This window comes from Lissotriton helveticus, chromosome 12 (assembly GCF_964261635.1).
Source record: "Lissotriton helveticus chromosome 12, aLisHel1.1, whole genome shotgun sequence".
Taxonomy (NCBI): domain Eukaryota; kingdom Metazoa; phylum Chordata; class Amphibia; order Caudata; family Salamandridae; genus Lissotriton; species Lissotriton helveticus.
Genome location: NC_136073.1, coordinates 865,268,327 through 865,340,415, shown reverse-complemented (window position 1 = coordinate 865,340,415; position 72,089 = coordinate 865,268,327). Strand labels below are relative to the sequence as shown.

Sequence of the window (72,089 nt, the reverse complement as noted above, 5' to 3'; positions counted from 1 at the left end):
TTAATACAGTGTTCCACATTCCTGACGAACGCTTTACCACCCATTATTGGCCCTGGACCGCTCCAATGTCTCTCGTGGTGCTTGTTTGTACCCACTAGGCACTGGATTGTGCCCCCAGTATCACCACCCACCCCCACACACACCCTCCCCGTTTTAGCTCGGAGACAAAGCACAAGGTACCAGGAAAGGCCTGGAGCCGGGCTCGACTGGAGCGTGAAAGGCGCCTTTTCATCTCTGTGTTTCCCGGCTGGGTAAAGTGCTTCCGTGGAGGAGGGAAGTGCTTATCTACCCGTCACAGAGCTTAGTTAAAAGGCCGGACAAGTAATCACGACCACAGCTGCCCTGCTGTTCGCGGCGTCACCCGGCCCTTACAAGGAGCAGTCTATATATATCTATATGACGTCATTCCCGGAGAGCCTGTGAGTTCAAGGGTTCTGCTCTCCTAACCTTTCAGGAGGGCAGCTTCGCCTTTTCAACACGCACTTTAAGCAAAACTGTCCACCTTAAGGCGCTTTTAAAAGCATTTCCGTAAAGTTTTTTTTACACATTTTTTTTAATGACTCGCAGCATAATTTTTTGATTTCCAAACGCTGCGGATACATACATGCAGAAAAGAAGATTGCTCGAAACTCAAGTGCGGCAGAGAAACCAAACCAAACATGGAAGGGACAAAAAGTTACAGTAACAAAGGACAGCTAGATCTCTGGACAGCTAAGACTCGGGCAAATTAAGTCAGTTGAAGTTTATTTTGGATTCTGGTGGAAAAAAAGTTGTACACTAATTAAAAAAAGTATCAGGTAACGACGACCTGTCGTGTTTCCTCTCCCAAGAGCGATTTGCCATCTCGTGACAGGTGCTTCAATTGAAACTAATAAAAATTAGACTTTATTTGTGGGCAGTATTTCAGGCCACCTGTTTTTATGCCCGGGTGAGTCAGTCTGGTATTGGCTTCCAGCCTGAAAACACCCCGGCGGTCGCTTTAAAGGGCTTGAAGTCTGACATGTGTCTTCTTGCTGTTAATTTGCTGTGGCTATTCTGAGGTTCGATTGAGCAACTTTATCTGACCACGTGCTTGAGGACTTTAAATAGAAAGTGACTTGTATTTTTTTCAATGGTTTAGTAGCCAAGGAAAATTACTGGCCAGACTGCAGCGGCCAAGGCAGGCCAGCCTACACTTGTCAACATCCAGTCAAACAAAAATACAAACCATGCGAACGTGAGGGGAGTTTAAATGGACAATTAATAGACTCCATTGCAAAAATAGAGACACCCCAAAAAGGGGACACCGTCCCCTGCCAGCTTCTTGTCTCGAATGTCGGTTCCTTCTATAGACACCCTAGAATAAAACTTCCACACAAGGCACCACCACTGCATCCTCATACAATAATATTACACAGCCGGTACACAACAGTGACAAGGAGACACCAAACCCTCCCCATCACATGCTGAAAATTATACAGCACATTGCCATTGCTTCATGAGATAAACACTGAACTCAACAGGATCAGTTCCAAGTTTAAAAGGCCTCCTGGGCTGCCAGAGCGCTTTACATGTAAAGACAAAAGCTCTTGCCTGCCACACCTAATGGCTTTGCCAATGCTTTTTTCCCCTCCAGAGTTCCAGTAAGTTTGCCTGTGAATACCATGATTTTGTCTTTAAAAAAAAAAAAAAAATCAAAGATTGCCACCCTCTGTGCATCTGCATCGGCCATTTTGGAATGGGTTAGTCTTTTTTGCTTTAAGTATAGTCATTCAAAGATGGCCACCGCAAATACTTGCGCTTGTGTGGCAGCCAACATGGAACGGTTTTTCTTTTGTTTTCAGAAAAAAAACTGCTACAGTATCTCTTTCATAAGAAGGACCCACTGAGTTCTTTTATGCTGAAGTTCAGAATTCAAGCACTAATCCACACTTCTTTATGGAGTTTATTCCTACCCTAAACTCCAAAGGATATGCAATGTTTAAGCTAAGTAGGTTTCTGAGTTATACTGTATGGCTTTTTAGGCAATGCAAGCCACCCTTAGTGGGCAGCACCTTCCCTTTGAAAGGTGATCCAGAGAGCACAGCATCGCACATGGTTCTACTCCAGGAAGTAGGGGACAGCTGTCTCAGCAACACTGTAGTAGTTGATGTACAGCCACTTTCAAACAAAAGTTTTACACAGAGATAGATCAGCGGGTGAACCTAAACATCCTACTGTTAATGTGTCCGTAACAATCATCAGCCTAGACGAGCACCATGGTCGCTCGGATAAAAAAAAAAAAATAATACCTTAGTGACAAAGGAAATTGCCCTAACTAAGAATGTTCGGTGAAATAGCCAGGCAAGCGTCACACATATTTTTTAATTTTGTGCGGTGCCTGGGGACAGCGAATAAGGGTTGATGGGGGTCAGATTAATTTTGAAAGGGCGGGGCAGCGTAGAAATTTTAAAACAGACTCCAGCCATAGCCTGTATAGTTTTTTTGGCATGCACTTTCAAAACTCAAACTCGGCCTTTGCTTGTCCTCCGAAATATAAAAAAAAAAAAGGAAACTTTATGCGACAGGGCATGAGTCAACCGGTTTCAGAGCCCTCCATTCATGGAGCCCCTGGAGTGCGAGCCACTTCATTCACAGGCTGCCAAAATTCGTCTGTAAATACAACATAAGCAAGGGAAATTAAAATTGGGTTAGCGGACTATTTCAAAGCGTGCAAGGGAAATTTTATAGCCACGCCCTATTGGATGTTGGTTTAAATAATCCTAGACTCTAAACTCCATTGCACAGAATCTGTGACTCACGGATGGTGTGGGTCACTTTGTCCCCAAAATAGAAAAGTGACTATTTCCAAAATCCAAACAGGGCCCAGACAAAAAGAGCTAAGTGTTCGTGAGTACAGTAGTGCACAGATTAGGACTAGCTCGCATTTAAAAGGTATTCCGCAGCTCGCCTTTAAAAGGTATTCCGCCGCAGCAGAAAAGGGGAAGGCTGCAGCGGAAAAAAAAAGTCCACGCTTAAATAAATGGTCCAGTAAAGCGAATTGTGCACAATTAGCAAACAGCACAGTGATACTTTTTTTATGCAAAAAGAAGTCTTCCATTTCTCTGCCAGGGGCTTTTATTGGTATGTGCGGTTCAGTGCTCACCGCTGCAAGCATGGCGCAGTGACACTTTTTGCTATGCAATAAGATGCTTTGCCTTTCTGTCCCAGGGGTTTTAGTTTGAGCTTGGCGCAGTGATACCGTTTATGTAAAAATATGCTTTGCAGACGTGAGGGTGGGACCCACTTTGTGAAGGCTTATAGCAGAAGCGGTGGTCCTGATGAGATCCTTCTGTGACGCATGCGAGGGATGCTCGGCTGCAGGAACAATTTCCCAACAGTAGGGTTATCCTAAGGTAGAGGAAGGCCAGGTGAGGGTGAATCCCTCCCCCAGTAATTATGTTTTCTTGCAGGAGGGGACAGATTTATGACATAAGGGAGACCTCCAAATACTCCAGACCTATGGCAAATAGATGAGATATTCAAATTTTAAATTCTCAGGTGAAAGGAAGAGAAACTTCTAGTCCAAGGCAGACCGTTGCCAGGATGCTGTTCCCACAGCTTTCTCTGTTTAGCCGCTTGGAAGTCTTAGGTGTATGTGGTTGGGTGAAAATATGGCTTTTGTCCGCCTCACCACAAGTAGCCTAGCTGGGTACCACAACGATGAGGACATTCTCAAGCATAGAGTTTCCGTCTGACCGGAGGATCCTGTCGTATCCCTAGGTCTTCCTAGTCAAATGCGGATAAATATGGATCTTTATGGATCTTTCTGTCTCGGAGGTCAATTCAAGAGTTTAGATCCTGTACCAGTGACCAACACTCTCTCTGGTCCAAAGCCCCCATGTCTAAGAAGATGCCGCCCCCGAGACTGTCTGACCAAACCCCCTCATAGTTATCGGAGCATATCTAACTGAGGCTCAAGGGTGTCCCAAAGCATGTTATTTTTCATGAAACCCATGAGTAAGGGACCCTCATGTCCATTTTTCTGGAGTTACGAGAAGCTCAGGATTCTAGAAAGCCCACATTCTGCTTTGAGGCTCTCTGTATATGAGTACAGGAGCAATTGGACTATCTTTATTGCTTCCTGTTGTAGCGAACCGTAGCAGTGGATTTACTCATGGACTTCGATTTCATAATTTTTTTTAGGGTCGAGCCAGAAAGAGCATGCGCCTCGCTTGACAGACACTGAAACAAAAAGTGCTTGGAGCCCGCCCATTGCTTACCGTTTGTTGGCTTGAATGGCACTCTTCTTTAGAGCCTTGTAATTTGTCAAGGCAGGCCTAACAACATTTCCGTTCCTCTCTGTGGAGCAGGGATCAAGCACTGATTGATTCAACTGAATCAGTGCCCGTCCGCTGCTCCCAACGTGACTGGGGTACGGTTCTGTTCTTTTGAACTTTTCGTGCCCTGCCAAAAGAGGGTGTGTGACTGGCAAAAACGTGCAGAGCAGGACAAACAAAATTGCAAAGATGTACTTTCTATTGTTAACTTTCTTTTATTTTGCCTAGTCTTATTTTGTCACTTTGCACTCATGGTTTGGTTTTTTTCTCATGGGCGCTGTTCTCAAAACATTAGAATTATTTTATTGCAAAGTGACATTGTTTCTTTCCTATGTGTAATTTCTGAAATGATGCTTTAACACATAATGTGCAGTACACCCCAATCCTCCCTCTCCAATCCACCCCTCCTCACCCCACGCCAATCTGCCCCATCCAATCCACCCCAGAATAATCAAATCCACCCCACTCCATCCAAACCACTCACCCCAACCCAATCAAATACACCATACTCCAATCCTCCCAACCGGCCCCACCCCAATCTGTCCCACTCCAATCTGTCCCACTCCAATCCGTCCCACTCCAATCCGTCCCACTCCAATCCGTCCCACTCCAATCCGTCCCACTCCAATCCGTCCCACTCCAATCTGTCCCACTCCAATCCACCCAAATTCAATCCGCCCCACTCAAAAACAATTTGCCACACTCAAAAACAATTTGCCCCACTCCAACTCAAAATAATCTGCCCCACTCCAATCTGCCTAACCCCAATCCACCCACCACATCCCAATTCACCCCAGTCCAATCCACCACAATCCACCCCATTCCAATCCACCACAATCCACCCCATTCCAATCCACCACAATCCACCCCATTCCAATCCACCCAATCCACCTCACCCCCCCAATCCACCCTACCCCACTCCAAAACAATCTGCCACACTCCAATCCAAAACAATCTGCCACACTCCAATCCAAAACAATGTTACCCACTCCAATCCAAAACAATCTGCCACACTCCAATCCAAAACAATCTGCCACACTCCAATCCAAAACAATCTGCCACACTCCAATCCAAAACAATCCACCCCATTCTAATCCACCACAATCCACCCCATTCCAATCCACCCAATCCACCTCACCCCCCAATCCACCCTACCCCACTCCAAAACAATCTGCCACACTCCAATCCAAAACAATCTGCCACACTCCAATCCAAAACAATCTGCCACACTGCAATCCAAAACAATTTGTCCCACTTCAATCCATAACACCTAACCCCAATTTAATCTAATCCACCCCACACCAATCCAGCCAAATCCAACCTACCCTACTCCAGTCGAATACACCCCACCCGTCTGCTTTAGCTCACACATGCCTCCACACGTCTGCCTCCCAGTGAGATGAAGTACTGCAGGCCGCAGCAAGATGTTCCACTGGCTACGGTCGAGGCTCCGCCCAGTGACGTGCGCAGTTGCTGAAGGCAGACTGCAATGCTCACTCACTGCAATCACTCCAATCCAATCCACCTCATTCATTCCAACCCACTCTACCCCAATCCACGCCACCGCACAACTCTGCACTATATGTCACTCTCTGCCACTGAACTCTACTCGACTCCCCCCTCCTCCACAACACTCTACTCCAACAAATTCAGTCTACGACACTACTTCACCCACTACACTCTAGGACAATCCACGGAACTAACTTTTAGCCATGATGAACAGCAGCCACACTGGTGTACAACATGGCAAAAATACATTGCCAAAGCCAATAGATCTTGTATTGGCGATACCCGTTTGCTTTGCCAATAATTGTCTTCATAGGCAAGACCCTCATGCCACTCCCTACAATCCTCGAGGCGCTTCACTAATCACGATCCATGCTGGATATGCAAATGACAGGTCTTTCATAGAGTCCATAATCAGAGCCTCTGCCCTTGTAGGGTTCTCTTCTTGCCCCAGTGAGGCGTTCCTTTGCAGGAAAAAATCCTGTTTACCCCCCCACCCAGGGGATTTAGATTGTGTCCCTTCAGAAGCATGGCATATGGGTATACCCTTACATCCATGCGCCATCATGTCACCCGCATCAACCTGCCATCTTGGTCATCTGCGCTTATCCCTGCCCCTTTACCTCATCTCCATGCCCCCTCGCCCCGCCTGTGCCGCTCTACATGAACCCAGTCCCAACTTGTCCAAGCCTCCCACGCAAGCCAACACTTTAGCTAGGTTGGAACAGGAGTCACGCGTTCCAGTGACTGAGTGTAGCTTCCACACTGCTTCCAATCCCGGGCTCCACTGAGCGCATGAGTATAAAGCATGTACTGCTGTGAGTGGGAATCTTGAGACTGTTGCTATGTACGCCCTGAAGGTTCTGTATGAAAAGGAAGCTTGCACTGCTGTTGCCCACACGTATTGTGTGTATCTTTGTGAAACTTGAGAAAACCTCCCCAGGACAAAAGCTAGAATTCCTGCCTTTGTCAAAGCTTGTTGACTGATGAGCATGTCAAGAGTAGAAGGTGGAAGAGGTCTCCACCATTAGCAAAGACAGGGTGAAGATAGACCTTCACCCTTGTAAAGAAGGCATACTAAAGCAGATCCTCAAAGTGACCTCAGAAGAGAATGTGGAGGACGCAGGTACCAGAAGGGACGCCTTAGTCGATATGTAGTTGGAGGCATGTGGCGCTGTAGAAGGCTGCTAGTCACCAACAAAAGGAGAATCTGGGAGAATATGTCTACAAAACATTCTACACCCTTACTTGAACAGTTTAAGGCAGACTTCTCCAACGAGTAGCTTGTGAGCTACTGGGAGCTCTCCAGCTACCTGTAAGGAGCTCTCCCGCTACCTGTAAGTAGCTCTCCTGTGTGCAGTTCAGCCTACTAAATTAGAAGGTTTTGCTTGAGTGAATTAACATACGAATACCAAAATTGAGAGTGCATTTTTGAGATACAAATGTGTTTATTTTCAGAACTCATAAGCCGATATTTGTAGAAAAATGACTGCATTTCCAAAGTATATTTAAAGCTGATATTTGAGTGATACATCACGTGGCAACGGAGATATTTTTACAAATGGTATTACCTTGGCACCAGAGGCATTGCAGCTGTGGTTGTTATGTATTACCATGTAGAAGCATTCTACATTGACAAAGATACTTTAATATTACTGCTGGCAACGACCGATACCTGATGCACTGAAGTGATCACTGCTAGTAATCTCACATACAGTGACCACTGATGTAATCCTCCCTGAAATGGTCACAATTGCAACATTAGTAATATTAGTAGCTCTAGATGAGTTTCATTGGACAGAAGTAGCTCTTATTACAGAAAAGGTTGCCGACCCCTGATTTAAGGTAGCACCCTCTGCTACGTTTTACACATCCACCACCGAAGACTTATACAGAGTTAGGGTACCTAGAAGACATGCATGGTGTGCTTCAAAAAGAAAGTAAAATGTTTAAGTAAATCAAGTAATGACTACTTACATTTTCATTATAAGAATAGAAAAAGGGCTGGATTACAGATACACCAGTATATGCATTACAAAAGCTTTAACCACGAAAAAAAAAAAACACAAAAACAAACCTTCCATCCGGTCTTATGAACTTTCAAAGTTGCTCTACGCTGGTTAATCACACGGACTTTGAGTTTTTAGTGGTTTAAGGGCAGGTTATAAAATCCCTCACTTTCTACCACCAAAATGGACTTCTTTAAGTGACCTTGGACAACTCCAGACAAGGTCATTTAAAAGCAACTTCAATGACAATGCTTGACTGACAGTAATTGAGTCACCACTTCTAAGCCAAACCTAATTCAGCCATGACCCAAACACCATGGCAGCCTGGAGGGAAACATTGTGCAGCATGCGGTGTGTTAACTCATGCCCCCCTACCGGGAATTGCTCCATACTGGAAATTAAACCAGCTATTTGTGGAGTGGGCTAGTTCCGTTATCCCTTTCCGAGCATTCCCCCAAAGCAAGGCTCAAACTTGAAAATTATAAACATCATAGTAAATTGGACATCTGGAATTTGCTTTAGCTATATCGAAGAGGTTGAGTAAATTATATATATTTTTTAACTTTCACACAATACCACCTTTTCAAACCTGGCTTAACGTTATTCCAGACGTTTAAAAAAAAAAAAGTCACAAGACCAGAGAACCAAAAGTAAGGATATTTTAAAGTAAACAAACTGGGCATCAAACAATTCTTCATTACCCGCTGAAGAGTTGCGCCAAATTTCACATAATTTTAAACTTTTCAAAAGCAATAATAGCCGTATTTTCAGTTGGTTCTTGAAACTCGTCAATTCTGTAGGGCAGGAGACATGGCAGCTGGGATTTCTTCACTTTGTGGGATCAGGTAAAATGCATGGTTGATCAAAACCACATCTGAGAGGAACCCCCCCCCCACCATGTATTACTACAATATTACTGACTCAATTCGAGAATATTTAAAGGCAAAAGGTAGGTCCATTTTGTAAGATGATGGAATTCGAAGCAGACTTCCTTCATTAATAATGCCTAAGGACTGGAGTTACTGAACTTTGTATACCACAATAACACACCAACCAACAAGAAATATATAAAATGGCACCATTTAAAGCTTTGTACATATTTTTGTTTTGCAGTGCTTCTGCAGACAGTAACATCTATATATTCACAGTCCTACACAATTACATTTCTAAGAAAAGGAAAAAGAGAGAGGGGTCTTTCCATGGAGATTGTGGAATTGCCTCTAAAATGGCCTCCGAGCTTACCTACCACCAGCACTTGCACGGTAAATAGCTTTATTTCGCAGTGTGTTTATACAGAATTATACATTTCCACAACTTGCCAAAAGGATAAGAAAACAAGTTACTTACCTGTAACTTTGGTTCCCCAGTATTGGTAACTTTCATAGATTCCCATGCTTTGTATCATTCCCCGTCGTCGGACTGGGAGTCTCGGTAATAAAAAAAATATCATAGTAGTAGGTACAAAAGAGAAAGAAAAGGCCTAGGCCTCATTCCCTTTTGTAACATATCAGCCTCTTTTTGTAAAAGAGACCAAACTCTAGGCGTCAGCCAATCAGAAGAGCCTCACCCTTAGAACCTTCCTGAAGGAACCTCAGAGCCTCAGATTTTCGTAGCCGTAGTGTGCTAGACACCATAGTTGCTGAAGGCTGAGCTTTCCCCGGGGAGGTGGGTGGGCGCATGGGAATCTATGAAAGTTACCAATACTGGGGAACCAAAGTTACAGGTAAGTAACTTGTTTTCTTGCCCCAGTATTGGAACTTTCATAGATTCCCATGCTTTGTATCAGAATAGCAAGCAGTAAGCATCATAAACACATTTTGTAAAGCAGTATATCATAACATTAGCCAGAAAACTGATGGGTATTTCTCGCATCCTGCTGAGAACTTCTGTGGTATATCACTGTGGTCTTATGGTTGTGGTTGACCTGTTGTTATTTTTGGGCATCTTATTTTGAGACCCTCTGTTACTTCTGTTGTTTATAGGTTCTTGGGGATTGTACTCAGAGCTTGGTCTTTAAACTCCCCTAAGGTCCCCCCCTACCGTAGTGTTTTTTTATCATAACATTAGCCAGAAAATTACAAAATGTGTCACCCATGGAAGGTGGGATAGAAAGGAAAGCTCACCCATCACTTGAAGAGGTTTCTCAGGACAGCCTGGCCCACAGCCGCATCATCCTGCTGCAATGACTAAGCAATAATGCTTAGTGAACGTGTGCACGCTGCTCCAGGTAGCAGCTCTGCAGATGTCCTTGATATGTACCCCCGCAAAGAGGGCCGTAGAAGAAGCCACTGATCTCGTCGAGTGAGCACGGATCTTGCCCACTAGAGGTTTTCCTGCTAACTTGTGGCAATGCAGAATGGCACTTGAAATCCATCTCGAGATCCCCTGTTTAGACAGAGGGAGACCTTTGTTTGGACCGCCGAAAGCAATGAACAATTGTGAAGATTTTCTAAAGTCTTTGGTGCGGTCCATGTAGAACTTCAGACAGCGTTGCAAATCCAGAGTATGCAATGTCTTTTCTGCTGGAGTGACTGGGTTCGGAAAAAATGTCTTTAGAATGACCGGCTCATTTAGGTGAAAGTCAGTGGGGACCTTGGGAATGAACCTTGGGTTCGTCCTTAAGATGGTAGTGTTCTTTTTGAACTGCAAAAACGGTTCTTGGATAGTTAAGGCTTGCATCTCCCCCACTCGCCTCGCTGATGTGAGGGCCAAGAGTAAAGCTAACTTCCATGATAAGAATTTTAGGTCTGAGCGGTGAATCGGCTCAAAAGGTCCCTTCATTAGTTGAGCCAGGACTAAGTTCAGATGCCATGCTGGAGGAGGAGATCGCACTGGCGGATAGACCCTGAACAGGCCTTTGAGGAATTGTTTGACAATTCTTGCAGACCATAACGAAGGACCAGAATCAGATCTTCTGAATCTCGAAATCGCCGCTAAATGAACCTTGATAGTAGAATGGGACAGATTAGACTTAGCTAGCGAGAGTAGGTAAGGTAGGAGCTGATGAGGTTTTGACGTGAAAGGATTAATCTTTTCCTTCTTGCACCAGATACAGAACCTTTTCCACTTTAGCCTGTATGTTTTGTTTGTGGACGGAGCCCTTGCCTGAGAGAGGATGTCTTTGACCTCATTGGAAAGAGGAACATTCATGTATTCTCGCTGGTCAGGAGCCATGCAGTCAGGTGCAACGATCTCGGGTCTGGATGCCAAACTTGTCCTTCGGACATTGCAAGGAGATCCGGAACGTCCTGCAGCTTTATCGGAGGTACTAGCGATAGCAGATGGAGCTCGGTGTACCAGAATTGTCTTGGCCATGCCGGGGCTATAAGGATGAGCTTGCATGGTTCCGTCCTCATCTTCCTGAGGAGACGAGGAAGCAGGGGAATCGGTGGAAATGCATAGAGAAACCTCCCCGTCCAGGCTATCGACAGGGCATTGCCCAATGAGCCTTGGTGATGGAACCTGCTGGCGTAGGCTAGGCACTTTTTGTTGGCTGGCGTGGCAAAAAGGTCCACCTCTGGTTTGCCCCATGTTTGAAAGAGTAGATCTATCACTTGTTGTTTCAGCTCCCACTCGTGACTGACTGAGGCGAGCCTGCTCAGCCTGTCCGCGCCCTCGTTGAGCACTCCTGGTAAGTGCTCGGCCTTTAGAGAAATTCCGTGAAGAATAGTCCATTCCAGAATCTGTTGAGCCTCTCGCGACAAGGGGAGTGACCTCGTCCCTCCTTCCTTGTTCACATAATGCATAGCCGTGGTGTTGTCTGTCCTGACTAGCACCTGTGAACCCTGGAGACGCGGAAGAAAGGCTTGAAGGGCTAGCCTGATCGCTCTCAGCTCCAACAGGTTGATGTGTAACTTTTGGTCGCTTGGAGACCAATGGCCGCTGACTTGCAGGTCCTGCATCACTGCTCCCCATCCCTCCAATGACGCATCCGTCGTCAGTATGTGAGGCGATGGAACGCTTGCGAAGGATAGACCTTGGCATAAGTTCTGTGGATTCGACCACCAAAGCACTGCCTCCTTCATCTCTCGAGTGACCATTACTTTGTCGTCGAACGATCCCTGCACTTGCTGCCACTGGAGGTCCAGTTGCTCCTGAAGGGGGCGCATCCGTAGCCTGCAGTGCGGGATCAGGGGTATACAAGATGACATCACCCCCAACAGCGACTTGTAGCTGCGTACAGAAAGACACTTTTTTCTTTGAAGGCTTCCTGCTAATCTTTGCAGTTTCTGTACCCTTTCTCGAGTAGGAAATGCCTTTGAGAGCCGCGAATCCAACAGCGCTCCCAAGAACCGCGCTGTCCGTGCCGGCAGCAGCGTGGATTTCTCCATGTTCAAGGTGAGACCCAGATTTTGGAACAGAGTGGTGCAAGCCTGCACCGCGTCCTGCGCTAATGCTCTGGTCGGGGCCTTTAGTAACCAATCGTCCAGGTAAGGGAAGACCTGGAAGTGGTGTTTGCGCAGAAATGCTGCTACAGGTGCCAGCACCTTCGTAAAAATCCTTGGAGCAGAGCGAAGGCCGAACGGCAAGACTCTGAACTGAAAATGGCTCTTGGCTACTGTGAAGCGTAGGAACCTTCTGTGCGCTGGGTGAATCGGGATATGGAAGTACGCATCTTCCAGATCGAGTGTGGCCATATAATCCCCCGGGTGGACCATTTTCAAAACGTCCTGTAGGGATACCATCCTGAAGGATAAGGAGATGAGATAGGCATTTAGCTCCCTGAGGTCCAGGATGGGACGCCACTTCTCCTGCGTTTTCCTCACCAGGAAGAACCTGGAATAGAAACCGTGGCCCTGTTAATTGGAGGGGACCGGCTCTATCGCTCCTTTGCGGAGCATTTGTTGTACTTCTTGTCGCAGGAGATGCAGATGTTTGGAAGGGATGGCTGATGGGGGTCTGGGTGGAGGGACTTCCGTAAACTCCAAAGTATGTCCCCGTCTGATGATATTGAGCACCCAACGGTCCGATGTAATTTGGGACCAGTTCAGAAGGAATTTTGACACCCTGCCTCCAACTGATGATCTCTCGGAGGAGGGAGCAGTAGGCAGAGCCAGCAGGCCGCTATTGACGTTTGGACGAGTCTCGTCCACGGGCAGTTTGCTTGCCTTTGTTGTAAGGCCGTGAATAACCAGAGGACTGGCCCTGTCTTTGTTGGTATGACTGGCGATTCGGCTGGTACCCAGAGCTGTTGGAAGAATAGCGCTGTTGTTGGTATGCGCCTCTATAGGTGCCACCTCTGCCTCTTGTGCCCCTAAAAGGAGTTTTGCGGTACTGGAGTGTTCCCAGCGATCTAGCTGTTTCCGGGTCCTTCTTGATGTCTTGCAGCGTTTCGTCGATCAATTTGCCGAAGAGTGCCTCGCCATCAAAAGGTAGATCAAGAACCTTGGTTTGGATTTCTGGCCGAAACCGAGTCGCTTTTAGCCACCCTTGGCGTCTTAGTACTGCTGCTCCTGCCAAAGCCCTAAAGGACGTTGTGGCAATGTCCATGGCACAATCTATTATCTCCATGGAGACCGCTTCACCTTCTTGCAAGGTTTTCTTGGCTTCCAGCCCGCTTTCCGGTGGAAGCTGATCCAAGTAGGGAGCTATATCGCACCATAACTGGCGATCATATCGCCCCAATATTGCCAAAGCATTGGCGGCGCGAACCAGAAGGCTAGCAATGGATGAAAATCTCTTGCCTGTGTTATCCATCCGTCGTCCATCCTTGTCAGGAGGTGCTGTCAAGGGAGCAGAAGGGTTCCGTGACTTCCTTTGCGCCGCTTGGGAGATGACAGAGTCCGGTTTGGGATGACCTGTCAGGGCAGCCGGTGCATCATCCGGCGCTTTATACTTTTTATCAAGGCACGGTAGCACAGGGACCACCGTCGCTGGGTTTTTCATGGATTTCAAACCCTCCTTCCATAGATGTTCCACAATCGGAATGGACCTCGTAGTCTTGCGGAGAGTGTCTTTAAAATCATACAAGAAACAGTCGGTGGTTTCCGCAGGCAATACCAACTTAAATCGGCCGGCTGCACGTTCCATCAGTTGGTGAAAACTGCCAATGTCAACAGGAGGTGAGTCACCTAGGTCCTGGTGGGGCGACGCTGGATCCGGGATGATGTAGTCATTGTATTCATCCCCTTCCTGATCCGAGTCCTGATTATCACCGGATGACGCATCCGTATCATTATCATGATCCTCATCCGGATCATCCGCTGTTCCAGACGCAGTCTGGGGCACTGGCCGCTGTGGTCGAGGAGGAGTCTGCACTGGGTGTGCCTGAGGGACACTTGAAGAGTGGTCCTTCACTGGTGTTGACGGAGTAGACCTCCTCGGCGCTGGACGCTCGGCCTTGGACTTATAGTCTTGCAACATCTTGTGCAGGTCATGCAGGAAGGACGTCGGTACTGAAACCATGCCTTGTGATTCACAGTCCATTAAGTGGTCTGTTTGTGGGTAGTCACCTCCACCTTGTTCATATGCCCCCTCTGAGTCCGTGTCTTGACTTTTAATGAGAAGCTGAGATGGGCTATTTGCATACTCAAAGCTATCCTGACCGTCTCCCTCAGAGTAGTCCTGGTCTAGCAACGTCGTTGGGGGTAATGAGGTCACCCTCCTTGGGGATGTCATTTCAGGCGTGATCCTTGTGAGAGAGATTGTTACCCTCCTCTCTGCAGCCAGTATCGTTGGTTGGGCCGTCGACGCTGGTGAAATCCTCGTCGACGAGATAGGAATAGTAGATGTAATCGTCGACGCCACCGACGACGAGCCCGCCGTCGATGTAGAAATTGTTGTCGTCGTCGAAGCACTCGTCGACGACACGACCGTCGTCGTCGACGTCGGTACTGCCGTCGTCGACGACGATGGTTTCTTCGTCGACGATGTCTTCGCCGTCGTCGACGATGTCGTCGGCATACTTCCCGTCGACGCCGCCGTCGTCGAGGTCTTCTTAACCGACGACGAAGCCTTCGTCGTCGACGTTCCCATCGACGAGCCCGTCGACGGGACCAATTGGATCTTGGTTTTCATTTTTGTCGTCGACGAAGTCTTCGTCGTAGAGGACTTGGAACTCCTCTCTGAAGAGTGTGAAGAGGGTCTTTTGAAGGCTGGGTCTGTCTTCTCACCCTTAGGAGGCGAAACCAGTTCTGCCTTGCCCGACCCACTGCGGTGGGGGGAACCTCCTGAACCCCGGCCATCAGACTCCCTGGGGGTCTTCTTTGAAGCCTTAGAGGGGCGCCCCGCAGAGGAAGATGGGGAACCTCTACCCCTTTTCACTGACCTTTTAGAGGAAGCACAAGACGCCGATTCCTCCTCATCACTGGAAACTCCATGTTTCCTTTCCTTCTGCCTCTGCAACCATGTAAGTAGCCTTCCAGCACGATCTCTCAAGGTCTTGGTGGAGAGAGTGCGACAAATCTTACATTCCTCTGCCCTGTGATCTGGATACAGGCAGTAGATGCAATCTTTGTGTTTGTCTTCTACAAACAGCCTTTTCTTCCCACAGGTGGAACAGGGCTTGAAAAGGGCTTTTTTCTTCTCAACCTCAGACATTTTGAAGAAGAAGAGTGTCCTGAAGAAAAACTGAAGAAAATTCTGAAGAAATATCTGTAGAAATGGGTTTAAAAGAGTAGAAATGGAGCAGAGCTCAATGGAGACTCCCTAGCACAACGTGCGGTAGAAAATCTGAGGCTCTGAGGTTCCTTCAGGAAGGTTCTAAGGGTGAGGCTCTTCTGATTGGCTGACGCCTAGAGTTTGGTCTCTTTTACAAAAAGAGGCTGATATGTTACAAAAGGGAATGAGGCCTAGGCCTTTTCTTTCTCTTTTGTACCTACTACTATGATATTTTTTTTATTACCGAGACTCCCAGTCCGACGACGGGGAATGATACAAAGCATGGGAATCTATGAAAGTTCCAATACTGGGGCAAACATTATTTTTTAATACAAATGAAGGTCAGAAAGGCTTCCAGTTTAAAGGGAGAATCGTTTCATAGAAAGCTCACTCCAACAATAAGTTCATTGCAACCCATGAAATTACTGTTTATTTTTCGATAGGTTATGCATTTAAATATATGGGACCCCAAAGAGGGGAAACTAATCAACATTCTTTTACATATTCAACTTCTTGACAAACGGGGTCCTATTTAAAAGTTTTAGGAAGGACAAATGTAAAAATTGGATATAAAGTAGTTTTACATTTATATACAGAGGTGCAGTACCTTCCAGATATTTTGCATCATTTTGGGACAATATATTGTTTTTACACGGGGGTTTAAGTATGTCTCCCTTTTTCAATTGTGTACAACTAACAGTGTTCGAGTACCCATATTTCTCGGAATTTTGCAAATTTCTGCACCACCGGCCTTTACCTCGTCACCTTTCAAAAGTATCATTCATTATTCGCTTAATTCAAAGCTTAATTACTTTACAGAATCCATTCAGATTATTTCTAATTTAAGGAAGCGTTTCCCAATTCTTACTTTTATTTATAAAAAATAGTACTGAAACGATATCTCCCTGAAACATCTTCCATATGACCGTTAGACGGTGCTGGAGATTAAAACATGCTGTTAAATGCTTACAGTCACAAGAAGATAAATATTTGAATCATTAAAACCATAAATAATAAAAAAAAACATTATTAAAATGTTCAGAGCTCCCAATTTGATAATTTACAACCTTTTCTAAGTTTACAGGGTTGCTCTTGATTATATAACAAAGTTTCTAACACGGAAATAATGGAATAAATATCAAATTGCCCTGGAAACAGGCGCGCGTATAACATGGTGGCATCTAATGCAGAATGAGAACTGAAATAAAAAAGAACTTGTGTTTCATTTATGCACGTGAAATGGCGGTCACGAAGAAAGCAAAATGCTTTGTGTGCAAGATGATTTTGAGAGACATATTTCTTCCAGGTTTGCAAAACATTTTTTACAAAATGTAACAATATATTTCAATAGCTGAACTTTGGTAAAAAGTTTGTTTTTGGATGTGCAATGTTTAAGTGGTATTGTTTAATCATGAATGTTCTGGATTGATTTGTAAAATACCATGCATGCTCACCTGGATGCCAGAAGTGAAACAAAGGAGCCATCCAATACTGGTGACATCAAAGTGCTCCAAAGCTCACAATGTTAAACAAGTTATGGAAAGTAAACTTGGGACCCAGGTGAAAACAGGCAGAGGGCAGTCCCCAGGGAGACGCAATCTACCGGCAACACTATTTCGCCCACTCGAAATTTGGTAGAATCTTTAGGCACTAGATTACTTAAAAAGAATCCAGAACTAGCTCGTAGGACAAGCTACCAAATTTAGTATTATGTTTTTTCTTACTCTGGCTTATCAAGTTTTCAGTAAAAAAATTAGTCGTGCAAAATTATCAGGGTCATATAACAAAGCTCCTGAAAAGGGAGTAGCATACAATACGGGTTGCATTAAATTCAAAATCTGTCATTTGTGACAATTTAAAAAACAAATGTTTTCTAGAAAACTATGTGTGAGCTCTGCGGCACAATGCTGTGTCGCACTGGCAACAAGATAAAGTGCTTTTATGAATATGCTGAACAGCATCTATAAATAAAAATAAAAAAATGAACGATATGTTAGTAAGCGGGTGCCTGGACGCAACAGCAATCCAGCATGCTAACATTCATGCATCACAAAACGCATATGTTGACATCCATCTTGGTGAAGAGTTAAAACAAATAAATACATAAATAAATATATATAACAGCCTGCAAGTAACTGCAGGGTGCGAGGCCATCTAAAAAAGGTAAACGTTAAGAAAAGAATATTGTACAAGAAAAACGTTTAGATGATGGGAGGGAGTCAACGCTGCTGAGAGCCACATGGGGGAGAGTGTAAGAGTTGGGTAGAAGGTGATAAAATGGCCGCTGAGTTAGGGTGGGGAGGGCAGACGAAGGTGGAAGCAACACACAAGAGATAAAGAAAAAACATGCACTCACATGAAGTAATAAAGACAAAGAAAGCAGTAATAACCTGAATGCAAGAGTGGAACAACTTAAGTCATCCAATCAGAAAACAGTAAAGAACTGTTCCAGAGGTGGGACAGACAAAGAATAGGAAGGAAAGCCGATGAAAAAGAAGCAGGAAAATGACAGAAAAGAAAACCATCCAATCAAGAATTAGGGTCTGCCCTGAAGTCCTCTATATTTAGTTAAAATGTTTTAGTGACAATATGTCTTCAACTAAAGCGGTCTGTAAGCGATATCTAAAACAAGGTTGGTGTCCGCCTGCACCACAACCCCAAAAGGGACAAGAGAATAGCCACCTCCTCCTGGATCACCTCACCTCTATGAAGGTGGGTCAACCTACCAAGAGCATCTCCATGAGCACTGTTGAGAATTCAAATAACCTGCTTGGTATCAGCCTGGCAGCAAATGAGGTGCAATGGGGTCCTTTGTCGCACACTTGGGCTTTTTCTTCTTTGGTGAGGCATTTTCCTGGACCAGTGCGGTGGTGCCTTGCATGGCTCCATCAAAGATGCTGCAGGTGATGCTGGATAATATTTCAAAAAGGGCATTTTCCTGGAAGGCCTTACTGAGGCACTATAATACCTTGCGGCTACGGAAAGATTCTTGCAAGGCTCTGCAGAAGTTAGCACATCCAAAGAATGAGTGCCAGGGCCCACCAAAGGAGTGGGAGAGGCCCTGTTGGTGAAATTCTTGCCCAAGCCCTCTTATATCAGGTTATTTGCTTAAGGTCTGACATAAATCTTTTTCTGTTTTGCATCCTTATGCTTCAAGCTGTTGAACCAAGTGCCTCGCTGCTTTCTAGGTGCAGTGCACTTCTGCAATGAAGAAAAAGCTTACGCCAAGATTTTGTTTACTTCATTACAGGTGGCCATGAATGGTGTTCAACAGAAACAAATGATGCGTGCATTTCACAGACTTTTTAGATGAAACGTCAGCATTGGAGGGAGGGTCTGAAATGACCGAATGGGGTGGTCACCCTAACCCACAGATACTTGAATGTAGGGGTTTAAATCTCACTCTCCAAACGAACATAGGGGTTTAAATCTCTCTCCAATTGAACTTAAGGGTTTAAATCTCACTCTCGAATTGAACATAAATGGTTTAAATCTCACCTCCAATTGAACATAAAGGGTTTAAATCTCAGTCTACGATTGAACATAGGGGTTTAAATCTCACTTCCAATTGAACATAAAGGGTTAAAATCTCAGTCTACAATTGAACATAGGGGTTTAAATCTCTCTCCAATTGAACTTAAGGGTTTAAATCTCACTCTCGAATTGAACATAAATGGTTTAAATCTCACCTCCAATTGAACATAAAGGGTTTAAATCTCAGTCTACAATTGAACATAGGGGTTTAAATCTCTCTCCAATTGAACTTAAGGGTTTAAATCTCACTCTCGAATTGAACATAAATGGTTTAAATCTCACCTCCAATTGAACATAAAGGGTTTAAATCTCAGTCTACAATTGAACATAGGGGTTTAAATCTCACTCTCGATTTGAGTATTTTTCTTGTCATAACGCACACTTTTAGGTGCGAACTACTGATTAGCATATTCTGGGTTTTAGAGGGTCCCTTAAAAAGGACACAAGGTGGCCAGGTAAATGGCCAGGTAAATGGCGCACACCTGCAAACTGACAAACTTTCTCAATGGCTTCACATGAAAAAAAAACACTTGCACAGCGGCTTAAGGGAAGGGATAACTCCACTAGTAAATGACAAATTAAAATTTGTTATTTTTTTTGTAAATCCTCAATTCGTGTGAGATCTACTAAAACAATAGTGCAAAACTTATGTTAAGTACATTTCAGGTTTTCTTAAATTATGTTTGTGAAGGTTATCGTCAGTGTCTAGGAAGTGTATTAGTCATGTACATAGCCAAAGAAAAAATTAATAGTTAGTCCATCTCCTCTCTGAGCACTCAAGTAGTTTCAAAGTATTTCAGCAATTGATAACGCCGAAAACACACAGCACTCGAGTGTTTGCAGGGATCAGTAAAGAACGGAAAAATCAAAGCAATGCAAACCCAGGGGCCCTCTAGGAAGGTAGGCGAGGAAGTCATTTTAGCATTTTGAAGCAGAACTTTTGTTTACTTTGGAAATTCTCTGTGATTAAAAGTTCATGGCTTGAGCAACTGCACATACCCTTTACAAAAGTGGAAAAGGCTTGGCCTCTATGTCTGCCAGAACTAATGACTGTAGGGCTAATGTACAAAGTCCTGGGCTGCAAGCGGTTGCTATGTTTGCACAACAACTGGTTTGTGACCCTGGCTTATTCTGCACTGTGTTGTATGTACTGATCCGTAGAATTAATATTAATGAAGAAGGACTGTTTGCAAATCATCCCAAAAGGGCTAGGAATGCAGGGACGAAGACTTGCAAGGGAACAGAAGTCTTTCATCCCTGCATTCCAATTCGCATTACATGCTTTTTTCTGTCTGACTGCTGCTGTTGTGTTCTAAAGGGATGGGGGCGGGAATCAGAAAAAACAGGTGTTGGCAGAGATAACATGTTCAGCATTGGCTGCCAGCCTTTTGAATTTGTCAGCGGTTGCTTTGTCAGGATATTTGTTAAACTTTTTTTATTTATTTATTATTTTTTTTTTTTTTTAAGAGATGCCAGCCCTCACTAAAATACAAAAAAAAAATTGGCTTACAGCAAAACATAAAAAAAAATGGCCTAATAAGGTACACTTTGCCATAGTAGTCCCTGGTACTGAAGAAAACTACTCTGTGTGGATGCACCCCTTGAGAAAGAGAAGAATGCAGTCACTTACAATAAAGTTAAGCGGCTGAAGTGGGCGGACCCATGATTGCCCATGGTGAATACTGCAGTGAGCGGAAGAAAAAATGTGAATGGCACAAGAACTGATCAATGAAAGCTCATCTTAGTATATTATATGTAAATTTGAGTAAAACCAAAAGGTCTTGGCTACTGCCAGACCTTAAAACTGTTCAGGATCCTAAAGCAAATCGGGTTAAGGGGCGGAAGCATGCAGTGATCCCTCCAACAGCTGTATGCTCGCTTAAAACCCATTGCCCACTTCACAAAGTCGAAGCTGTGTCTCATGGACGGCTTCAACTTTGCAAATTGATACCACCCTATGGTGTCGGTATCCAGTCGATGGTTTGCGACCACAAATGTGGTCAGCAACCATTGCTCCAGTCCACTGTGAACCATTGTGAAGGGTTGACTCCCACCGAGAGTAGGCATATGCAAGTAAGGAAACTGAATTTTTACTGGTAAAGAATTTTCAAGATCATCACTTTCTTCTTGAAGTGAATTTTCCCACAAACCTTCTCTGCAGCCCTTTCCAAATTTCCTTTTCCTAATGATTCGAAACTGGACACAAAGTGTGAACGGTGAGTCACAAAGATATTTGTTATTCACAACAAGCCTTTTGCTATATTACAAATTTGGATCCTGCAGCTGAGAAAGTTGTGATTTTGCAAACCACAGGCTTCCAACCCACAAAAAACATTAGTACGTCAAGCTCCAGGTTGCCCTCAAGGGAAAACGAACACATTGACTCCCATACATTAATTTGCTGGATTTAAGTTTACTGCTACTTGATTAACAAGACGCAGAAAGATTGGTACACTGGCAACAGAAATATATCAGAACATTGCCATGAACGTCAGTTCACCAAAAAGCCAAGGGTAGCGGAAGAGGCATTATTCACTATTAGTGTAATACAAAATTCACAGAAAACAAAGCAAGTGGAGCAGCCACCAACGTCCCCATAGGCTGCAGTGCCCCAAGCATTGATTTTGCCTCCTTGAAGGGTAGGGGTCGCAAAGGCAGTACCAGGAGGTCGCATTGGGCAAGCCTGAGGTCACAGCTGCGACCCCTAAATGACGCCCATGAACATTCCACGGTTCATAGTTTGAATAATATCATTTTCTATTGCAGCTTGTTGATTGGGTACCCCGCGCTGCAGCATCCCCATCCGGTTGGCTGCATTTCGAGCTGCAAGCTCTGGGAGTCTGCACTGTGCTGAAACCAGTGAAAGTTAGAACATCGACAGGGATCCGGTCTGAGATAACCTCTGCTACAGCGAGAATGGGGAACAACAACACTATTATGTTTGTGGAGAATAGTAAAATTCAGTAATGTCAACAGCACTTTAAAACAAGCATTTACAATGCAATAGGTTTCGCAGCATTAAAGTTTGAGTTACTGGCATTGTAAATGACAATGCTTTGCATACATTTTTTTTTTAATTTGCAATTGGTATATAAACATTGTTTGTGAATGGTTAGCTGTTGCTTATGCTAAGCAAAGTTGGCAGTAATATAGAGTGCTAGTCTTGCTTGTTATAAGCATGCTGATTAAAAACATTTACCGCAGGAGAACCTTACCGACTACACTAAAGGGTAATAGGCTACATGAAAATAAAAATATTGCTTAATATGCTAATGTGCTCAGAAGCCAAGGCACAGGAAAACCAGTAAAACAAAAGCAAGTCGAAAATTCTAGCAGGACAAATGCTGCTGTACAAAAAAAAACAGGACTGGGTAGGGGTGTCAGACTGGACATAGGCACTTGTTCTGCAATTTATGAATGTGTGCACTTATATATACGAGCTGTCCGTGTATGCCTGTCCAATGTAAACCGTCTACGGGTACCCACGAAAAAGACAAAACTACATCTACCCACAATAGATTGTGACCCGCAAAACAAATCTCTCAGAAGCTTTTGGAAAGAAAGCTGAAAATCTCCTAATTTGTTTTCCAAAACATTAAATATGAAAAGTTGATCTGGCCTTGCTGCTGCTAAAAACACACTTGTACCTCACATCAACCTGTGTTCACCCACTAAACATCGGTGTGCGCGCCTTGTTGTCCATCGCCATGTACACCATATACCATGACCCTAAGAGCCATGATGCTTCGCATCCTGTTCCCTAGTAATGCATAGAATCTTGTTCTCCTGAACTGGACATCGCTCATTTCTCTTCAGATGCACAGTGTACTTCTCACCCAATGTATCCCTAAGTGTAATACACAGTTCTTCTCGGAGGAGCATTACTGGTGCAATCCAACTTAATTATCCAGGTCTATGAGGAATGTGCTGTTCCATTCCAGGGTTTTCATTGAATCCTGGGAGTTTTAATCTTATTTATTCCATTATAAAACAGGACTACAAGTCCCAGAATGCAAAGAAATCTCCTGGACTGAAGCAGCATATCATGGCAGCTCTGCTAGTACTACTGTGGTGAACATACACGGCTAATGCACCCTGTACCTGCTTCACTGTTTTATATGTGGCTGCTTGTCTGTATGCATTGATGCCTGCATGTTTGTTCATTCGGCGTGCTTGACTGTACGTCTACTGGAGACTGTGAAATTGAGTGCCCCTAGGCGTGTTGCTCTGTGTGCATAATCGGCTCTTTTACACGTTTACTCTTTGTTTTTCTCGGCTCGCATCTCTTATGTAACTCATGTAATTGAAAGTCATTATGTAAGGCAACCGGTTCTTTTGTAAAGCGCTCCTACACCTTCGGGTAATGTTCGCGCTATATAAAATCGCATTAAATAAAATAAACGGTGACGGTGTGTGATGAGAGCCGACATCGACTGGCACACGGTGGTAATGCGCGAGTTGTAAAGTCTGCTGTATATATTGAAACAACTGTTTTCAACATGCACTTGAAACTACGTCACAACCTGCTTTAACCCTCCGAGCAAATTTACTGAAACACCACTGCGTGCGCTCTTGTTTCGATCCGCGTTTACTTCGAGCCCAATTCTGAGGTTTAGGCGGGCGCATGAAATAATCACAAAACAAAGCGTTTGTTTGCTTATTTTTTTATAAATATGTATTGGCTTGGGATTCATATTTAAACATAATCGATCCCTTTTCTGCTAAGTTAGGCAACCGGAGAAAATAAAGCGTTAGTTGCGGGCAGTGCGTGGGAAATAGGCAGTCTGTCTCCGTGTGCCGCACACATGGATCTGGACTCAGTAGCGAAACCGAAACTTACCAGGCTCGCGTCGTAAGCCGTCTACGGTACAAGCTCACGCGCGCGACCAAATCCCAAGGCGCGCTTCGTAATCCGACTCTGCCATGCTTCTCAATGCTGCGCGTGGCCATCTCTTGTCTCTACTCGTTGTCGGCTGAGCCGACGACTATAGTTCTCGCAGCGAGAACGCGCTTTTCGCAGGCTCGCCCTAAAAAGCACAGTGCACACAAGCCAACTGAACAAACTATGCACTCTTATACGATTTTGAAAAGTTTTAAAATGGCACCCTGCATTCGTGCGTTGCTGGCATCTTAGAACAATCTTTTGTGAAGGCAGCAAAGCTGCTCCCACTTACGCTTGTCCCGCTGGACTGCTGAACAGAGCATCCTGGGCACTGGCCATACGCTCCCATCCATAATGAATTTAAGAAAAGAAAAAAACATTACAGTAGCCTGCTAAATGATGGACAGTTGAAGAGTATGTTACACGTGGACATAGATCCAGTGAGAAATGTGTGTTTTAAATTAACATCTTACACAGAGTTTAAATGTAGATGTCACGGAGATCCACACACTGTGTCTGCGTTTGACAGGTCTCTCCCACTAAAAGCTCGTAAACCTCCATCTGCTCTCATTATCTTGTGGACTGTCTAATGGTCTCCATGGTGGTGCCTATAAAGTTTTTGTTCTCAGGAAAGGGATCCATTTGCCTAGACAGATATTCTTACAATCAACGTTACATTACGGACAACAGCAGCAATGCATTTCTAATCCGCATAGTTATCTTGACTGCCATGCATGATCCAAAATAAAGAATTTGGACTCTCTATACTTTCCTCTTCGTAGACCAATCTTAGATGAACTACCTAATTTGTATATATGTATAAAGAAAGACCTTCTTTAGAGAGTTGGGATTGCAATAGCATGTCCATATTACAAGCGAGATTTATTTAACACAGTACACTAGTTTATTTCTTGAAAGACAAATAAGCAAAATTTCTATGAAGTTATACAGAAGAGTATATAGTGGCCAGCTGACGAATGAGGGTGTGTAAAAGGGAAACTTGATCTATAAACTGGTTTCCCCACATGCCCACTAGGGATGAGCCACACTTTTCTTCATTAATTCCAATTTTCCCGAATAATTACTTGGTGCACGGACAAGTAATTCAATTAAGAGTGCGCACTAAAACAAATCCCTCCACTGCTGTGGGTTTTAAAACACCATAACATCCTTCCATGTATAATTATCACTTATAGTCTGTAGCAAACTGGATTGTCATTGGCTCCCTGCAGGAATTGACAGAAAGGGTCTTTTATTCTTGGATTTTTTGGGGGTGTTCGCTCTCATTTTTTTGTAAAGTACTTAAAAAATATGCATTTGAATAAAAGTTACAATTCCCAATACTATACTAAATTAAAAAACTTACAAATGTTAAACAGATCAATGTTATTTTCAAGACATTTCTTTTCATGGCAGGGCTAGTATCTTAGCTCTTCACATCGGCATTAAACAACTAAAAGCAGAATGACAATTTTGATTTTTCCATTTATTAATCTTGTTAAACAAACTGAATCTGGTTTTTGTCAATTTAACTTGGAACTTTTAACAGAGCAAATGAACTGTAAGACAAAGCACTAAATTGGTTTTAAAAAAACATAGTAAAAAAACAAAACAAGCTTACAAAGTGGCAAAATTCAGACTGTTTTGAGAATTTTAAGGTTTGTCAAATTCTACTTTTTTAACATAAAGCCAGTTTGTTCCACTAATTCCAAAACAAATAAAACTCAAATTAGAAAAACTTTTCTGAAAAAGGTCAAACACAAAAATGTTTTTACAAGTGCTTAAAATATCATGACATGATCTTTTTTTACTTTTCCCATTAAAAATATACAAGATGTGGTAGTTGAAATGTTAGATCCTAGCACAGCATTTCTCCCCATCTAAACCGAAATCAAGAATCTCCAACTAAAGGTTGTACACACAATTCTACCAGCAAATGGTAGGAGGAATTTTACAAATTCAATAACAAAGAACAGTGTCAGAGTCACTGACTGAGGCGTAGAAATGTATTACTTTAAATAATCGGCAACCTTCATCGAAAACTAAACTCACGGCTGCACGCCAACGTCCAAGATTACAAAAAAGAAAGTCCAAACTGTGTTTCACTGCTTTCCAGACTGTCTGCCTGGTTTCTTCTCCTGCTGTCCTCTACCACCACCTGGGGCACCTCTCCCACGTCCTCCGAACACACCTAAAAAATGGTTAGAAGGTTAAGTATCAGAAGTTGTCTACATACTACACGATTTGCTGATGTTTTACAAAGTGCAAAAAAATCAGGACACTTGTGATCAGACATCTTGGACTTCTAGGAGCGTTTAACTGTGAAAGACTAGTTCAAGGAGATAATGCTTTGCATTTTCTCCTCCAACCGGTCTCTGCTCTGTATCTCGCTTGACGTTTGGTTGTGAGGTAGGTCTCCACATTCAGTGGTCACCAAAGTAACAGACTAGTATATTTCGGCAACTTCTCCTTAATACCCAAGTCAGAACAAACAGTTCCATACCTCTGGCTCCTGCTCCGCCCCTCTGCCCCAGATATAATTTTGGCTGGCTCACCACACACCCCATCCTACAGCCGCCGCCCTATTTATACTGGTCTAATTATTATAGCGCCACTGTTCTGCACAGCTTTGCTCAAAGTTCTTGATTTGTTGTTTTTTTATAACTGACAGAAGTTTGTATTTTAGGTAAGACGTTCTTTAAGTATCACATTTGGCATGTTCTTTTATTTAGTTTGCTACACATATATGTACTTTTAACCAAAAAAATGAGTAAAATTGTATCCTTTTGTACTGTATTGATGGACTGTTTCTCTCCATCACCTTCAGGATGGGTTTCTCCTCAGCTTACTACCAAAGAGAAAAACGGTGGTCTTTTGTAGCCGTTTTAACAAACTTTCCCAGCCTTATGTCGTAGAAGACATGGACTTTTTTCCAGAACCCTTAGAGAAGTTGACCCCAAACCAATTTACACTGCAAAATCTACCACCACAGCTAACAAGTGCCATTTACACTCAGAGAAGGCAATTGTAGTAGCTGCACCACCTCCCTCCTGGCTTCTTGCCCTTTGGTTTGCCTGCCTCTGCATTGGCTGCCCGCTGGTCAAAGACATGAGGGAAGCGAAAAGAGAAGGTAAAGAAGACACTGTGTGTCCTCGATCTATAGATTTCTCTTCTTGTCCACAGCTTGGTCCTTTAAAGCAGCAAAAAGGAGGCTTATGAGAGGTAAACAGTGGGATCTCATGAAATGATGACTGCACTGCTGAAGGAATATAAATGTCACTTGTGTGAAAAAAAAAATTCTTAACTAAATATGAAGAGCAGTTCAATAACAATAAAAATGCACTAGAGGTGACTCCTAAAGGTATAAGCATTTCTACATGCGAGTCGTGTTATGTACTCACTTTGAGGTCATAAAATATGACAATTCCATGATGCTATTGTACGCAGGAGGCATTTAATGCCGCTGTCAAGGGACGTTTGCCCTCCTGCTTCTGCACATGCTGGCAGATAAGAGCGTGTTATATGTAAAATTGAGGTCTGACCTGTTGCCGCAGATGTATTACACGTGTTTGTTTGCTTTTAGGTGTTAAGGAAGCTTGCATTGCTATTCCCCGAGAACTACACGTACTTTCTGCGTCACGGAGCTAGGCAACATCATTTACTCACACACAAACCAATTGATTGGCCTTGTCAATTTGTGTTCCTAGTGATAAGAACAAACATCCTTCTCCAAGGAGCTGATGACCGGTGTCCTACTGAAAGGTACGTATCTTTAAAAAAATGTAGAGTCCTGCAGCTAAAGAGCTGTTAGGTTAACAAGCATTCACAAAACTAGAATAGGTCAAAAGGGTGGATTCTTTGCATGCTTATACAGACACCCTCCAATAGTGCACACTTCCTTACACACAAAGCAGAGACAACACATCCAGCAGTAGCAATGCACACATTTCTCGCATACAACACAGGCAGCACCAGAATTACACTTTCCTCACACATAGAGAACAGATACAGGATGGTGGGAGAGGTGTGGCGCCGCGGCCAGGGCGACTGACGCTGGAATCTGGGGACCACGGTTCGATCCCCGGCTCCGGCGGCAGGTTAGCCCAGCACCATGTGACTCTGGGCAATAGCTCGCTTAATCTTCCCGACGGCCCCCCAGCGCCTAGAGACCCTTAGGGGTGATTGTGCGCTTTACAAATGTGGACTTTACTTTATACAGGATGGGGACAAGCAGTACATGGTGTGAGAGTGTAATATTATGTGTAATTGAATGCGCATGAGTGTCATGATTTGGTATGCATATTAGTGATAGTGAGAGTGAAACAGAATTGATGACAGTGTAGCGACATCTGTGTGAATACATGTTTGTGAGATGCTGTGAAGGTAATGATAGTGTTTGTGCACGTGTCCATGATGGAATGATTGTGAAGATAACCGATGTGCAACAGAGTATGTGTAATCACAGAAAATGTGCCTGTCCCAGGTTTTTCACGTGTCATACGAGTCCTGTGCCTGTCCCCACTGTAACTTCCCTGTAAGACTTCACATACATATTCTGTTCACGTGACTCCCCAAGGCCACAATCAAGGTCAATCAAAGAAGGATTTGTGAGTGATCACATTTATGAACGGAGTACATTCTATAGAAGAGAAGTGCTTGAAGACAGGACGACCAGGGGAAAACCAATACATCACTGTTAGACTTTGCCTCTTTTAGCGTGTTTCCCAGAATTTTTGCTTTCTGACCTCCCTTTTTGACTGTTTTTGCTGGCGTAGTGTTTCTGCGCACTTTTCTCACTGCTGATCAATGGTAAAGTGCAAGTGCTCCTGTGGTAAATTGTGCTAGGGATTGGTGTTTCCATGATTGGATAATGGATTTACTTGTTAGTCCCTAGTAAAGTGAACTGAGTGTGCCACGGCCTGTAAATCAAATGTGTCGAGTGTGCCTGCAGCACTGATTGTGCCACCCTCATGAGTAGCCGTGAAACGGTAAATCAGACCTGCCATTGCAGAGTCTGCACACAGTTCGTAACTGCCATGTCGACTTGGCCAGTGCACACACTTGCCAGGCCATAACCTTCCCTTTTCTGCCATGTCAGTCACCCCTAAGGTAGTTCCATGGTATCCCTGTGTGCAGGGTGCAGTGTATGTGGAAGGTAGGATAGGTGGAAGGTAGGACATGCCCTGGTGTGTGTGGTATGTCCTGATAGTGAATTACAGCCCATTTCGTTTTTCACTATTGCAAGGCAACCTGTTCCCCATAGGACAGAATGGGCAGTTTTGTTTATAACATCTTATAAACATAACTGGTCCTGGGAAGTAGGTAGGAAAACCAAGTTTAGTATGCCTGAACTCAGAATCTAAAGATGCCTCTTTTAGTTAAGGTGATTTTTACATTCTGGGTTTGAAAACACCACTTTTAGGAAGTTGGTATTTTCTTGCTCAGTCATCCCGTGTGCCTCTGCTGGAATGTGAAGTGCCTGTCTGGGTTTTTGGATGACAGTAGGCTGGGAGCAGGAGCGGCCCCAGATAGTCTAGGTGGGTCAGGAAAGGGCCGAGTAGACCTTGGCTGCAATTGGGGGGAGGGGGGAGGAGATTTCCTTGCACGTCAAAGGGCCTGGTCTGCCTCCGACAATGCCGTCTCCACCTCCTGCCTGGAAGTCACACCAGAGAAGGCAGAACTGGTTCTGGCTGGGCACAGACACTCTCAGCCTAAGAGATCAAGGGATTTTTGGGATATAAATATTGGGGCCCAGACCCCTGAACTTTAGAACTCTTTTGGAACAAGAAGACTGCCAAGAAGAAGAGCTGGAGAAGCTGTGAGGAGGAACTACCATTTTGCTGTGTTGGCCTGCAGTGGCTGCTTCTGTCTTGGGCAGCGAAAGGACTGGACTGAACTTTCTGCCATCTACTTTTGTGAGTTTCTCCAAGGGCTTGAGTGAGAGCTTGCCCCCTGTTGAAGAAGTCTCAGGAACAGCAAAGACTTCAAGCTCTACTGCCTTCAGCACTGGGGACTGTTTTGTGCTGCAACAGAAGTAAGCACAAAAACAACAGTTGATGGACAGAATGTAGAACAATGTCATACATTCACCCCAAAACAGAGATCTGGGCCTAAATCCATCATTCGGGCTGGACTGTTCCCATGAGGCACAGGGTCAAGGCTGATTTGCATATGGCCAGGTCTTAACTGGGGTGGTGTGGAGTGCAAAAAAACCGATGGATTTAGGCCCAGATCTCTGTACTGGGGTGAATGTATGACATTGTTCTGCATTCTGTCCATTAACTGTTGTTTTTGCAACAGAAGTACAGCAACCCAACGACGTCTACGACGCCGCTGCCTACTCCGTGTCCTGAAGGCACCGCAGAGGGCACCGCCACAACACGACCCTGGTCTCACCAACGACGCCTGCAGACACCGCCACCGAGCCGCTGCTTGCACGGCGACCTGTGGGTACCGCAGTCCGCGTTGCCTCACTTCATGACGACGCCTTGGTACCCCGACGCCGCGGCTCCACGCCGAAATAGATGCCGCTGCTTGCACTGTGGTTATAGGGCACCGCTCGTAAAGTTATACAACGCACTGCTCTCATCCCACACCGCAGCGGGCGCAATAGACTCCAGTTTGACAGCCGACGACAGCGCTTCAGCAACAACGATGCTGCCAGCTCTGCGACTAGCACCGCCTTCACCTCGCGCCACGACCCTTGTCTCAAAGACGCCGCCACCGAGCCGCTGCTCGCACGCGACCCGAGGGCACCACACGCCATACTGGTGCCCTTCTCACCACAGCACCCCACGCCAGAGCTCCTGACTCCACCAGAGAAGAGATCAATCTGCAACGCGTGTGACTTAGAGGCCCCCCACGACTCATGTACCGACCTCCGGAACAGACGCCTGCGGACGCCGTGCTTTCGGAAACTCAACTAGAGGTCGCCAACGCCCTGCATTTCTAAAAAAAAGTATTGTTTGCAGGTCTTCCCGACACCTTAGCTGGTCATCCAGATCTGTTTGGATTTCTTTGTTCAGTTATTTTGATAACTTAAGATTTCTAAGTATTGTGGATTTTTATCGTTTTTGGTCTGGTCTTGAGTATATAAAAATAGTAGATATTTTTCTAAACTGGTGTGGTGTCCGTTTTGTAGTGCTTACACTGTATTACTGTTGGTTATGTGCAAATGCTGTACACACCACCTCTAAGATACGCCTGACTGCTCGTGCCAAACTACCAAGGGGGTGAGCAGGGGATATTTTAGGAGTGCAACTCCTTTATCCTGACTAGGAAGAAGGGTCCCTACTTGGACAAAGGTGCAAGCCCTTGCCAACTAGAGACCCCCATTTCTAACTATCACCAGCTGGGAGGATGGTGAACTGGAGGTGTTGACATAAAGCACATTGCCCTATAAAGGTTGAGCTTAAATATATAAATGTAAAATACATTTAAACTGCTTTTCAAGGGGAAGTTAGTGTTACTTGGCTCCTTAGAATCAAGGAGAACAACCAGGAAAAAAACAACAGAATTGTGTGCATTGGAGTAATTTTGATGCAAGTAAACTTTTTTTTTTTATAGATGATTGTGATATGAATCTAATCAAAGCATTTCCTCCATTCCCCAACGCATAGGAGGAAAACGAAGCAAAGTGATGTAGATATGACACTAGTTTTTTATGTTAACTGTGTGTACATTATTCATTAAATTCCAATTCCATACATTGCTATAGAAAACATTTCAAAGGAAATGTCTTTGCTGTAATTATTCATTGCCACTGAGGATCTGGAAGGCAGATCACAAGCTTGAAAAGCTGAATGCTTCAGCTAACCGAACATCAAGGCCATTTTCTTGAAATAAAAAAAATATCCTCAACGTGAATCTCTGAAGCTACTCAACAGAGGTCCAGATTTTCCAACTGGGCACTAAAGCAACGGGCTGGGATTTGAACAAGGCCTCTGTTTGCCAACCCATCCGATGACAACCATCCAAGAAATGCACTCACAATATGGACGCTTCACTGCATATAATACAATTACGGGACAACACAGACACCTACGCAGACACATACATACATATACGCCACTAATAATTTTCATATACTTGAGATTTTATACCTCGACCAGCGCCTCCAACACCCCTCCCTTTTTGCTGCTTCTGCTGCTGTTGCATTCCACCGCCACCACGGCCCCGGCCTTTGGACAGCACTTCCTCTTTCACCATGTCGATAATTTCATCTGGAATACGCAGGTACTTAATCGTGCTTCCACGAATGTAGCATTCGGGCATCCTCCAGAATTTGTCGCCATCCTGTTGAACACAAAGGAATAAAAGAAGGTGGAAAAAAATGATTCTGAAGAAGGAGGGGGAAGGTGATGTACGACAACAGCTGACAGAGGAGTTAAGATGCAACAGTTAAAAATGAACAGGGGGTTCATGTGTGAAAAGCTTTGTTCTTCTGTACATTTTGGCCTCCATCAAGTCAGGTAGAGTTAACACAGTAGTATGAAAAACAGATTTACTGAAATTGCATCAAATGCATTCGAAATGGTTCCATTGTCATCTACTCTGCAATACAGTCGATTAAGTATTCTGTTGCCTCATGTATGCTGACATTTCTCTCTACGTCCGGGAACCCCATGTCAATTTGGACCCCATTATGCAAGACATATTTAGATTGGAGGGTCATTCTGGTATACAGATAAACTGAGCCACGTCTATCATTTTTCCTCTCACTAATACCACACAAAATGTTGACTTTGAATTACCCTTGGAGTGGGTGACGGAACCTGTTAAGATACCTCGGAATCTCGCTCAGCGGTGACAGACGAGCTGTGGCACGCTAACCATGATTCGGTGATGTCCTGGCTGGAGGACAAAATCAATATCCTCCCTACCGCTTCCTGCACATTTTCTCTAGCGATTGCGTTCTAAACATATATCACTGACATGGGCCGGGAAACAGCTCAGAGTCGCATGGGAAATTCTTACATTACCATTAATACAAGGGGGTTTAAATGCACCAGATATGACACTTAATGCGCTATGCACTCATGCATCATATTTTGATTTCTGGTTATACCCTATACGATTTCAGCCGCATGTGCCGGTGGAGGCAGACGCGGCCTCCCCAGTACCCCTATCGACTGCGCTTTATCAACCTTACAAACCTCCACACACGGAGACTGATACTGTCGGGGGCATTCGGTGGGTGTGGGATGGCCTCCGTCGCCAAGCTCATCTGCACTGCATTTATGCCCACTCTACACCTTTGGCTCACAATCCAATGCTACCGGCCCTACAGGATGACGGTGCTAAAACACGAGCTCGCAGACAGACATTATTCACATATGGTGATCTATATCCCGACGGACAATTACTCCCCCCGTTCGCACTTGAGGAGACGCCACAACCCACCATGCTAGATATACTCCCAGATCTGTGCTACATGCTTGGCGCAACAAGCCCTTGTCTACACTATATGCCCTTGTATATATATTGACAAAAGCTAACCCTCGCAGACTAGTCACATGTCTGTACGCAATCATGCAAGATAAAGCACCAATTCCCTACCCAGTGGCCCGAACTAAATGGGTGATGGATATAGACCCCCCCACCCCCCTAGCCACCTACAGAGGAACAATGGACCTATTGCTGCAAACAAATTGCAGCCCTTTCGCCTAATTACAGACTCAGACTTATTCATTTCAAGATTTTACACAGATTATATCGGACCCATGAACAGATACAGGGTATTGGTCTGCTGGCGGAGGGGTACTGAGAGATGCTCAGAACCCCAGGCTTCCTTCCTTCATCTGGCCTGGAATTGCCCTAAAATAGCAGCTGTCTGGAGCGACGTACATCACATTATTCACCAGATTAATGGTCACACTCTACTGCAAACTCCACTGATTAGTTTATTGGGTTATGTCAGACATGTTCCATCTGAACATCGGCGCCTTACAGCTATGCTCTTACTTCTGGCCATTTACCAAATTGCCATGCACTGGGGGGGAAAAACGTGCACCTAAGGCTGTGTCTTGGCTACGAGATGACTCCTATTGTCAAGAAAATCTGACCAATTATTGGGAATAATTGCTGCCGACCTCTCGCCCTATAGACATCTGGGAGCGGTTTTTAATGTACTTACGATCACCCATCCCCGTCGCAGAGGGATGCAACCATACCGGCTATTGCCTGCCCGTCATTCTGCGGGTTTGCGGTCTTCTGTGCTATCTCATGTGGTATCAGTAGTTCCAAAACAATTGCTTTTTTCAGTCAATCAAGACTTACATCTTCCCGAATGTTTGCTTCAAAGGTGTCATTAATTGATCGCCCTGAACTTCCTGTGAGAAAAATATCAACTTTCATGACAGGAGAACACAGTAGCTTCATCCAGTATTCTGTCTTGCTGCTGTGATGTTCTTGGGCACCCTGTGAGATTGTCTAGAACTTGACCTTTTGTTTCCTCAGTTCCTACTCTACTGCACCTCAATATATCTTAAGGCTGCAAATCTTAGCAGATTTTGCACATTAAGATGTGCAAAGAATTGTGTTATTAGTTGTATAATGGAAAAACCTGCTCTTTGGTTTCCGAGTACAGATCAAAAACGTGGCATTCACTTCTCCTGCTCATCTGCAGTTAACACAGCAGGGAAACGTTTGCAGTAACTGCAAATTTCACCTATGGTGGAATTGGTCATGCCAGTTGTTAATTTAATGTGTATTGCATAAAGGCGCAAGGACTGGTTTGAGGAGGCAACTGCATTAATTCCAGTTTTAAATAAAGAACAGTCTGGGAAAGCTTTTGTGGACAAGCAGTTTAGATGTTCAAAACAATGCGTCTAAATGTGGTGGTAAGAAAGGTTAAATTATACCTTATTCCAACCAAAAAGTAAACTCCAAAGAGAAACATCTGCACCACTGAGTATCACAGAAACAAAAGCACAATTATTCAATTTCACACTAAAAATCTATTTCACACTAGTGCTAAGAAACGATGCCGAGCACTGTCACAAGGAAGTGAATTCTAAAGGTGGGCATTCTTGGAAAGTACTAAATAAACATCAACACTTCAAATTAAGTTTTTTCTCTATAGCAAAATCCAGTCATTGGAATTATACAGGACTTCAGGCCAATGTAAATACAATCTCTCTTTATGAGACTATAATTAATCAGCATCTCAGCACTTACTGCCTTTACATTTGTGAAAGTTTTAAGTTACACTGGTCGTGTTTTCAGCTCACGCTGCAATACATGGGCAGGGTTTAGGAGACTCTTGAGAAGGATGGACTCAAACAACTGAACAATGGAAAGCTGACCAACCTACAAAGGTGTAATGAACCAGCCTTACTGCAGTGTAGAATTGTGTATGGCCCTCATTCTTATACTGAGTTAAGGATACTGTGGTATCCATTTGCTATGTGAATAAAGCCTGTTTGAGCAGGACTGCAAGATAGAATTTGCGATGTGGAGTACGCTAGGTATGAGTATGCTAGGAGAGGGTATTCCGTCAGGAATCAGTTATGGTGATGGGAAGGAGAAAAGCTTATATTACAGTCTACACTGCTGGAGGGGATATGTATACACAGCGATTAATGTATATTGTTAAATATAACTATTGGACAGATTTTCCATGTAAGGAAACAGGAAATTCTACAGTAAGCGCATTTCTAGAATTCATATACATTTAAAGATGTACAGCCGATTGTGTTTTAGAAATGCAATATGGCCTGCGTTACAGAGGCAGAGATAAAATCACCACCTAGCTATCTCTAACCACCTAGGAATTGAGGGTTGTGAAAATGAAAAGCAAGTACCTACCCTGGAGGTACAGATCACTTCTCGGAGATTGATGTTCATCCAGTTATCACAACTCACTAGATGGCCGTTATACGTTTCTCCATTTTTCAATTCCACCAACTGCAAAAATTAAAGAAAGTAAAGTTAAACATGAACTGGAAGGCTATGTTGCGTACACGGAGAGAGGATGTGGCTGGAGCGGTCGACCTCGAAGCCAAGGAACCGAGTTGTGGCACGGAGGCTCAACATCCTGTGATTCTGGGCAAATCACATAATCCCACTGTGCCAAACAAAATGAATGTGTCTGTCTGTAACGCTCATGTAAAGCGCTCCGATACCTTTGGGCTGTGTTTGCGCTGTATACAACTTCCAAAAATAGTACCATTTACTTCCATAGGTAGTTAAAAGACACGAGGTGAGATGAAGGATTTGCCAAGTAGATGCTGGGCAGGTAGGAGGAAAAGCCACCCACAGTAGTGAAATGGTTTCAAGCAATTCTTTTAGAGACAGACTTGTGGGAAGACAGGGAAGACAAATAATGGTTTGCCCTTTCAGTGTCCCACTCAAGGCAACTGGTTCAGAACAATGTACTCCAAAATCAATACACCACTGACTACCATGCACACACTCAGGTTTTCTTTGAAGAAAATGTATTCTCACCAAAAACCAAAAATATGGGGGTGGGGGGGGGGGGGGGGGGAATTCTCGGATTCTTTAAGGATGATGTTTCTTTTGGACCATTCTTATAAGGCTTGGAAACTATTTCTTTACTCACCATAGGGTGATTCTGAGCAGTCTTCAGTAATGATAAAGGCAGCTGCAAAAAAACAGAGGAAACAGCAATTCACATAAACAATGAGAAAAACAGACATCAAAACAAGGCATAGTCAAGGAGTAAGGAAGTTGACCATGTTTATGATGTTTAAAGACACCAGATTATGTTTACTTCTTAAGTTTCGCATCTAGTACATTTGCATCCTTGTCAGATGCAAGAATATATTCTAAAATGGTCATTACTTCAAAACCAGGATATCATATCATCGTATGAGGTCTCACAAATACAGTTTCAATCAGGGACACAAATTACTGGTAGGGGTATCCTAGTGCTACAAATCCAGATGTCATGCTTGAACGCAACAGAATAGCTATGAAAGGCAATCACATGTACATACAGACAATTCTTCTTATTGAAAGGGTTTAAAAAATCCATTTAACAAGTTATAAATAGACAACTAAACTGAGCAACACCAATAGGATTGATGTTGGAGGTGTGGAAAGCATCCAATAAACGTTATTCGTTCCGAGCAGCTGTATGGTGTTTACAGCATATGCTGTGAACTTTGAAACTGTGCAAGCTTTTCGGAAAGATTATTTTAATATAACAGAATGTATCCCCAATATTAAATTAGGTAGTACTCCGTTAACAGTGGTATTCCAAATTTGTGTAGTGATGATTGTATGCTGCCTAGTAGTTTGAAAATTCAAGTCTATCAGGCAATGAATGTTGAGAAGAATTGTGATATTCAAAAGAAGAGCACAGTAAGTAGTTTAACATGTATGTATCTATAAATTGCATACATGTCTGATCACATCTCCACTGCTTAATCATGTTTAGCTAATGGATAAAATTAAAAATGCGAAATACATACATTTTTTCGTGCATTTCTATACGATGTTACATTGATAGACATATTAGGAGTATAATAGTCCAGGGATGTAGCATTCCTAAAGCCCGATGTCCAGGACAAGTAGGCCCAAACCCCTACAGCACAAATCCCTTGGCTGCCAGATTACAGTCCACATTATAAATCAGGAAAGAGCATTGTCTGCAGTTAAGGTAATATTTATGTCCATGTGTTAATACTGTTCGAATTTGCATTTATGGTTCATTAATATAAAGCCTTTATAATTAGGCTGATCGCTCTAAGGAAATGTAAGTACAGACTACACTGCGGACAGTGGTTCCAGTAAAATAATGTGTACAGATGTTTACAAAGTTTAACAATTTGAGGCTGTATACAATGCTTCCAGGAGGCTCTCTGATTAGATGTAAATATATGCAAAAGCTTGAATGCAAGATTGAGGATTCTTTGCTTTCAAAATAAAATGTTTATTTAAAAAAAGCAACCAGGAAAAAAAAACGATTTGCTAAACTATGGTGTAATTTTAGTACCAATTCTTTGAAGCATCATTTAATAAAATGTGTTGATGGATGTTAGTATTGGCCAAAAATATTCATAGTAGAAAATCAGGTAACCAGTTTTAACAAAATTATATGAAACATGAAAAAAAAAAAAAGATTTGGCAAAGGGAATGGGTATGACATTGGTGGTCAGCCTTTTGGTTTTGTCAATGTGGGTCTGGTTTTGATATGGTTTTTGTAAGACGTTTTTGTTGAGGGCGCAGCCGAGCCCTCATCATTACAACAAACATTGGCAAAAGTGAAATATTGTTTTACTAAAAAAAAAAAACACACTGCCACAGTAGTCAGTTCCTGGCACTGACCAAAACTATTTTGCATACCGATATGCTCCTTGAGAAAGAGCAGAATGCTGTCACTCACAGTTGGGGGGGGGGGGGGAGAGAAGGGGAGAGAGAGAGAGAGAGAGAGAGAGAAAGAAAGAGAAAGAGAAAGAGAAAGAGAAAGAGAAAGAGAAAGAGAAAGAGAAAGAGAAAGAGAAAGAGAGAGAGAGAGAGAGAATTTTTATGAAAACTAAAAGTCTTGGTTAACGCCAGACCTAAATAAGGGCCCAAATCTTAAATAAAGTCACAAAAGTGCACCCCTGGCATATGTTCTTGCATTATTTTATGAATTCACAATAATTTACAAAAGTAGGTCAGGAAATCGCATCCCTAAAAAATATTTGTGAACTGCATTTTAGCACAAGCAAATATGCATGTATATATTTCCTCATGCTGAAATCTGTTGGGCGGTAACAACTTCACACTCCAACTACTTTTTTCCTCAACTCTTTAAGAAGTTTTACTTCTGCCCTTGACAGGAGTAAATTTCCAACCCTTTTCAGTGTGGGGAAAATATTAGAGACGAGCTTATGAAAACCCATAAACTATGCAAGTTAGTAGGTTTGCAAAGACTCTGGAGGGCATTCCAACCATGGGGAACTATTGCTTCCTGCTACCTCCAGCCCCCTGTATGTAGATCTATGTAAAGGTGGCAAAATAAGGCATTTGTTAGTATTCAACCCCTACCATGCATGGTATGAGCTCTGGCATAATTAGAGAGACTTATATCAGAGCTCTCAGATTGCCGTCATAATTTGTTGTAGCACTACATGGCATCAAAGGGACAAGTGGATTTGGTTACAGGACAAGTAGATTTATGAATCAACATGTCCCATGGACAAGTAGATATTTTATTAAATTCCACACCCCTGATAGTCATACTCGGAAGCAGAATGTTTTGGTGTGTCACGGTTTTAATGCTTGACAAATTTTCATAACAATATTTGTCAACAAAATTGTCAAGAGGGATCTAAAAAGATCTTTTAAATCTGGGCAACTAATCTGGTAACTGCACATAGTTTTCCAATTTTTGAGTCTGCACCATTATAATTGCCAATGCTGCCTTTTCAGATGGCAATATGATCAAATGGACAGGGTTCCAAGACTTGAATAAGAATTCCGGGCACACTGACAAACAATGGGAGTCAACGTCCTATTCCAACACTTCCTCACTAGCGGGGTCAGTATAGGATTCTTAAATCTGCAACTACCTTTGGAACTCCTCTCACGGAAATCCATCCTGGAGCAGTCTTTATCGAGAGCTGGTCTCCTAATCCATTTGTAATGAACTACCTGCTCTGATAGTAGCTGACAACAGTGGCACAAGTGCTTAGATATAGTTTCTCAGAAGTGTGCAATAAAAGGGTCATAAATACTGTCGTGAAATGTGGTTAAACTCAGCCCTTGCTACAAGGCCAAAATTAAAACCGGAGATTAATAATAAGAAAAATAAAGGAGTCTCTTCAAAAGGTCTGTAAGAAAATTGCCAACATGTATTCGGCTTGCTTCAAAAACAAGTGTTGTCCTTACTGAACTGCTATTACAGCCTGTGTTGCTACCACATGGCCATTCAAGTCTTGAAGGAGACGTTTTAGCTCCTCTTCACAAAACCCAGTGCACTAGCTCTATGTTTTGATGTCAGTCAGTACATTCCATTAAGAGCACAACTTCTGCCAGGGGTCTCCTGAAGCTTTTGCATCAGCAATTTGGTCTAGCCTCCCCAATCTACTTCTGCATCTAATTACGCTCCCCCTCCCCCCCCAAATAGGGGAATATTGAAGGAAAAGAAAGAAAAAAACGTGATTAGATGCTATTTCGTTAGTTCTACGCTGCCGTGTCTGTCCAAACTTTTTAACTGGAATATACACTGTTCACTATCTCATGGTATGCCTATAGTTTATCACTTCCTACTCCGAATAACTTTTGTTCTAGTCAATCCAGACATTGGCTTGCCATCTGTACCTAATTTTACTGTTCGCACTTGTTTTTCTGCAGCCTGGAAGCAAGACATCTAAATTAAACAGATCAGATGTTTGGAAGGCCTTTGTTATGTTAATTAATTTTTGTATAGTGCCAAATCAACGGCAGGTCTCTAAGCGCTTTAGAGAGAGAGGCTCGAGGCCAGTTGGTGGTAACATAACAGCTTTGCAGGGGAGGGATAGTTTAAACAGTACCTAAAGCCTCCCTGAGTAGAACAGTTTTGCGATGTTTCCTGAAGGGGAGGAGTGCAGGTTCCCTCCAATGGTGGTCAGGCAGCTGGTTCCAGAGTTGTAGGAGTAAGACCGAGAATGCTCTACCGCCTTTGGACACAGTGTTGCAGCGTGGAGTAGTCAGGCGACAGACCTTTAATGACCGCAATGTACGGCTCGGAACATAGTTCTCAAGGAGATCTTTGATGTAGGCTGGGGCATTTCCATAAATTGCCTTATGGGCAATGCAGAGACCCTTAAACTTCACTCTCTGCTTGATGGGGAGCCAATGCAGCTTACACAGCAGAGGGGTGGCGTGAGAGCTCCTGGGGAGCCTGAATATCAGCCTGGCTGCATCGTTCAGTATCACTTGCACCTTGTGGATTAATTTCTGGGGGAGGTTGATATATAGGGCATGCCCATAGTCTAGTCTGGAGACAATTGTAGCGGACACAATTGTCTGTAATGATGTCATTGAAAGGATAAGGACCAATTTTCGCAGCTTTCTCATGAGCCCTAAACAGGTCCCAACCACTGAATTAACTTGGTTGGCCATGGAGAGCTCAGAGTCTATTTTTAAGCCCAGGGATTATTTTTTGTAGGGATGACCAGGACTTCTGTTTTGTCTGGGTTAATTTTTAATGAATTAGTTGTCATCCAATTTACTAGAAATCTAAGAATGTTTTGCGCCAGCTCTTGAGTATGTGGGGAATTGTCGATCCGAAGGATGAGTTGAGTATCATCTGCGTACTTGAAGATTTGGCAGCTCATGTGGGCTAGGGCCGCCACCAAGGACTGTAGATATATATTGAAGAGGAGTGGGGACAGTGCATAGCCCAAACACAGCAGGCTCACAATATTGTTGCCTGGATGCCAATATAAAATGAAAGATTTATTAAGCAATTACAGTTGAAAATAATGCCCAGTGAGAATTCAAATGAACCCTAAGATTTTTGATGTCCCAGAATTGGTTGGGCACATACACAGGCTGTTTGAAGAACAACAAAAAATAAATATTAATGTTCAACATGTGTGTGGTGCATCCCAAGAACTTTATTATCTCTGGTGCCAAATATGCCTTAAAAAGGTCTATCCTAATTTAAGAAGATCGCCAGAATTTGAGATTGAGGGAAAGCAAGCAAGATCCGAAGGCCTCTTTCAAAGATGTAATCAGGAGCTTGCACAAAGCAGAATGCTTTTCTTGAATTTGCAAGTCAAACCAGAGAAGAACCTGTATAACCTATCTGTACTGAAGGTGTCAAAAGCACCTGAATTATTTGGAAGGGTGACATTTGCCACACTAAGACAGCCCTGCCAAGTACCATGCATCAGGAGTCAGACTAACGCATTTTTTGCCGGTGTCCACATCACGACATTAAATGCTTAATCACGCATATTAAGCAAGCTCCTAGAAGGCCAACTAGACACAACAGGCAGATGAGTTTTTGGGGGTATAATTTGCAAAGCAGCAGTCCACGATCTTGCTGTGTGCTGCTACTCTAGGCAATTATGAGCGGTGGCCCAGGTTGAGGAGTGGTGACTCATTGCTAGGTGACAAGCTGAGTACCCCGATAAGTTTGTTTACTTGTGCTTTCCTTCAAACCATTTAGGCTGTGGCCTCTAGGTATCACTTGAAGCATTGTGGATCCAGCTTAACACATATTAAAAAACAATCAAGGTCCGGACCAAGCCTCTGCAGGTAAATCATATTTCGTCAGACCCGTTCCAACCCAGTTGCTTGTACAACAGAACAAGCATAAGGAGCGCTACTAATTTGCACCTCCCTGATAGGATCTGAATTGAAACTAGTCCTGCGGCTTCTATATGAGAGCAGTAGCAGTCTGGTAGTTTTCACCAACCTCATTCCGGTGAGGTTCGAAAGTAATCTGCCAGAGTGTGTTCAGTATAGAATTAAAAAGTTTTTGGCCTTGAAAATGTACATTATTTTTATAAAAAGTTAAAACATATTGAAATAACATTGCACCATCTTCAGCAATCTGAAAGTGTATTCACTGTGATTTGCTGCATTTTAATGCGGTTTTGCTTTTGGGCATGACAACGCTAAAAAGGGTAAATAGACTATATTATAGTGGTCTTCTTAATAAAAATTAAGTTTCAGGAACTGCTTTTTCAAAACCAAACAGAACAGTTTGCAATATTTGAAATTCTGTTTGTGTATATTTGTGTTCTCATGCATAGGGGTCATGATGGGAAAGTGGCAATCCGATATAACTGACAAGCCATCCTGTCCTTGGATGACTGAAATCTTCAGTCTGTTCTTGCTTTTCACAGAAGATAACTTTGCTTTCTGGTCTGTTTTAAGGCAATCTCTAAACCATTTTAAAGCGAGAAATCTCCCATATTTATCATATTTCATGGCTAGAACTGCTTCATTCAATTTACGACAAAGTGACACTGTGTCACACATATGGCCTTAAAATGTCACACATAAGCAAACTGAAACCTTGGCAGATATGCTAAGAGTTTAGGGTCGCTAATACATAGGGCACAGTATTTGAACTTAATTTTTTGTCTTGCAAAAGCAACCCGTGGAGAACTTTTATCCCAGAAGCAAATAGGGGGTTTTCTTCAAACCAGCAAAGATCCTATTACTAATCGTGGACTTATTCGGGCGTTCTGGATGATTGTTTGAGACCTCCATTAAAGGAACAGTCTTGCCATTTTTAATGGTGCCTGTCAAATTGCGGTGAGCCCAAAATAAGAGGCCTCTTTGACTCTAGTTTCCATAAACTGAAACTAAGGTTTTTTTTTTGGGGGGGGGAACACCCAATTACTGATTGAGGTTCACGCAGTCTGGTCTGTGGAGCCCCCCTACACGCCCCTCTCCCCAGCATCCTGCAACATTTGTTTTAAGGGCCCCCACCGTCCGCCTCCCTCTGCCCCAGCCCCGCCATCACTTGCCATGGTGCCAGAGCTTCCGGCGTCCCTTTTCTCTTGCCTCCGTCACTCCTTCCGCAGCGCGCGCGCCTGCTCCCGGCCTGATTGACACCTCTCGCTTCCAGTCGCCTTCTGATGAATGCCGATAACAGACCAATCAAATCCCTCAGCACGCACTACCATTGCACTCCAGTGAAAGCACAGCATGTCGCGGGCTCGTGACGTTCGTTTAGCGCGTTGAAGAAAAGCTGGAACGTGAGAATTCAGCGTAAAAGAGGCTAAAAACTAGACAGCGCATACGCATTGCGAGCATATGAGTGGGTGGCCATATTGCAAGTAGGAAAATGTACCTCTTGCTGGAAAACTCTAGGTCAATTTGTTTCAAATCGAGATCTTCGTCACAACTGTTGAGTCACTAGTTGAACTTGTCCCGGTCATGTTTTTAGCGTAGCCTACTACTAAATGACCACGAGATGGCAGGCTAAGCATAGCTATCAAATGTCCGATTTCAGGTTATTGATTTTGTAAATGTTCTTTTTATTTACAAACGTCCTAAAATATGGCTTACACCTATGTTTTTATTTATTTAATTATTTAATGTGATTTTAGATAGCGCGGACATTCCCCGAATGTGTCAGAGCGCTTTACAAAAGAACCAGTTGCGTTACATAAGGACTTTGGATTACACGAGTTACATAAGAGATACAAACAGGAACATTTTGCAAATGTACAAATTGTAAAGTCACTCAAGGAAGAGATACAAACGGATAAACTCTAAACTCATAGGAATGGTAGTAAGTACAAAGGCTTACTACATATACTAGTGGTTAGTTCTAAATAAATATATATACAAATAGTAAATTTATTCACGATTACATTTTACCAGCGATTAGGCTTGGACAATTAAATATTACATATTTACAGAGTGAATGGAGAAAAAAAACATCAAAAGGGGTGGAGAGAAGTGGGGGGAGAAGAGTCGGAGGCTGAGATTGGCGAGAGGGGGACCTGAGGGGGAGAAAGAGATAGCAGTCCAGCAAAAGAGAAATGTCTGAAGATCGGCAGGATGGAGTCCAACGGACTGAGCGACAGGACAAGAATCAAAAAAATGGCGGATCCGGTCGTGGGCATCAAAGGATACCATCACAAAAAGGCAAGATGCAACAAGTCAAGCCCCAAAAAACCTGGAGAGCAGAGTTCCATTAAGTAGGGTCGGGTGGGGGGGCCCAGCCACAGCACCAGGGGAGGACGGAATGCAGTAGAATGACTGCTGCATACGTGCACAGGCACAGTACCGCGAGGGCATCAGGGTTGACGATCAGCACATCATGGAGATTGAGAACTGGAGCGAGCCTCTGAACAAATAGGGACCAACAGCAAGCACTGCAGAGGAGCACTCCGCCATCTTGTGCTCAGCAAGCACGTCTGACCCGGGGAGTTGAAGGCTGGTGGTGGGACAGGCCATCGGAGCCCCCTACCGTCAACACCGGAACATCAGGGGAACCCAGGGTCATCATCAGTGCCCCCGCTCACAGTCTATTATCCCGCGGTGGACGGCAAACAGTGGAGACCTCATGTATTCAGCACTGCGTTCTCCCCTCAAGAAGCACATCGACAGCCGCCAACTCCGCTCTGATCTCCTGCACCGTGAGTGGCTAGGCTCGGCTCGCAGGAGTGCTGGGGGTTTCTGAGACCACGTGCGCTCACCGTAATAATACATGCTGCGGGCAGTGGATTAGTTTCGGTAGCAGTGATGGCGGCGCTCCGCTAATGCTATGTGCGGTTCTTCTTCATGACCGGTGGGGACGGTTACTATAATCCACCAAGACATCCGGAAAAAGGCATGAACTGTCAGGAAGTACCTGCAAAACTCTACAGCATATAGATATATGCAAAATATATAATAGAGAGGCAGCCCTGCCAAGTACCAAGCATCAGGCGTTAGACTAACGAACTTCAGTGTGGTGGTCCGCATCACTGCACTCAAATGCTTAGTCAAGCATATTAACGCTTGTACCTGTCAAGCGCTGCGTCGCAAAAACTGCGGGCTAATTACTCTAACAAAAAAAAGTTGTGTAAAACAGGCAAGCAGCTCAAGGTGTGGCTGTTTGCAGACTTTTTTGGGGGCTGTCGGCTAACCTTCTTAATACTAGCTAGACGGCCTTAGGAAAAGGGCTACAAAGCCGGAAGGGCACTGCTGGCGCATTAGTGCAACACCTCCTTAGCACTTTCCGGCCTTGCTTGGGTTGTCTGTTTTAATCTCATCCTTTGAGCTCTGGCGGGGAACCAGCTTTAATAATATGACCCACGCTACTCACCGCGTTCCTTAACGACGTAGGTAATAATTCCTAAGCTCACAGGCCACCCACACAACGTACTCCGGAGTCACGCACATTGACCGACCCCCTTCTCGGGCCTCAGGCCCTTTGAAAATGAAGGTCTGGGTCCAGGTTGCAGGATTTACAGCAGTTCTGCAGGGTTTAAAGACAGTGTCTTCTGGGCTGTCTACAGCTCGCTAAACACCGTCAAACCAACAGCAGGGGGGCCAGCCTGAAGTTGACACTTGTAAGTGTCTATTGCAGCACTTTCTTAATTGCTGTTCGGTTTTTTTTGGCATTCAGCCTTGTGGCAAAATAAACATGTAATGAGAGCTTCAGGTATTTTGATATACGGATGAATTGGATTTCATGTAAGTATGCTATTGTAGTAGCAGTGGGCTGCATCAATATCCAGGTGTGTTGTAATTTGAGGCAGCAATTACGGTTTCCTCATTTCAGGTTGGAGACACCCAAAATAAAGCCATTTTTGGCTTTAAAAACCGGGAGTCTTCCGCCTGAATCGGTCTATTGGCATGTATGAATCATCTGTATTTATTTTTAGCATACCATTTCTGTCTTTGTTTACTTTATCAGTCAAGGATCATTAATGCAGCTCGAACACATCTTTAAAAGATTTCTTCTTATAATTACAGTTAAAGTGTGTACAAATAAGAGGGAAAAATACTGGCTTTTGGTGATAATGTTACTTTTGTTGGGTGTTTAGTTAAATTTTATGAAATGTGCATAACGTTACTGGAGAGTGCTATGCTCAATGACTCACGAAACCATGTCCTAATCATATAAAATTGTTCTTACAGTCATGTACTTATTACGTAAAAGAACTATGCTCATATTTATGATGTTGCTTACTACAGATTCAGCATTATTTAATTACATGTTCTGTCGTATGGGCCCTCCTGCCTGTGTAAAGAAATCCTACCCACCCGCATGAATTTCTACATTGAGACATTCACAGTGCCATGGTCCTTGTGATATCCCATCCGCCTCACCACTTTTCCTCCTACGAGAAGGTTCATAGGCTTATATTTGTTATGATGTGCGTCCGTTTAGCTTAACTATGTGTGTTTGAAAACATGATTGAAGACCATCTCATTACTCAAATGGGTGTAAATTCTGATATATGTTTCCCTCAGTTTCATTGCTTGATTTTGCTCGGTAGAAATTGTCACTCATTGTTGTTGAAATGTCACTCATAATTACACTGAAATTATGAAAATGTCACACATTGCAATCTGAAACCTTGGTGGCTATGGAGAGGGCCTAGTTTAAAGTAGGTTCCACCACAGAATGGCGAACCTTTCTTCTACACCTCGGAAAACTCTGGCATCGTAGCCGCCTTAAAAGGCAGGAGGATCTAGCACTTACAATATCCATAATAATCAGCAGTTAGAGGGTGTTTTATTCCATATGAAATGTGGGCCTTTCAAGTTAGATTATCCTTTTTGCACTACCTCACAATAATAACTTTTAATAGCGTTTCAACCCATGCATCTGCCATGTCTAAGCGCTGTAATTAACAAGTGTTACTAATTTCCACTTTTTCTTTAAAATATCCCCATGTGATCTTAGTTGCCTGCAGTGGCGCAGCAGCAGGTCCATCCTTCTGTCCTAACGCAAGCTAGAAAAATGGTTGGGGAGTAATACACAGACGTAAACAGTGGCGGCTCCTCCGCTAAATCAGGAGAGCATCACTCCACTACTATTTCTACAGTGCAAATATTAAAAATAAAATGATAATAACAGGATGTTATTATCATTTTATTTTTCTGTGCGGGACTCTGTGCGGGACTCGTAGCCAGGTCGGGGTGGGGCTGGGCTCTGTGACCAGAGTAGAGTGAGGAGTGGTTTACACTCCACTAATTGCGCATGACGGTTTGGCCGGCTGTTGTACATATTATTATTTGCATCGTCAAAGCTTGATATCTTTTGTACCATAGTTATAGTCACATTTTGCATAACATCATTAAATTGGTGGCGACCAGTATTGTGATGTAATTTCTTAGAATGTCTGTTTAGTTTATTTATGACGTTGTCAGAATGCTGACCATTCTAATCTTTATTCGTGATTCATTCAGCACGTCCTTCTTCCACCTGCGTGTGGGCCTTTAGGATTTATTTTCTTTTTTAATAAATATTCTGAAATGACCTCGTTATCCTGTCTTAACACTGGTCCTCTTGGGCCAGCCTAACCGTCATGGGCACTTAGCATGTTCACCATGGGGCTGTGTTGCCCAGCCCTGTGGAGAACATGACAAGGCTCCCAGGCACAGCCTGAGTGGCCAAACAGGCCGTTCAGACCAATCGGCTGGGTGAATATCGGAGCCTGTGTGCTTCCGGTGCTTTCCAGCAGAAGAAGAGGATGGAGGAGAGGCGTGCAAAGGCAAAGGTAAGTTTATTTTTTTATTACCCACCACCCCCGTTCCGAGACAGCCACCACTGGAAGTAAACAGGGTGAATTCGACCAGTCAGGCCTCTGGTCCCAATGCAGCTGCTGCACTATTGATAGCCCCTCCCATAGCTATTTGTGCCCATGGCTAATAAGTTTGACTGGTGCAGGGATTCTCCATTAGAACAGAACTATGCTTGGAACCATAGAACATCATTATGTAGGGACTGAGTCACCATACCATCTAAGTATCTATGAGTCAGAGTCTGACTAGCTATGGTGCCTCACTTGCCCTCCTAACCTTATCAGAGAAACAAGTTAATTGGCACCCCAGAACACAACACTCTCAGTGATCCCTGTAACAGGACACACCCTCTTTCTCACTCGTACTCATCCACAATAAGATAACCAGGAGACAGGAAGGAAGTTTAGAATATTAATTCAAACTATTGTGCTCTGAAATGCAGTATACGTGCCACAATTAGAAAACAAATGCATACTAAAAGTACTGTTAAGCATGGTTAATAATCCATATATCACGAAAAACCCTGTCATTTTATAGGACAGCATAACCTAAACCCCCTCTCCTGCTACTATAGCTGGATAATCATATATAAAAGATCTCTGGGATTACTGGCAGACCCCGTACCTTAGCATATACAGATGGATGCTCTACATCTCAGCAGACGCAGTGCTCTTGTATCAGAACCCTCGTTTCATGTGTGTGTTTTTTGCTCATATATTCATCTCTATGCTCACCGGACGTGCGCCACCAAGTCTCTGGACACCCCAACTGGTGGTTTTAGCGCATGTACCATATGGCTATTATGCCGGGACAGATGTGGAGAACTTTATAAACCAAAATTGGTTGTGTGAGGAACATACCGAACACCCTAATCACTGGTTCAGTATTACACCATTATATTCCGCACTTGTTTTTTTCATGTTTTTTTCACGTTCTGTACACTTATTTATTGCAGTAGCTGAACTATTGACCCTGAAGAAGGCTACAACACTAGTTTAGGTCCCTTGGCCGAAACATGTTGGTCATGCAGCCTCGGATTGGTAACGCGGGCATTCGGGCAATGCCCGAGGGGCCGGCGTCTGAGTGCCTGCTGTGGGCTGCTTTTTTTTAGCAGTCTGGGGCCGATTTGGGCAGTGTCTCTATTTTCGGAATACAGCCAGCGGCCCAGTTGGTGGCTGAGTGGCCTTTCTGCACGCAGATGGGCGCTCATTACCACCCTCCCCGCCACCAACACCACCGGTCCCCCACCCCTGGTTTAGCAGCAGGCAGAGGTATCACTCCCTTTGTCTCACTGGCCGGCACATTACTGTGTGCACATACTGAGTGGGGCAGGGGGCCTCAGTAGAAGTGGCCTCACTTGTTTTCAGGTGTGTTTCACTAGTGTAAACTAATGCGTGCATTTTTTTAAACCCTTCTTTTTAATGCAATTACGCTGAAGCAGTGATTATGCAAATGAGGGCCAATTTTTTTTGTGCGCCCGGGCCGATTTTCAATCCCAATCCGACCCTGTGGTCATGCACTCACACAGATGCCTCTAATGATGGCACCTGCATTACCAGCTATTTGATTCTGATTTTAATACTGACACTGGGTAGCTGAATAAAGTTGCAGCATAGCTAGCCCCATAGCCAGCTTTAATCACTCACATTACAGCACTGCACTTTTTTCACCATACCAGGTACACGTAGGGTTTTAGTACACCCGTTCCCTTCTAACAAAAACATCCCTGAGCTCCTCCCTCGTAGCGAGGGGGTTTTAGCCCGTGTGGAGACAGGTCTCACACGAGGAGGCACCCCTATGATGAAGCATGACACCTCTGGTGTATGAGGGGAGCCGTCCTTAAAAGTGATTTCCCCTTTGTGTGTAAGAGTACACCTAATAACTTGTCTGACCTCTCGTTTTCTTTGGACCCATGGCCTTGTTTGTGATATGATTAATGAGTGGGGAGGCGGCCCACGCACGTCCTAAAATCTCCTCTAGCCCCCTTGTGCGAATACATCTATATGATAGGACATGTGTGCACATAAACAACAGCTGCATTCTTGTATTATTGTTAGGTGCTAGTGCCCCAGCCAGAAAGAATAACAAGGAACATTGTTGTTTGACCTTGTCGATAGTGTTCCAGGAAAAGAACAGAATGCAAAAACATATGCAGGTTCCGTGTAAAAGTACAATGTGACACAAAAGCAAAACGTGTTTATATAGTAACATGTGCAAAAGAAAATAAGGCCTCCAATGTGCACAGTTAGGTTAACATATGGAAAACTACAGAGGGCCATGCAGGAAACACATGACAGGACTTGCACGCACAAATAGCATAAATGCCAACCCTCCCGATTCAGGTGGGAGACTACTGATTTCAAAGCTAACCATCTGCCTCCCTATTCCTGCATGCAGAAACTCAATTCTGTCAGTGAGCTTTAGATGGCAGGGGCTGGTCTTCTGTGACTCGGATTATGCACTGCCAGTAACCTGCTCCTGCAAGCAAGTTTACAACATTTTTGTCATGCTTTTGCTTCCTGCCAAATCGATTTCTCTGTGTTCCTGACAGGTATGAAAATCACGTATATATTTGCATTTCTGATATCCAATCCTGCAGCAGCTCCCTTGCAAGTCCCACACATGCAAATTGACCAGATGAAGGCAGCGATAGAAGGGAATCGGGGAAGTACATTCTCTCAATTTGTTTTTTAAAATCTCCCACTTTCCTCTACCAAAATGTTGGCATGTATGAAATAGCTAATTTCATGACAACAAGGCGCCTTTTGCTCTGCGTTTGGAAGAGGTCAGTGAAGATGACTGAACGAAGATCTGGGTCTGAAAGCTGGATAAAAGAGAAAAGCCTTTGTCCTGAACTTCCAGTATTTTGGAATGTTAGAGAAAGATTACCATGTGAGGTAATGACATAAATTGTGCAACAGTAATTGTGTATTTCTGTTCTTAGTGTGTATGTGGAATGGAAGTTTATCAGTGTGTCTACCACAGATAGAATATTGTAATTTGGGAGAAGGCCGCAACGCTAGTTTAGGTCCCTATAGGTGTTCTATAGAGAGAGACCACTTCTTTTGTTTACAGAAAAGGGTGTTCAGTTTACTTCAATCATTATATAGGATTTTCTGATACAGAGAAAAGAAAATGGGCCCAGAAGAAACACAATCCTACGGACTATGCAAACAAAAACTGTTTGGTGGAAACAGTGAATAAAAGCAATTTCAAAGGTGCAGAAAGTACCAGCAAGTCTCATGGAAGGTAATGAATGGTTAAGGCAGTAATGTAATGCAAAATGATGCCACACCCTAAAAAATATGAGGAGGGCCTCTGTATCTACCATATTTCACTGATCCTCGAGTTGAATGGGGTCGCCTGAAGGGTTGAGAGCCCACACTGCACCGTAGGGACCTATGGTACGCCCATGGCTGAATGAGGCATTTTGGGCGGTGAACAACACTTACAACGCAACTTTTACATCACAGAGCCTTTACAACGCAACCATTACAACGCAAACTATTACAACGCATTGCACAGGGGGGCGCTCTAGGATAGGAAATAGGTTAATTTACTATCCAATAACCTTCCCTAGTGTCCACGGGGACTGGAGTTGGAATAGTAAATTAATCTATTCACCATCCAGCGCCCAAAAGCACTATGCGTTGTAATGGACTGCGTTGTAATACTTACGTTGTAAAGGCATGCGATGTAAATGCATGCGTTGTAACGTCATACATCCTTTTGGGCATAACATTGTAAACCCACATGGAACCACACTTCTCACCTTTTCAAAAATAGAGAAATGATCCCCAATCAAAGTTTAACCAAGTGTGGCTAATTAAATAATAATGGTTAGAACGTGGCAGTCAACATTTATGAGTCTTTCATCAAAAAGAAGGGCTGTTGAGACACAGGCTAGGAGTCTTAGTACATGTGGCCCGGTTAATTGCAATGGGTGCGGCAACTCCTATTTCACCAAATACCACAATTAGGAGTTTGGCAACTAACATCACATTCCTGCAGTCTTCCACTGATAAATTCCGGCAGGTACAACATGGCAACTTTAATTGAGGAAAGATGCCTGATAATTACTGGAAAAAACAGATTTTAGTACAATAAGCACCAAATTTGCATGTTAGTGCCCAATAAATATTGGATCCAATAGATCCCTACCAAGCCGAGTCAGATTTTGTCAGAGCTGATAAAGATCAGGCCTTCCACTGGGTCACCCTTAGTGAGAAATCAATAGTGTTGGCTGCGCACAAGCTGTTATGTGTGGTAGGTTTAACGTTTTGTTGCGTACCTCGGAGGTTTCACTCTCTTGACTATGAAGTGTTAAGAATTAATCCATACAAGCGCCCTCTAGAAGGCGGCCCTCTTGGCGCGGCTATCGGAGTCGCGTAAGGGATTAGTGTTGTTCTCCAATTATATCCATAAAGATATGAAACAATTATATGTTGAAGATTAGATTTTTATTTATTCCATGTATTTGCCAATCTGCAAATATTGTGTTTTTCATCTCCACTTGTTCAATCATAAACATTTATACATGGTATTCCCAATGCATTTCGTGCCTTCCCGGGCACTTTATCAAGGGAAATCTCCCAGCAGGATATTGGTACGCTGTGGCAGAGTTTTCCAAAAGTTCGGAAAACTCTGTCACAGCGTACCAATATCCTGTTTATGATTGAACAAGTGTAGATGAAAAACACAATCTTTGCAGATTGACAAATACATGGAATAAATAAAAATCTAATCTTCAACATACAATTGTTTCATATCTTTATGGATATAATAGGAGAACGACACTAATCGCTTACGCGACTCCGAAAGCCGCGCCCAGAGGGCCTCCCTCTAGTATTAGAGGGCGCTTGTATGGCTTCACCCTTAATGAGGCCAAAGAGCGAGTTGTGGTATAAGAAGGAGGATAAGGGATATGTGGAAGAACTAGACTTGCACATCGGAGGTTGGGGGTGGAGATTAGAAAAATTAGATCTGTGAGCGAAGATAAATTGATGTTTTCTAATCCATGTTGAGTGTCCTTGTTGCACAAGTTTCTATAAAAGTGGAGGATTGTGATTGGTGAAGTCTGGATCGTGTGATTAAGGTAAAAGATGTTGAAGAATGATTAGGGTTTCTATTTGTCTTGTTTTCCCGACTTCAGTATGGGAGATTCTCTTTTGCACCCGGAATATAGAAAAAAAGCACGATTTGGGGAAATTTGATCTGAAACTGTAGAACATGGAAGTCCATGTGTTAAGGAACAAAACCCCATGTTCCTCATCATCAATTTCTTTCTCATAGAATCTTTAACAAACCTTATGCGCATCACATTATTCGAGAAGACTTTGTGTGGGTATAATATCATGGTTTTTTCGTTAAAAAAAAGTGTTCTTTTTTTTTTGTCCTTTTGCGTTGTACTTTCCATATCTGTATATTGTTTATACAGGGAGGTATATTCGAATGGAATTTGCTTATATTACGGTGAGTCTCAAGCAGCTGAGACAAGCATTCTTGCTTTGGAGCGTTGGAGATATTATTTTAACTCACTTTCCGGGTCCAATGACCACCCTCTCTGTGGGGACGACTTACTGTGGGGCTCCTGAGGCAAGGATCGGAAATACCACTTCAAATCCTGGAATGGAAGTTCCTTAAGACATTTTTGGCCTCATTATTGATGCGGTTTCGCGAATCCTGGAATTACAGGCTCAATAAAGTCTTGGTAGATTCTGGTCATGATTTGACCTCCTGCCTCCACTGCTAATGATCCATGACCATTTACAAACATTGCTCCTTTGAGTGCCAAGGGCTTTGCACTCAAGTGGCTGACATTTTCTTTTATGTTTTCCCAGATCTTGCACAAACATTGGAAGGGCACTGCTCTTGACATTTGTGTCTCGTACCCATGATGCGTATAAACATGGCGTATATAGGACATTAACGGGGTTAATATGAGAGGTCCACTGTTCAGCAATGTCGAACAGAGATTATTCATCCCAAAATGTGCTTCTCTGCCAGCCTTACACTCTTCTGCTGCCCAAAGAGTTCAGCACTATGGCTCAAGGCCACCTCCAGTCCTCACATGACACCCACGTCTTCACATATAGGTCACACTATATATACTCTCCCAAAAAATGCATATTAGACAGAATTGCCGCAAACTGACCAAGGACTGCTCGCACATCAGAGTTATACTGTTAACCTCATCACTGCGGCGCGAATTCTGCCGCAGTGCTGAACATTCCAATCGCGGGCGTGGTCATGACGGCTCCCGGCTCATCAGCACACGCCCACCGTGACGCATCAAAGAGGTTAATAGGTACATGTTTCATTCTACAATACAGTCCAATGCTTAAGGGTTTCCTTAGATGGTAGATGTGTAAATTGATAAAAACAAATTGGATTTTAATGCATGCAGATGGTATCTAGATTTGCCTCTGCCTGGAGAATAGGAAAAAGGACCAGTAAAAGCTATTCACCGCATGCCAAGAAGATACCTCCCATGTGATGGGATACAGCCTTCACCGGCTCAGTGAAACCCAGAGGAAGATGTTAGCGCTGCGTGACTCTGAGGGCAAGTCACTGAGTCAGTCGCCCTAAATCCTGGGGCCAGCACAAGTCCATCCTAGGATGTCAGACACTTTAGATTCATCTTCAATGCAGACCTCATCTTCGAAACAGAACTCTCCTCCTCTGTTTTAGATTGAGACACATCCAATAACTCAACTCGTAATTCAGAAAGGTCTACAATTTGTCTATATAATATTATATAATTTTTATCAGTTTTTTTAATGCAATGTTTTTAAGTAACTATGCTAATAAACTTGACATGACTCCTCCGTGTAGGCTGCTGCTGCAGCAGTTAAAGGAGACAACGTCTACATGGTCATGTAGCAAAAAACCATACCACTCATCTAGGTTCCACCAGAGGAGCAGAAATATTAATCTACGGCTGAACTACCAAAATGTGATCCTGCACTGGCCTTCCATGAACACTCACAGACAGGTTGCATACCGTTCGGACTTTTGCAATTTGAAGAGTGACCACATCGAACCTATTTTGAAATGTGCATGGAATTGGTCCTAAACTGAACTGGTTTGTATGGAAATATCAGCCAGAAAACGTTGCACAGTTTATGTCATCAATTACATTGCTAGTAATGTTTTTTTTCTCCATAAATTCCATCTTTTGAATGTTATTGCATGCACTACTTTGTTTCTTTTTTTTTTCTCTCTCTCACTGTATTTTATTTGCTCTTGTCCTGGTCCCCGCCTGCTTCACTTCTAGCCACTCACAAATTCTGGATGTTTTTCCTGATCCCTTACTTCATACCTCCATACACACTTGATACCCAAACTTGGCTAAAAAAACAATAAGTTCTATTGTCAATTCGAATGGTCTCCTGATCAGCACCCGTTGACAACGTCACAGAAAGTGACATCATAATATCCGTGACCTTCAGGAGATTACAGGAAGTGAATCCTATGAAACCCCACCCACAATAGCGTCATGAGCGGTGACATCATATGGACTCTCATACCGGAAAAGACAACATAACTGGGTGTGTGAATGACAGTCGAGGAATGGAAAAAAGGGACTTAAACTGATACCCAGGAATTATACTTCAGTGCAACACACCTTGGCCTGTACCACACAGGTATTGTCTCATGGAAACCAGGGGCAAGATGACCACATAGTGATGTTGGACACTAAGTAAAATGTGTGAAATACATACATATGCAGTGAAATGCCAATACGTATGGCTTGTGTCTCCGTAGTAGCAATGGTAAGCACATAGTGGTAGCAGAATGGCATGCATGTGAAATTGAGAAGCTGAAAATGACCAAAATCATATCACTGTTGACATATTGGAAAGTCAATTTCAGTTTATCCATCAGCGATATGGTTTGCCTTGTAATGTGTCGAACGCATTAGAATCTTGGAGCAACTAAGGCACAGAAAATAGTTGAACAGATAATTAAATAAGTAAATTAATGCAATAAATAAATACAGTCAGTCAAATAATCTTTATTTCGGTCAAAGACCTTAAAAGTTGCAAAATACAAAATACACTCAATAAAAAGCATCATGACAAATATGTGTTACTCCATTAATTGTAAAAATACACAAATGACATTTCACAAAGGCTAAGAGGATAAAAAGAAGTTAAAAAGATAAAAAAGATATATACAGGTTAAAAATATTGCATAGTCATAACAGAGATATCACACAACGGGCGGGGCTAGGCAGAACATTGGCCACGGGACTAGTTCTTAATGAATAACCAGCGCCTTCGCCACATGGCATATAAGTAACAAGAAACAGAGAATACAACTGGTTGGGAAGTATCACATTTATAAATACAAATATAAATAATATTTCATACAAGAATGAAGTGTTTGTCTGGGAAAATTCTCTACCTGAACTGGCAGTGTCACAAATCTGTAACCTCCTCCAAATCAGCAGTTGAAAATCTACCATACGTATAGCAGGTCACAAAGAGGCTAAGGTTTCCTCACCAAAGACGCTTTATTCACCATGGGAGAAACATTTTGGTACTAATCTACCAATATGCATTAGTGCTGGCTGATGTTTCAGAACCACGCCAATGTTGGAGCCGAAGGCATTTCTGGCTGTAACACGAACCCCACCTAAGGTACATTAGATGCGGCGGTTGTACCACCAGAGGTACAGGAGGAGAATATATTGTTTTGTCAGATTCTGTGTAGTGTGTCCAAAGTTTTAGAAGGACAACAAACGAGAAAATTGAAAGAGCGTTTACTTTTAATGCTGAGGCATACCACTCTATTGCGGCAGCAATGCCAGAAATAGCTAACCAGCCTTGGTCAGGGGCCAGACCTCTGGGACATAACAGACAGCGGCAGTATTTAAACTTCAGGAACACAATGGGAAGCTGTCAGACAACTTCACGGTATACTGCCTCATTGCTTTTGCTAATTTGTCCACTGTTCCTATCACTCACTTTTGTTGTTTTTTCCGTTCACAGTTGCTTGACTTCCTTGTCTGTTTTCCAAGCTTTCGCTTTGTGGATTCTGTTTGGCTTTGCCAGACTATTGTTTTCTCCTCTTTTACGGCTCCTTGATCCTTTGCCCATTAACTCTGATCTTGCTCTTTGTATATTCTTTTGGCTGGGGTGTTTTCCTGTGGATTAAACTGTGCTACTCTCCGCTCATCTTCCCTGTTATGCTGACCTTGATCTCTAAACTCTGTTGTGGCTTTCTTGCCCGGTTGTGTGACTTCTGTTCCCTTTCTTTGTTTAAACACATCCTGAATCCTTGCCCAAGTTTGAGGCTTACCGACCTCACGTCCTCCTGGCTTAGGTTCACTATGACCCACCTTTCGGAAGTCAGTGAGTAAACACGCGTATCATGTTTGTCGAGAACATCTTGTATTTTGATTAACACTATAATATTGCATGTACCTTCTTAACCTCCTGAGAGTCTCTGTGAATATCAGCACTATAAACAAATAAGTACCACCAGGGACAGCCGTACCAAAGAAGAGTTAAGCGTGGTGATTGTCTCTGTCTGTCTGTATGTCTGTCTCCACCATTCCCCCACACCACCAGAGTTTTACCCTGTCTGATGCAGAGATGCACTCTGGAGTGCGAGGTGGATTGTCGTCAGAACTTGTCGGATAACACTTGCAAAATCTCACATTACCACCCTCTATCACAGGCATTTAAAGATTCTCTTCAGAGAGATAAAAAATGCTTACCAAAATTGTACGAATATGTCAGTTTTGTTTATAACCTTTAAATGATAGACAAAGTTCCAATTACAATATGCACCATTTACACATCATCGTGGACTTAAATACGCTTTTATCATGAAAGGGTTCTGCGATTTTTTGGCAGTCAATGATAGCTCTGTAACTAATGTATGACAAACTAGAGAGGATGGTAATCTAACTAGTTTGGGTTTATAAGTGTTTCTCTTCGAAGGAAAAAACATTACGGGGAAATAGTGATGAATCCTTACGAACTCTGGAAGAGGAACAATTCATATTTACATTGTGCAACAATGTTAAAATTTTGACAAAAAGATGAAAATGCCCCTAAACCTAAAAGTATATCTACCCTTTATCCTAAGTGTATCCACATCAAATTGCCTCAAGCCCAACACAGGTCCCCAAACATTTCTGATTTTAAATTGATCCCTTACACTCACAGAAACCTTAGCCCTCACCCCAAGTTCAGCTCTTGTCCTAGGAGTTGCCATAGAAGTTAACACTATCTCTAAACCTAACCCTCACACTACATCTAACACTGACCCAACACTAACCCGCCATAGTCCTAGCTCCATCCACTCAAACTACAAACCTTCCCCTAAACTAATATTGTTCCTTTAACTAACAGACTAAACAGACCTCTACCAATAGGCTTAACCCATACCCTAACATGGTACAGCCCCAACTCTACCACCAACTCAACACTGACGTCACTGTGGTTGTATGTCAGGCTACTAAGCAAAAACATATTATTCTACAAAATTATAATTGATAAAATATTGACTACTAAAATATTGTAAAGATGAGTATATAAAAGTAAGAATAGATTGACTTCGTAACTCACCATCTTCATACCTTGAAGATAGATAATTATCTGGAAAGTACATACATGTGAACTAAGGAGTAGTAAACCTCGACAACTATATATACTGTCACAATTTTTTTTTTTTGCCATTGATATTCTGGGTATGCTTGTTTTTGAAGCACACTATTTAAAATTTGATAGTCCGGTACTAACTATAGCTGCAACTCTATCAATATATAATCCTTACCATAACCCAAGGCATCACTCTGTCCATAATAATGATTGTAACAATAACTGTGGTTACAGCCCTAACAACATTAGTAAATCAGACATAGTCTTAATTATAACACTAGCCCTAAACCTAACCCTGGCAGTATATGTCTTTAACACAAATCCTCAACTAAAACCCTTACACTAACTCCAACCCTAAATCTAACCATAACCTTAAACCAAATTCTCAACCTAACCCTAAAACTAAATTTAACCCTAAACATAACCCTTGCAGAAATTCTGACTTTGATACTTAACATAACTGTGATTTAACCCGTCTTCAACCTAACCCCAACACCAACACCAAATCCAATTCTTAACCTAACATCAAGCTTAGCCTTAGGCCTAACTCTAACTTATTACCCTAACACTGCCACCAATAGTTCACTGATACATCTCAGTGAGCCTAGCCTTGGCTCTAAACCAAAGCATAATTCCAACAACAATTTTGTAAGTCGGCACAGCATTGTTGGATTTACTGTGGAGATTCTGTCATCATAAAATGTATTTAATATACTGAAAAATACGTGTAAAGACATTTTAAATAAAGTATAACTCTAAATATTCAGTAAATTATTGTTTTAACTTTTCTTTCTTTGATCAACTTAAAGGAAAGCCATCTTTACAAAAAAAATTGTATTTGTGACTACCGACGTCACCGCAATGACATCTGTAGTCGCAAAGAGCGTGTGGTTTTTACAAAATGTAAACATATATATATATATAGACATATTCTACAGTATATTTAACAGTAGAGCTTTGTTAGTGTATTTTTCAAACTCATATATCAAAATATTTTAGTTGTATTTTATTTCTAGAGCCAAGCCAGGCCTCGTGCAGGTAAGTGAAATAATACTTTGCAGGAATAATACAGTTGAATACAGTTGTATGTAATTGGCTTGGATACAGATAGGCCAATTATTTAGAAACCGTGTAAATTACTTTTCAGTTACTTTGCAATTACTGTATGATTACTTTTTACAATACTTTTCATATTATTTTTTCTACTCAGTGTGGTAATCGCTTCACATTTCTCTGCTTGCTGCTCTGTTTTGCTCTGCACACGCTAGAGGGAGCTAGTGTGCAACGCGAGGACGCGAGGACGCGAGGACGCCATTCTAACTTGGCCGGCTGGTCGGCTGGTCACAGGGCTGTTTGTGGAGGCGGTAGTGTTGGCCTGGCATCGGCATCGGCTTTGCTTGACCTGGGGGGCCGGGCGCTGCCACAATCCCCCGCACCGCTACCGTCACCAGCCGCACCCAGCCGCACCCCACGCATTTGGCGGGCGCGGCGCGGCTTTGCGGTACTGCGGCGCTGCGGCTCTGAGGCTCTGCAGCTCCTCGGCCGAGTTGGTGAGTGTGAGTTACGGGCGGCGGGGTGCCGCAGGCTGCCAGTAAATCTTATAATAGTCGGGTTTGGAGCTGTGACCTGGGTGCGGGCAGCAGGTCTATGACATCGCAAACCACAAGGGGGGGCCTGAAAAGGATTAAAAGGTTTTAAAACACGGACTGGATGCTGCAGAGGCCCCCGAGGGGGAGCATTAAGGAGAGCATTAAGGAATGCATTAAGGAGTGCTAAGGAGCAAAAAGAGAGTCGCTATCTCGGAGGAGCACCATTTTGCATATCTGAAGGACCCCCAGCAAAGTTTATTTTCATTCTATTTTCATTCTTTGCTTGCTTATCTTCCATACTTCCATACTTGCTGGAACTTGCTGAGTTTTGCTGGACAAACGGCAAAAAACGGAAAAAACAACAGTTAAAGGAATTGGTATTGTGACGACAGAGCCAGTGAGCCTAATTCCCCTTGCCTGGTGCTCTCCTCCTCAACAGTCACAACTCAGTGAGGACCTGGCCTCTTGTGAACTGTTTCTATTTTGGAGCTGCTATTGTCACGGACTTTGCGGAGAGTAAAACCGCCGACCCGCTGCTGAAAACCCCCCACAGGGGAGTTTTTCATTTTAGCTGGAGACTGTGACCCTAGCCTACTCGGGACTGCGAGGACCAGCAGCAACAGCGGCGCTGACAAGCCGCAGCTGGTCCTCTTCCCGATACCGCCCCTTACTATTTAAACATTAGAAAACCCCCACCTCTCACGGCTGCGCGGGTGCCGATCGTGCAAAGGACTACAGGGGAGTGTTTAATTTTAGCTGGAGACTGTGACCCTAAGCCTACTCGGGACTGCGAGGACCAGCAGCAACAGCGGCGCTGACAAGCCGCAGCTGGTTCCTCTTCCCTATACCGCTCCTCAGTTGGTAAAACCGGAGTGGGACTTCGCATCCTCCGGTCTTTTGTGAACTGTTTCTATTTTGGAGCTGCTATTCGCCACGGACCTTTGCGGAGAGTAAAACCGCCGACCCACTGCTGAAAAAACCCCACAGGGGAGTTTTTAATTTTAGCTGGAGACTGTGACCCTAGCCTACTCGGGACTGCGAGGACCAGCAGCAACAGCGGCGCTGACAAGCCGCAGCTGGTCCTCTTCCCGATATCGCCCCTTACTATTTAAACATTAGATTGAACGCGCATGTGGGACGCGCGCGGGTCAAAGCGCGGGGCTAAGCCTGGGCTAAGGGCGGGCCCTCTGAGGCCCTCAGAGGCTGAAGAAGGCTTTGCTGTGCCCACCCCTTTTAAAAGTATTATATTTGTTATAAATATTATTAACGTTTACTAGTAGGCTTGTGTCTGTTTTGTTTTTGTTCTTTTTCGTGTATTACAGTTCCTGTGATACCCTTGTGCCCCCCCTAGACCTATTCGAAATGACGGCCAAAAAGCTTAGGTCTGGAAGAGTACTGATTGGAAGGTCGTGTTCTAAAACAAAATCGAATCCCCTTCGCAATAAGGTTAATCATGTTATACAACTTAAGGGCTCCTGTCAATTATTCAATCTATGGGAACGGGGGAAAACTAGAGCATCAAATGTTGAATCTGCCCACGACAACACGGTAAAAGCTCCCTCCTCTCCGATGGGATTGGGTACTGTGGGTTTGGGGCATGAGAATGACACGGAAAAGGGAGTAATCACTCCAGCCGCACTAAGAGAAGGTCTTGCCTTGTTGCACAATTGTCTGTCTCCCACCTTGTATAAATTAAAAGATAAAAATACTGGTCTCCCTCTCCCTCTACAAATTTCCCCTAAAGTTATTTCCCAGGTGGAGGGAGTGTTAGAGGATGCTTCTCTTCCTAAAACTAGTGAGCCCCCTTCTGAAAAATATGAACCAAATCTACTTTCCCCTAGAGATGTACAAAATAACGATCTAGCTCTTTCTGATCTGTATTTGGAGCTCTGTAAGAGATAAATCGAGGTTGATACTGACAAGATTAGGGATCTCATAAAAACTCCTATAACACCGGTTCCACCTGTTCTCCATCTCTATAGCAGTACTCCCTCGAATATCTCTCAGTTAAACATCTCAACGAGCTCGAATCTCAATATAACAGGTATTGATGCTTTACTTCCCCCTAGGGTGGATAAACCTGTTTCCGATTGCCTGTCCTCTCTTGAACATTTGCTCTCCTCTATTTTAGTATTATTGGAGAAATTTGTTGGGGGTTCAGACTGTGTATTGGAAACAGTAACCCAAATACTGAAGGTTTTATTACACGATAAATTTGAGAAGAAATCCCGCTCTAACTTTGATGCTGTGGGAGAAGATCCTGTAGGGCAGAACATTTCTGGGTCAAAGAATGGGTTTCCTAACATTTCCAATCCCCTTAATGATAGGGAACAATTAGTCCTCCCCTTGAAAACCCCCATCTCAAATTGTGCAGTTGATATAGTTCCAGTAGTGGAGGTCTCTCAAGACATGGTGTTAAAGGATGATATAGAACCACCCCCAATAATAAAGGATCTATATGAAACGGACCCCAAGGAATATAAGGAACTTTTTCCGATCTTTAATAAACACCATAGTATGGGTGACAAGGAGGCTCCAGAACTAGAAGGCGATAGAAAAAAGGAGAACTTAGGGAAAGTTAAAAAGTATGGGACAAAAAAGAGGAGACTAATCAGAAGAATTGAAAAAAATAGACGGCGAAAAATTCTTTGGAAAGATAATTTTGAAATGGTCTCAAATCAAGAATTACTTCAGGCCTCCCTGCTGATACAAAAAGATGAGAGTGAGGATGAAAAAATAACGGAGGATACCTCTAACCCTGCAACTCAGACTTCTAATATCCTGCCACCTAATCTCTGCTTTTCTGAAGGGCCTCTTATGGTTAAAGGGGATCTGTTAAATTTAATTCCCCAAAAAAACGAGATCATCTCTATTGGTTCTGTATCCTCCACTCTTAATCCCTTGGCCAGCCCTTACCCCGCTAAAAGGGAAGGAGTAGCGGTTTGTCAAAAACCTCCAGAAATCCCTATGGAGGAGAGCGTTGATACCCTCATCCTGGATTTCTTCCCCTTATTTGATGCCGATTGCATTCTAAACAGATCATTGCTCCATAAATATTTCCAGGAATCGGTAAATTTGAAATTGTTACAAACCGCAGATATAGATCTAGTACGGATTCTGAAGACAGAGGGTGTACATTTAACGAGGGTAAAATTCTACTCTAAATTAGTGGTGAATCTAATTTTACAAAGGTCAGAAGATTTCCAGAGTAGAGGGATTGACATTATGCTTTTTGGGGGAATTTCCCCTTTGGTAGACCCTCTCAGTCTTTAAGACATTTAGGGTCTTCTTTATCCCTCTTGCAGGCAGTACCTGGAAATATAGAACAAGCAGGCGGTTTTGATGATCTAAAAATCCGCGTATCTAAAGATCTTCGCCTTGTATCTTACCCTAATCCGCCTATGCCCATCCCTCAGGATAAGGTTGAAGATGAAACTCTTCGCTGGAACTGGTTACCTGGTGTTCTTTCTAAATAATTTACCATTAAGTTCCCTCCCAATCCTCATCTTTAGCGACAAAATAATGTTACTTTCTTGGAATTGTGCAGGGTTAAAGAACTGTCCGGAAAAAATTCAATACCTCATGTCCCTAAAAGCTAGTGTGATCTGCCTCCAGGAGACTTGGTGTTCGGAGACTCCAGATAGGAAGGGGCTATTTTGAGGCCATGCTAGGGGGGGAATTGCCTGTCTATTATCCAATCGGATAAAATGGAATTTCTCCCACTATTTAGATTCCCGTAATCTTTTTCAAGCTGTAACGCTGTTTAGCCATGACAACGTGGAGGTATCTAAACCCTTAGTATTAATTAATGCTTATATTCCCCCTGAAGTTAGTTTTAACGTAACTTTAAAAAGGGTTTTCGCCTATATTCAGAGTCCTAGGGAGAAATCTCCTCCCCCTAAAATAATTCTAGTAGGGGATTTGAATTGCAAAATCTCTAATCTAAGCATGAGTCTGTTTCGCGATAAATATAAAGAACAATCACTTCATATCCCCCAAGCCCTCCTTCCCGAAAAAATTAAAACAAATAAGAGAGGGAAGATGCTTCTTAAAGAACTGTCTGTAATGGGTGGGATCATAGCGAATGGAAGGCTCCCTTCTGATTCCCCTGCAAATTTTACGCATAAATCTCATCAGGGAGAATCAATATTAGATTACATGATAGTTGAGAATTCTACCTTTGCCCTATTAAAGGATCTTAGGGTTACTGAAACGGTTTTTAGCGACCATAAATTACTTTTTTCATCTATAAATCCTCCGAAACCCGACCAATGGTCACTCAATAGCGACCAGGTAAGCTTTGGAGCGAAATCGGGAAGATGCTATTGGAACACAAAAGCTGAACAAGATCTGGAGAGTGTTCTTGATGCTGCAATTAATGACCTTGTTATGTGGCAAGGTTTTGAAATTGGGTGCTTCCTCGATTTTATGAAGTTAGTGATTTCGGTGGCTAAAAAAGATAATAAGAAAAGGTGTTTTGCAACACCCTCTTGTCCCTTACGTTTACTCAATATAGAAATAAATAAGCTAGTAAGGGAACAATACTTGCGTAAATCGTCAGAAGGTTCACGCCAAGTAAGTTTATTAAAAAGAAGGAGGAAAAGGTTACAAGTAAAATTTCGGAAGGAAGGGGAGGATACTATTTGGATAAAATTAAGAGAGGCTGCCTTTAAAGGGGAAATGCGACAGTTCTGGTCGAATATAGGTGAAGGGTGTGGTTCAAGAACAAGGCCGCTTCCTATCCCCATTGAAGAACGAATATGGGTAGATTATGTCACAACCCTCTATGCAAATAATGGAGCGGCGGTTCCCCGTGTAGGTTCTATTGTAAGTGATCAGCTTTTGGATCACTTATCTGAAAATGATATTGTAACAGCCATAAAGGAAATGCGCTCATCTGGGGCAATGGGGCCGGATGAACTTCCAATATCTGTTTTAAAGCAAAGCAGCGAAAAATGGAGCAAATTGTTATGTCCTGTGTTCAACATTTGTTTCTCCAGCGGAAAGATTCTTCCCTCGTGGAAAGGGAGCATTTTAGTGCCCCTTTTTAAAAAGGGTGACCGATCGGCTCCCCAAAATTATCGCCAAATTGCCCTTTTAGATGCAATCGGCAAAGTCTTTGCAAGATACCTGTTGAAACAAATTAATGATTGGGTGGACCAAGCAAACATACTTCCCTTTGAACAGACGGGATTCCGAAAAAATCATGGTACCTTGGATAATTTAACTGCTCTCCAGGTAATAACGGATAAATATATCAGGGTCAGACGTGGGGGAGTCTATGTTGCCTTCATAGACTTCTCCACTGCTTTCGATAAAGTTGACCGTCCTCTGTTGTGGAAGAAATTACTTGCTTTGGGTATGCCAGCTAGACTGCTAAATCTAGTTCAGGAACTCCACTCTGAGACCTGGTGTAGAGTACTGTTGGGCGGGGAGAGAGGCCTATCCCAAGCAATTCCCTCTGCCAATGGTCTTAAACAGGGTTGCCTATTAGCGCCCTTGTTATTTTCTCTTTATGATCTCCCCCAGACCCTATCCCTGAGCGAAGGAATTGCCCCCACCCTAGGGGACAAACCGGTTGCATGCTTAATGTACGCAGATGATATTCTTCTCTTAGACCTTACTCCGAAGGGTCTCAATAGTCGTCTGCATGCTTTGCATTTATTCGCTGAGTGCCATCATTTGAAGATCAATATGTCTAAAAGCAAGGTAATGTGCATTACAGGGAAGAAAAAAATAAAAATCGGGTAATTTTAGTTGGTTTTTGGGGAGTGAGAAATTGGAAATTGTAAAATCTTATGTCTTTCTGGGGAAGATAGTATGTGGTAACTTGAGTGACAAGGCTCATATAGATAGCAACATTAGGAAAGCCATGTCTCAGGGAAATGGACTGAGTGCTCTTTATAAAGCCACCGGCAGAAGACATTTTGTCTATCTGCTGGAGGCTTTTCGAGCAAAAATTCCAGCTTCCTTGCTCTATGGCACGGAGCTAATAGATTTGAGGCAATGGGGTTTCCTAGATACTATTGAGGGTAGACTTTTGCGACACTTATTGTCGGTTAATAATGCCTGTACAGTGGAATCCCTCAGACTTGAATTGGGCATACAAAGTAGTTGGGTACAGGCCCTGGCAGGTGTAATACGTTGGGTCTTTCACCTAGCCAATGGAAAATCGGCTACTTTAAGATGGCTGATTAAAAAAGAATTATTAGGTCCTATGAAAGAATATTCTATACTTATAAAGAACTTCAGAAGGGCTGTTACGTTACTAGAACTGGAGGAATCAACTCTTTTTTCATTATCTCCACACCAGCTAAAGTTGTCATTAAAACGGGCGTCATGAGAGTTAAGTTTTAGGAGGGATAGAGATGTCCTTATTACAAAGAAAGGTGTTACTGAGGTTGTTAATTCTTACTTATTCAAACATATACAACCCTATGCATCCTGGACCCTCCCCCACGGCTTACGCCGTTTTTGGTTCCTCTTGAGACATGATCTTCTCCCTTTAAATAAATTATTAGCTAGATGGTATGGTTGTTCCGATAAATGTAATCTATGTAGCATTGACAGCTCAATTCAGGATATTACCCATATCCTTTTCATATGCCCTGCCCTAATGTTCCATCGTCGAAAGTGGGTGAGACCTATATGTTTGAAGTTAAGCATTTCTTCTACCAAATCTCTACTCGATGCCATTTCCAACCCTCCCAATGAAATGTTCTGTTTCAGAATTTTTAATTTTTTTAAATGCTTTTTAGAATTATATTAATAGACATGATTTCTACTTTTCAGTTTTTGTATAAATGGAATATATTTTGATGGTTTTATGCTTTGTAATTTCTATTGTCATTTATGTATTGTCTATATGTGGATCTCAATTGAGTTCCAAATCATATTCAAATAAAATTGAATTGAATTGAATTGAATTGAAAATTGAATACTCAGTGTGATAAAAAATAGATATCACACTGGGACATTTCCTAAATAAAAGGTAAGTAAATCAGTTTTTGTAAGCACTCAGTTTCATAGGTTTTCATACAATTTTCCAACTCTACATTTGGAATTTTTTTCACAGAAAAGCAGTACATGAAATCCTATGAGGGGAAATGAAGTGATCAGTTACAGGTAAGTACTTGGTTTTGGGAGCTGGTTTTCTGGGGTGAGAACAAGGGTTCCCCCAGGGTCAAGAATGCACTCCAACAGCACCCTCAGCAGCACTAGGGCAGGCGGGTGCAGAGTGCTGAGGCCCAATGTTATCCAACAAGGGGCCGGTGGCTGCTTACGAGCAGGCCACAAGTTTGTGGGAGCAAAGCTCCTGGAATTCTCAGGGGAAAGGGGGTTCAAGTTAGCACACAGAGTGTACCCACTGCGGCGGCCGGGTGCAGGTTGGTGATCTGGCGTCGTGTGCCCTATTGTTTTCAATGGGAGTTGCCGGTTTTGGATTTTAGCTGCAGGCTCTGTCCAGGAAGTCTTCTGGGAAGAACCAACAGCTGGGCAGGTAAGTTGAAGGGCCCGAGGACGCAGGTGCACCTCAGGTTCTCTTCTCCAGGGCGCAGGGCAGACAGATGCAGGGGTGCCTTTTGAGGTCAGGTTTCACCTTACTAGGTCACTCGCAGTTGAGAGGGTCTCTGTGCAGAGGCTGCAGGCGACGTCGGGAAGTCCTGGAGGGGTCAACCCACGGTGGGCTTGGAGTCTGAAAATAAATTCTTTATTGTTCAGTTAATAAAAAGTTACAGTATAATGCATTTATATTCATTTCATATGTATTATTATTATTGAACAACTTTAAAAAACACGATTAAAATAAGGGCTAATCCCACAATAGGAAACACTCAATTCATCTTGTTAAAACCGCCTAAAAAACCTACATGTTAGGTGCTTTTGCGCAAATCGTGGTCCACCTACTGTTTTCTTTTTACCTAAAGTACCCTATTTTCTCTGTTGATTACTAACATGCTACACCCTATGAATAAACCCAATCATTCCTGTGGTATGGTCTACCAATGTTGACACCTAACATTACGGAACCAGTTTACCATGTGTAAAGCTTTAAAGTGTAACATGCCTATTATTAAAGTCCTCTCTCAGCTTGACAGTGCTAAGCCCTAATTATTTCACTTTGTTCCAGATGCTCACGTAACGTTAGGATGCGGCTCCACTCTGTCTGCCCTTCTAGGCGATTAGTTCCTAAATTAATAGGATAATAGCACAGTTAACCAGTTTCCCCGATGCAATATCTACAAACTTTAAAAAAAATTCCTGTACATTTTAAAACTTCTCCCTGCAGGCTGGCTATTACTGCTTGACGGCATGTATGTATATAGCTTGATGGTTAAAATGTGGAGTAGTGTCGCTCACTGGTTAGAGGCGGCAGACCCAGGAGCAGAAGTCAGCCCGGGACCAGGGCTCAATTCCCGACGCGGCAGGGTCGTGGACTTGGGTCAGCAGACTCGATAATTCTCGCTTCGGTGCTTACTCTAATCAGGGGTTCCACTCGGCAACTCTGGGCACTAGCTTGCCTAATCTCCACAACGGCCCCATCAATTCCGGGGATGCCTGGCTCCACCTTGGGGACTCCCAGCAGGGACCATCCCACAGGGAGAGCCAGGACGGGTTCCCCAGAGTTATACAGCGCCAGGAAACCTACGGACGGGTAGCAGTGCGCTTTACAAGCTCAAATACATTTACATACACATTTACAAATCCAACCTTAACAGACTTCTGCGTTCGGCTGTTAAAGCTGGGCAACTATAGACTATATGGCAAATGTCTTCTGTCTTGTAATTGCAGAGACGACATGACCTTACGCTACTCAGTTTTTTCCAGGCTGGAGCGTCACTGCGGAATTGAAAGTTGCCAAGCCGGAGTCTCAAGAGCTTCAGCTTTGCATTTAGACCGTTCGGGACCCCCCCAGATAATTCTGGGGTTTTAGCTGGCCGTATGAAGCAATTACCATCCAAGCACAAGATCTTTTAGTCAATGTCTCTCTATCCAATAGTGATAAAATGTTCTTACTGCTCCCGTTAATGAATATTAAATGCAGACATAGAGAGAGTTAAGGCCCATAGTCGTTCAGCCTTAAACATGTATATAGCCAAATTGAAATATTCATGCACCTGTATATGTTTATGATCGCTTGTTGCCTCCCCAACAACTGACACAAGAGTGGAGTTATTGTCGTTTCTGAGTTCATGGCAGAATTCCAAATATGCCCGAGCTGCACTTGAGTAGAAATTTTGCAACTACAAAGACCACAAGGCTTTCGGATAGACAACGCCCACTTGAGCAGCCATTCAACTATTTATGTTGCATCTTCCGGTTTCTGCGCTGCATATTTCCTGAAGTCATTGAAGAAGAATCGAAGGATTTGAAACGCGTCTGACAGGGGAAAAGTAATTATGAGGACATTCTCCACCTGTCTTGTATGAAGCCAACGGGATTAAAAAAAGGATTCAAATCTACCGGTGTGTGGCTTTTTCCACTTGGAGCAACTCGTTTTTAACTGTGTGTGTATATATATATATATATATATATATATACACACACACACACTTTTTTCTACTATTCTATACTTGTGTGTGTCTCACGTTCTCCAAATACCCCATTGTTTAAGGAATTGCAATAGTAATTATTGCACTCTTGTCCGTTTTATTACTGAGGTTAAAATTAAAATTAGCTAACTCTTCTAGGAGCCACACCAGAAGTCTTTAAGACATACTTCTACTTCCTGAACTTTTCAGAAAATGTAATTAATTGTCAACTAAACTTCTGAAAGCTGGTTCCTCGAAAAAGATTAGCTTCTGCATGGTAAGAATATACAGTTCTTCTATCGGATTTCCCTGATCTGTGCCAGTTTTTTGTTCATACTTGATCCTTTTCTCACCTCTCATTTGCTGATTGAGTACAATTTGCACTCTGTTTATTTGGTGCGTCTCCTTGATACAATGGCTTGCATGGGATTAGTTCAGTTAGTTCAGGGGTCCATAGATGAAGCGGGCTACATGCTTGATGGCATATTTTCTAATCACTCCCTTCTCACTTATCAAGGGTCGTTGCCTCTTACATGGTCTGACCACTTTGTGGTACTTTTCTTGGTGGTTCCTTTTAATTCGACTGCCCCAACATCTTTTCCAAGCCCCTTAAAACTCTGGCTTGAAATAAAATCAATTCTCATCTCTTTGAGGAATTTTTATTGGTTAAACAGCCTGAGTATAGTGACAATGTTGGGACAATCATTACTGCTTTTTAGGTCTCTTTGAGACATGCTGTATTCAGGATATAGGCTTTAAGCTCCGCCCATCTTTCCAATTGGCTCCCTCTACTGTTTGTCATAAATGGCTGCTTTTCATTGGTTAATAAGCTCAGTAGTCCTTCCTTTTCTAGGTTTGTAACCTCCCATGAGGACTGCCCTTCTTACATGTCCTGTAACTCATTAAGTCATTTATTAGTTTCGGAGCACTTTTATTTCCTTTGTGCTTCTTTAAACTCAGCGCCCACACCTGCTCCCTCTCCCCGGCTGCAGCGGACTTCTCCTTGTCCCCCTTCGCTCCCTCTCTTCAGCTGCAGCTGCCTCCTCCTCCCTCCTGCTTTTCAAACACAAGGCCTACTGTCCTGGTCCCTGCCTTCCTAAAGCTGCTGCAGACTGGTTCTGACAATGCCAGCTTTCCTGCTGGGTAATCAATAATTAAGTGCGAGTTTGCGTTTAATACATGCACTTGCTGAGTTTCCTTTTATTGCCTGGCCAGGTGACAGCAGGCCTGGAAGGCATGCGGGCGAGAATGGCCAGCTTTGTCAGCGCACACCGGCCGACCTCAGCACGCTGCTCACTTCAGAAAACTCAAAAACTTTTCATCAAGGTTAGCCAGTCTTCTGTCACACACTGACCTACTCCCTCTGCTCTAATTCCTGGAAGCGTCTCACCTACACGCCTCCAGGTAAAAGCAGCTCCTCCATGCAGGGGCCTTTCGGGCACCGCAGGCATGCAAAGGAGCACACTGTGTACCTAATACACTTTAATTTATGCAGCCTTTGCATTTGCCCATGTAAATAATGGCTGGGAAATCAATAATTAGGTGCTCCGCCTCCTAGACAGTGCATGCGGTTACAGAGTGGTAATCGGTAATTAAGTGCATGTAGGCAGCGCATACGCTTGACGACTGGTAATCAGTAATTAAGTGCACGTAGGTAGGACAGGAGCTTGCAGAGTTTGCTTTTTAATGCCTAGGCCTCCTCCTTATCTCGAAGCCTCCTGGACAGCCCCATTCCCCCCTTAAAGTTGTAATTCGACTCTTGGCAGCCCGTTGGCCAAAGTTGCCAAAATGTGCCCCTACCCCATGTGCCACCACACTTGCTTTTTCCCCCTTGGCTAGCGTAGCAATAAACCGACAGGCATTTACTTGTAAGTACTTCCAGCATGTAACTAAAGAAACACAGGGGCATATTATCAAGGACAGGCGATACATTATCGCCGCTTTTATCGGCAGGAAACTGCCGATAAAGCGGCGATAATGGCCTTGATAATATGCTCTATGAATTCCAATCGAAGCCCATGTTAGATGTGAACACATCTAACATGGGCTTCGATTGGAATTCATAGAGCATATTATCAAGGCCATTATCACCGCTTTATCGGCAGTTTCCTGCCGATAAAAGCGGCGATAATGTATCGCCTGTCCTTGATAATATGCCCCACAGTATTTAAGTATTCACATGGGCTAAAGCTGTTTTTAGTAAGTGCTGCTACTCGGTCGCTCATGTCGTTCCTGGGCTAAGTCTCTGCCGCGCTCTATTGCCTACCATAGCTAAAGAACATCTTCCCCGACTGTACCAGGATACCACCTACATCCAAGTTCTGTCAGTGTGCATTTCAACATCATGGGACAGCATCATCGTCCCATCTGCCTGCACCT

At 43.3% G+C, this 72,089-nt stretch overlaps 1 protein-coding gene across 1 annotated transcript; it reads right to left on the bottom strand.

Annotated features, from left to right (window-relative positions):
- Positions 1–25,293: 25,293 nt before the first annotated feature.
- LSM4 (LSM4 homolog, U6 small nuclear RNA and mRNA degradation associated) lies at positions 25,294–43,430 on the bottom strand. Its single transcript, XM_078668234.1, has 5 exons — positions 43,250–43,430; positions 36,391–36,432; positions 35,637–35,735; positions 31,931–32,123; positions 25,294–26,019 (listed from the first exon to the last, which is right to left on the bottom strand). Exons 1-5 carry the CDS (start codon positions 43,250–43,252, stop codon positions 25,931–25,933), a joined length of 426 nt encoding a protein of 141 aa, XP_078524360.1. The 5' UTR covers positions 43,253–43,430; the 3' UTR covers positions 25,294–25,930.
- Between the last annotated feature and the right edge of the window lie 28,659 nt (positions 43,431–72,089).

Excerpts from the sequence above, each read along its gene's own strand:
- LSM4 (XM_078668234.1), bottom strand. Across the intron at positions 32,124-35,636 it reads AAGTGATCTGTACCTCCAGG|GATGGCGACAAATTCTGGAG; the intron begins GTAGGTACTTGC and ends TGTGTTCAACAG. Across the intron at positions 26,020-31,930 it reads TGTTGGAGGCGCTGGTCGAG|GTGTGTTCGGAGGACGTGGG; the intron begins GTATAAAATCTC and ends ACCATTTTTTAG.